Source organism: Symphodus melops (assembly GCF_947650265.1).
Source record: "Symphodus melops genome assembly, chromosome: 6".
NCBI lineage: Eukaryota > Metazoa > Chordata > Actinopteri > Labriformes > Labridae > Symphodus > Symphodus melops.
This window is the reverse complement of record NC_136696.1, coordinates 18,713,509-18,785,597: the sequence shown is the minus strand read 5'-3', so window position 1 is coordinate 18,785,597 and position 72,089 is coordinate 18,713,509. Positions and strand designations below refer to the sequence as shown.

At 41.6% G+C, this 72,089-nt stretch overlaps 1 protein-coding gene across 1 annotated transcript; it reads right to left on the bottom strand.

Annotated features, from left to right (window-relative positions):
* Nucleotides 1-30,437: 30,437 nt before the first annotated feature.
* Nucleotides 30,438-49,583, bottom strand: tle3a (TLE family member 3, transcriptional corepressor a). Its single transcript, XM_079346309.1, has 20 exons — nucleotides 48,684-49,583; nucleotides 48,026-48,181; nucleotides 47,362-47,462; nucleotides 47,095-47,158; nucleotides 45,663-45,707; nucleotides 41,520-41,582; nucleotides 41,200-41,274; nucleotides 37,073-37,297; nucleotides 35,022-35,144; nucleotides 34,671-34,721; nucleotides 34,426-34,578; nucleotides 33,827-33,959; nucleotides 33,527-33,702; nucleotides 33,150-33,223; nucleotides 32,740-32,989; nucleotides 32,105-32,352; nucleotides 31,832-31,979; nucleotides 31,559-31,709; nucleotides 31,255-31,331; nucleotides 30,438-30,979 (listed from the first exon to the last, which is right to left on the bottom strand). Exons 2-20 carry the CDS (start codon nucleotides 48,047-48,049, stop codon nucleotides 30,872-30,874), a joined length of 2,289 nt encoding a protein of 762 aa, XP_079202435.1. The 5' UTR covers nucleotides 48,050-48,181; nucleotides 48,684-49,583; the 3' UTR covers nucleotides 30,438-30,871.
* Nucleotides 49,584-72,089: the final 22,506 nt, after the last annotated feature.

Below are 72,089 nucleotides of genomic sequence, written 5' to 3'. Positions count from 1 at the left end.
TTTTAAATACAAATGTTCAATAGCAAGGAAATATCAGGGAGATAAGAGTTCCCTGCTCAAAATAGGTGATAAGGAAAATTAGTTACAGACTTATAGCCTATCAAAGACATGCCACATCAACATTTCAATAGAAATACAAAAAATAAAAGCACAATTTTTTTTACAACACAAACAAATGTGTATGATACTGTATGACAACCAAGAAGCTGTTTTAATTTTATAACAAAACTACCTCTGAGTAGAACAATACAGCAAAATTCTTCCTTTACCAACTTTTAAACTACAGCCCTAGTTTACCAGTTTTCAATAATGGCAATATTGCTAATAGAATAAAGCTAGGAGTGACCACTCTTTATTCTTAAGCTTTATGCTGCTGATATTTGATGCTTTGTTAAATGTTAATTGTAACAAATATATTTAAAGCCCCTAAAAACCTGACTTAGAAACAAGCGGCCCTCAAGTCTCGGTATCTGTGCACTTTTCATTTGGATTCAGCAAAATTAGATTATGTTAGGTAATGTTCCTGGCTCCAAATAACCCTGCTGCATCTTCAATTTAAATATAGAATTGTCCTACTGCTTGGACTGCCATGCATTGCCTTGAAAAGTTCAGCAGCATTAATTAGTGTAAACTTAACTGTGGCCCCTTATAGACGTGCTGTACTTGTTGTGCGCTGACATGCTCAAATGATCCTACATCAACACACATGCGGCAGGGTTCATCTGATGACCATGCATGACGAAATGGGGCTGTGGGAGCATGCGATCCGCATGGTTCAGGTGGGGGGTTGTTTACCCCTCCTGTTTTGATTGGCAGATAAATGGCTCAACTGGAATCTTCTTTCCATGGAATGTGCTTGTGTCTTTCAGAGCAAAGAGCAGCTGGCAGGAGTAAAGACAGAAGATCAAGTCAGCTTTAAGCGTTAGAATAAGATCCTCACAGCTCTGCCTGCCATTTAACAGCACACCAGACTGTCTCACTGAAGAAGCTCATGAGCAAACTTAGGACTTGTTATTGCATTGCAGAGGGATTGCACTGCCCTTGAACAAGGCGGCCTTGATTCACTTAGACCCAACACCTATAGACCTGTTGCTGAAGAGAAGCCTCTCATTGACACACAGTGAGGAAATGAAACGTGTTTTCAAAAGAGTAAACTCTTAACATCAGAGATCATTGACATAGTGGGGCATTTAAATGATGTGTCTTGTTATGGCTCTATGTGTGAATTCAGTGCTGAGACACACACATACACACTCACACATTCCTCCAGTCCCCGCCAATTGCAAGTGTTGAGGTGTTGAGTGTTGATGTATGCATATCCTCTCACATAAGGCAGTTAAATTAGCAGTGAAGAGGCCTGAAGTGCTGTGCTCTCAGGCTGTCACTGCCTCACACAGAATGAATTAACACTCACACCACCACCGATTTAATAAAAAAGTCATTTAAGGAAGGTTTCGATAATTTCTTCATGATGAATTTAAAACGTCACTTCTGCATTTTAACACCTCTGCGTTTCAACTTGCATTATAGCATTCTCATCTTACAAGGAAAGAGGTGTAACCTAAGTGTCCCACCTGTGGTCTGTGACCATGATTCCTCTTTATATGGTCAGACAGCACTGACAGTAAACTCATCATGTCAAAATATCCCATGACGACGAGAGAACATTTCCTGAGTGATGAATATGTAAATTATTTGTCAAGTCAAACTTATCCATGAATAAACACTTTTACTTTGAAACCACCAAACTTTCCTTTAACCCTAATCTATCACCTCAGTTATCCTGTGTGATTAATCATGGGCCTTAAATAACCAACGCAGGCTTGATTAATCGAAAGGGGTAAGGTGTTGAGATCTGGCCCTACCGTGAATGTGCAGAGCCAGCACACGCCTCGTTCTTCTGTGGCCGTTGCCATCTGTCTCCCAGTGGGAGTTGTTTCTCCATAGCGCCCCTCATGACTGTGCAGCTACATTACCAACACATTTCGGACAAAAATAACACATTTCCTTTTGCCCCCAGAAGCCCCGCATCATGGACACTTAGACTATTTGGAACAAAGGCATTGACAACATAATGCTTCTCAAGCACTTCATTTTCTTTAGTCGTCGTCATGGTTATGCAGCAGTGCAAAACATTTTATAACCTAAAAGGGAAAGTGAAACACTACCTGAGTCAGCACATGACAACTGGCCTGCCCAATGAGAGCTGAAAAGAGTGGCAGAGAAGTGAGCTAATGGTTCCTCCTGGGCAGCAGCTCTGATAGTAGACAGACAGGGCAGACAGGTGGCATACATTTGGCCATGGTAAATTTTGTCTCACCTCTCCAAGTAGTAGTAAATGTGAGCTAATACTGGTCGACTTTTACTCTGAAGGTGAGACAAGAAAGTGCTCCCTGGAGGAGCTGAGAGGAATCATGTCTGTGGTGTGTCTGTCTGAATCTGTGTTTATGTAGACTTGCAAATCCAAGTCAGTCCAGCAGTAACTAAGGCAGACCTAAGTTATTAAAATCTCCAGGTATAGTAATACATATGAATGTGAAGTCTTCAAAGAAGCAATATGTACAGTAAATCTGACATGGCTTGTTTAAAATTAGTACTGCTTAGCAAAATTCAAAACCTTAGAGAGAGCTTACACCATACGGTTCTGCAACATTCTGACACACAACCATTCACATTTTTTAAAATTGTTAATAGTTACATCAAGGTGTGAATGTTTCTAAAGGTTACCAAGAAAGCAAACATGAATCCAATGTTCAGAGTTTTCTCTGGAGCATACTTACATTCATTCTGTGGTAATCAGTTTACAAGTATATGATAATGAAGATGAAAACTTAACCTATAAGTATTATATCACATTGGTTGATTGATTTGATCTTTTCCACTCACTTCCAACTATAAACTATACTTTAAGTAATGATAAATGTGTTCACCTTTTCCCCCTGGTGTCTTGGCTCTTTGGTGATATCAAGCTTTCTATTCTACAACAGTAAATTCCCTGATTTTCAGCTGACTTTAATTGCAAGATTTATGATAACCGTCACCAAATCCAAGTTCATAAAGAGTATCTGCTCTATCATTTCTGACACAACACACATCATGTAAGCTATATTACTACACTTGATATCAAATCACTGAACTCTTGCTGTATTGGTTCGAATACAGTATTCATATCTATGAATAACAAACTGATGAGAGTGGACAACAAGGCCTGTGGCACTGATGTACTTGCTAAAGGCGGTAACAATGATTAAATTATGTCACTCACATAACAACCAAGAATAGCCCATCAGCTCGATAAATAGATTTGTATATTAAGTATGACTTGTTTCACACTGGACCTTAAATCTCCCTGTATTGTTGGTGTGCTACATTTTTCACCATTCTGATAATGACACTACATACTGGTCTTATGATATCATAAACCCTGCAGTTTAATGTTGCAATTAAAAAACCATCGAGATGGTGCTACGGACTGTCGCCCTGGTGTTTTGGTGCGCGTTGTTTTGTCTGTTTTTGTGCGTTAACTTAGTTTTATGTCAAGATGTATGACACTCTTTTACCAGAGAAGAGTTTACTATAAAGATAAGGGCTACAACTCCACTGGACTTATTTACCACTTTTCTGGTGGAATCCATGGAATTTTTGGATTTCCGACAAAGTCATTAGAGAATGCTTGACAAACCATTTTAGCAAGATGTACATTTGTCTTACAGCCTCTGCTGTGTAGTTTTAATTACTGGACATAGAGAACAAGAACAGGGCTAATGATGTCCAATTATTATTCTATGCAGACATGTGGTTGGTGTCAAAATTTGAACGGTACAATCTTCCTTGCATATATGCGATACTTTCTACATCTCTCCACTGTTTTAATCTTATCATTGCATTGATGCAGAGTTCTGCAGCTCAGCACAGTTTTATTGGTCAGTGTTTTATTTTCCACTGCAGGGGGGAGACGGGAGGGAGTGAGAGGAACACTCTGTTAATTGGACATCGAGTGAGCCTAACAATAAGCTATGCATGGTGAGATGTGCCTCGGAGAGCCGGGGTAAGGATTTGGAAGAAGAGGAATTATAATTGGCCGTAAGATGAGGAGCTCAAGCCAGCTGTACACGCTCAAACTGTGACATTGGACTCTTATTCCCCTCTTCCCCGTGAAAATGAGCTCAAGATTCAGAGCCTCGGGAGACATAATACATGTCACAGCCTACAATAATGGTTAATTTGAAATCATGTAGCACCCCTCTCTTTGCTGTCTCCCCGTCTCCCCCTTTTCTATTCCACTTCCTCTCTCTCCCCCACTCTCCCTTTCTCGCTCGCTCCCTGAAATAACCCATTCATCCTAAAAATGGTTTTCATCGTTTTATGCCTCCACCCCCAGCCCACCCCCATACGCCATTAGTCCCATCCCTCCATGCTCTAACAACCAAATGCATTTCCTAGATTTTCTCTATAGCAACTCTTGTTATCCTGGAGCTAATGTTTTAAATTCAATTGCAACAATCCATATCCAGGCCAATTTACTGTCTCCTTTTTAAAAGCGGCCCTCCCAACACAAGCTTTAGAGAAGCGCGTCTGTGAAGCGGAGATAAAAAAGCAGACTGGCTCAGTGTACAAGCATCCCATCCCAATACAACACTCCTGTTTGTTGCTAATATATTCAAACAGAATGTCTTGACAATAAACCTCCTCCGCATTTATAAAACACTAAAGCAAATGGACTCAAAATATACATGCTTTTATAAATGCATGTCCACCCACCCCAACCCTGTGACCTGTGATGCTCTCTTTCCAGCTGCAGGCAAACTGCAGCAGTGGCTATTAATGTTTCACAACATAGTGTATCTGTGTCTTCAGCTCTTTTTTTTCAAGGGCACACAGCCAGAGGGAGCGTGGGAGGGGTTTGGTGGAGGGTTGGGTGTTCAGACACAGACAATATTTCCCCCATCTCTTGTGCCTCAATGCTTCACTGCTCGCCAGACTCAATCACATGTGCGGTGTGCTTTCATGAATTAATAACAGGCACTTTGGAGGCCTGGCAGGAACACAGTGACCACACGCTGATGGAAGTTTAATGAGCAGCACGGGGACAGCGTCGTCATGGCATTGGCGGGTCTCTCGGCGCACTAGGCCATGTCCCCGACCCCTCCCCACAGAGCCACAGTGTTTGGGCTCTCATTACCTAGATAAATATATCTGCCCTCTGGATCAGCCCACAGGCTCTGCTTCCTCCTCGTCCTCCACTCTAGAGATGCTATCACGGCCCTGATTACACTGCTGTGCCCTTGGGACAATGGCTGGGCTGGAATCACAAGCACACAAACATCAGTCTCAATTCACTCCTCTGCTAAATATCAGGCCTTGTAGAAAGAACAGCAGCAGCTGGACCACATCATGACATGGGTTCAGATTTGTCCGAGCAGGGATCACTGTGACTGGAGTAAAGTTCAGTGCTGTTTCCAATAGGCAATTATCTCAATCCGATCACATTTGGATTCAGGCTGCAGCGCGGGGTAATTACCGAGGTCAGCGGCAAAGAGTGTACCCCTCCTCCTCTTTCACAGTGTCTATCTGCCTCTCCTTCCTCTTTGCTATCCTAGCTCTCTGGGGACAGCCCCACTGATGAGTCTCTGAGATGCAACACGCTCATTGATTTAAGACCCGCCACAGGCATTGATTTGCAATGGCTGAGGTACCAGCCACCCTGCCTGTCTTAATGACTAGATCAAATGCATCACACCTCCTCGACTGGCCGGTCCAATACTGACTACATTCAGACCAAAATCACACAACTAATACACTTTCAGCCTCAGGAGTTTATTCTCTGCACCTTCTTCAGTTAAATCCATAAGAAGTGATTTGATCATTGATGTAAACAATGAAAGACACAAGAAAACAGCTGAAAACCAATGTAATCAAGTCAACGTAATACCTTTACTCAAATTGTACCCAAGCAGAAATTGCAATACATTTAAAAAAATAAAAATATTTATCTAATTTCTCTATAGAAATTAGATTATTTTAGAAGATAGCAGCTAATGTACCCTCAAATGGCTACAGACTCCAGTTGTCTTCAGCCAGAACCAGGACTGATTCAACTGACATCACTTGAGACAATTTAACAATTTAGTGACTCTCTGTGGAGCATGAGGGACTTTACGCAACTTTTTTCACTTACCCAATAATAGTTCTGAAGACCTATAAACAGACATTGCTGTTGAAGGGATTTTCCCCTTCATTTGCTCACAAATCAATAAAATAACATAATTAAAAGCGAGTGATCATTAAAAACTGTCACTTCCACACTTGATTCAATTTACATTGACAATACTTCCTGAATTTGACTCCTGCAATTACACTTGTATAAAAATACCGTGACACTGGTTACAGTTACACTCTGGCTACTTTGAGTCAAACAAACCTTCTTAATACATCTTTTCTCATTGCCCAAAACAGGCCATGCGCAATGCACATTAATATATCATACTGGTCTGTTGTTGCAATTTGTATTCAAAATGATGGCTTTGCAGACAGATGTAATATGCACTTGTAATGAAATGGAAGGGCCTTCTTGAATTCCCCGATGTGGAGGGGTCTCTTCGTTTTCTTGCCTCTTGCACCTCTTGCTCTCATGTTTATATAACAGTATAGTCTCAATCATTCTCTCCAGCTGGTTGAAGGTTACCAGGGGCAAGAGGGGTAACAAATGGGCTCTGCGCACCATCTGAGAGCCAGCAAGCTGAAGGCTGGATAATGGCCTGTCATAATGGACAATATAGGCAGAACCCTCCTGAGACCAGGAAACCAAAGAACAAGTAGGCTGAATTATTCATGGTTACCATGGCGGCCCGCACAGCTGCATTACATTAGGCTCTTCATTAGCTGTGGCGTATTCTACAAAAAGCTTGAAACTAAAATATGACCAATATTTCCCATTGAGGGAAGACATTATCATAAGCTCTCAAGGGGTTTTATTCGTGCTTAAATGTGCCTGAGTGCTGACCTTCCTCACCACAGTAATAATGTGGTGGGGATTAAAATGTGATTCCATCCACGACAAGAGCTTCTCATGCTTATTCTAATGATGGGTGCACTGTGACAGCTCGGCTCGCCTGACACTGCACTCATTTCCCACTAATAAGACACTTAACACAGGGCCTCTTGCGCTTCTCCTCACTCTGAATACTGCAATGAGGCAGACACAAGTAGGAAAGAAATCTGCACTTTGGGTTATATTTGCTTTTCACCTACATGTACAAATCCATCTGTCACTCAGACTACACTCAGGAGATAGGGTATTGCACTTATATTGCAAAAGCTTGTATTCTTTCTTTAATCATACATGGAGGATATGTGTCATAAAAGAAAAGTGTTTGGATTTTTTTTTTCAAATTTGCAAATGAAATAAGCAATCTATTTCAATCCTACACAGGGATTTAGTTCAACATTTAGAGCACACAATTAGTCGCCATATGCCATTTATTGAATCATTGTTGATATGTATACTCACAATATGTGATTTAAATCCATTGCTTGCTAACAGAGCAGCACTATCAGTGTACATCACTTAAAAATGGTATGATTGACTCTGGTGTGAGGACGTATTTCTGTCTTCACAGGACACAGAAACATTTGTTAAGTAATTATTAATATTATTATTAATAACATGATAAGCTAAAAAAATCAGTGTCTAACCTTAAAATAAGAAAGGTATTTGATATTCAAAGGGATTGTCTGTTGTTCCTTTGAAGATGGTATTGCCTCTTCAAAAGAAATCAGATGCCACATGTTTGAACAACCCTGCAATAATTGGTGCAACTTTCCTCATGTTACATCTGTTGAAAAAACCCCCCATATTGTTGAAAAAGGAGATTGTAAGTATAAAGTCAAACTCACAGCTATGCACTTAGAAGCAAGACTGAAGATGCTAATGGCCACCAAGCTAGCAGTTATCAATCTTATGTGTAACTCAGGTTTGAGCTTAACGCTAACGTGAGAATGCCTACATGCTAATTATGTTGATGACAATCAAATGTTAAGCCTTTCAGACTATCCTTTTAGCATGCTAATGCTAAGCAATACCATATAGTTTTGTAGGTATTAGGTCACAAACGAAGCTAGTGGCACATTGAGAGGGTTATGAATGAATATAATAGATTATATAACTAATAATGACATAATTTCAATTATGTTCTTGTTGAGATATTTCTGACTGAGGGAATTAAAGGAACAACCCAACAATTTGTAATTGTAACAAAAATGCTGCTGCTTATGAAACTACAATTGACTTACATTAATATAATTCTTTTGGAAAGATGCTTTGATTTAAAAGGAAAAACTACTTAATTGAAGCAAAAGTTCAATCATTGAATTGCCCCCCGGTGACAAATAAAGTTATTGAATTGAAGTAATTCAGACAGTCATACTGATGGGCTACAGTTAAAAGATGATGCTCTTGTTGTGTGATCAGCCTGCACTTTTCAGATGCTGAAACAAAGTAGAGATGTACGCAGCTTGTCATTGTTGAGGCCATTTCTGTCATCTACTGTTTCACAGACAGCGCATCATTTATTCATAGAGGGCAGTATGTCTGAATAGGAAGGCTCATGTTGGCCACTGTACCTCTACACCTGCAGCTCAGGACCATTCAGGCAGACAGTTGTTGACAGTTCCTGGTCAAAGTTACCTGTCAGGTGGATCTGATTTATTTTACAGCCACATAGTTTAAGCAGCTGGTGAGATATCTCATGTTTAAATTATTCCTTAAAAAGGCCCAGATAGCCTACATGTTAACACGCATGCTTATCCAATCAACCTCAGACAGATGCCACACAAATGTTTTATGCAGCAATTAAAGCATGCGTGACCTTTCATACATAAACAAGCACAGACAGAAAACAATCCACACATTAAACCACTCCCTCAAACAAACACACACTCACCTACACACACACACACACGCACACACACACACACACACACACACACACACACACACACACACACACACACACACACACACTGTTAAAGATCCATTTTCAAGTGAAGCAAAAGGATTAGCACTGCTGAAACATGAGCAGTTATTAAAAAGTCAATACATTGTCATTATAAGTGAAGACTGTTCCCTCAGAGTGAAGATATTGATCCATTCATGTGCTTACTGGTCATCGACCGAGCCAGTAATTTGCTCCCAAACAGATTTTAGATATGAGGTTTCTTTTCCACAGGGGCCTCTATCTCGTTTATACATTTACCTCAAACTGAGGCAGTGAAAATGTTTCAGTGATTAGTGAAGTTTAAAACATGTGAAAGGCCACACGATCACGAGCTAATCATGCTTTCATAAAGGAAAGTCTCATTTTCAGTGTTTATTTACTTATTCACCACTATCTTCATGTAATAGCTTGACCTCTACAGCAGCCTTCAATCCCTTCACTTTATTTTCATCAGTTGTCTTGAAATTCTGCTGATAGAAATTACGTGTTTTGATTTATTAAGGTTACTGTTGCTTTATTATGTGGTTAAATGTTTGATTTTATTGGGTTTTAAGTTTTTAATAATGAATATGTTTTTAAAATAACACATGTTGAAGTATATGGACCTGGCAGCCTTAAACACAGTACAGTGAAGTCATGAAGTACTTCCAAATTATGTTCAAAAATGTTTTCTTTTAAGGGACATTGTACCATGATGGGAAACCTTAATCTAAAAAAACTCATTGCTCAAACAACACTGAAAAGTAATTGCAAAACTATCTTTGGATGGATTTGTGAAACAGTATGAAAACTGAACTTCAAAAATCAAAACATTGGTTCTGTTGCAGAAAATGTATTTTTTTTCTCTCTCTCTGGCTTAGCCACTTGGTGGATATTTGTGTTTATTAATTAAAAAGTGGAGTAGGGGTACAATAAAGTAAGTTTAAACATAATCCTCCTTTTCAAACATACATGTTAGCTCTAAGTTTAAAATGGTAGCTCATATGTTTCAAATAAAATGATCAATCAATCATAAATTTCAGAGCAACCTGGTGGTAAGTTCGTCCTGTGTCCGGAGGCTTTGGTCCTCCAAGCAGGCAGCCTCAGGTCAGATCCATCCTGTGGCTCCTTTTCCCCACTCTTTCTCCGCGGTGACCATTCTCCCACTTTGAAAGATTATTGTACAGGTACTCTGACAGTTGCAAAGGATAAGCTTCCTTCAATATATTGTAAATTATGATAATAAGGCAGAACAGTGGTTATAGCTTGGTTTGAAATATGTGTTCAGTAAAACAAATGCTTACTCATGGGGTCAAGTAATACTTTTAAGGCCCTCATCCACAGGAATTTTGTCTCATACTTTCTTGAATTTCTTCAAATGTTTAATATTTTATTGGGCATATTGTATCCCTACTAATAAGAAACTAAAACATTGGAGGGCTTGTGAATTATATTAACTATAGTTTTTGAAACTCAACAAGATCAAAATTTAATTTCCCCCACAGTGATGTGTGATCAGAAAAAAGAAAGGTACGTTTTGAGGATACAACATTTGTGCTGTCTTACCAAACTCAAGGCACTGAAAGCTCCTGAGGTGTTTGATCAAACAGCCCTCTCTGCAAATCAAAGCAAAGAGATTATCTGTGGACTTCCACCTGATGGGCTTTCATTCAGCCTTTGTGACAGGCCTGTTTGTCTCCGAAACAATGCATTATTTAATTGGATATTATTCAGAGGTAATTCAAATGCAGACCTTGTCATAAGAGACCTTGAAGATTTATGTTTGCTTAATCCTTTGAATGTGTGTATGCTGTGTGATTCAGCAATGCACCCGAGCAAAACCCAATCATTTGAAAAGAAAAAAAAATGCTCTCTTTAATATTCATAATCCCTTTTGAACTGTAAACTCCATCTGTAGTTAAAAGTGATGACTCGTTCAAAGCATAATCTTAATCCTTTTTTTATGCAGCTTAGTTCTGAAACCAAAGGGAACTGAGAGGGAAATTGAAAGCTGCCATCAATGCAATAAAGTAGAATCAAACACAGGCAGGAGGACACAATCTAACTCTCATACAAGGGCACCAATACTGTTCATCTGTCGACCTCACTGAGAAGAAAAGTATGACATAAACAAGCCAGAATGAATAAAATCCAGGACCTCTCCCTTGTGTCGTCAGATAATTAAGAATTGTGAATAATATAAGATTGAGACAAGGAAAAAGCATAAAAATATCTTGAAGCAGCTAATTATACTCTCACTTTTTCTGAGGTTCCCTTCAGTTCGATTTTGCTGTTCCATACTGAGTCTGTGTGTTTCAAATTTAGACTACTCTGCTGGTTAGGCTGAAATACTACATTGCATCACTTAGCTTGTAACTAGTTACAGTAAAACTGTATGTCGGCCATAATGAGTTAACACATGACACATGTTAATACATTCTCAGACACACTTTATACTGTAATGTTGTGGTTTACGAACTGGACCAAATGTAAATTGTTATAAGGGATGAACTAAGATGAAATCAGTTTATCAATTATGATTTCTGTATACTTAAGTACTGAGCATTGTGTGTAGGGGGCTGCGCTAGTATTAGTTCTACCTCTTGGAGTGTTAATATTTGGGGGGAGGTTAATGTGCTGTTTGATTTTGCTGAATAACATGCAGGAACATTCGGTTGATTTTCAGGTAAAGTGTTTGAATAATTCCATGTGGGATGGGTCATGCAAACAATCAGACAAGTAAATAAAACATTAATTCATTCATACCTATCCCTAATCTATAACTCAGGGAGAGTAAAAGAATGATGGTGTTTTGCATGCCTCCAATCATGGTCAACTTGGAAACAGTTTTTCTCAGATCTTACTTTTTGGTTTGCAGCTTTACTATAACAATATTTAGTTTCCATCATCTATAACACAAATAACTTTGCAGTCTCCACATTCTGACGTTGAAAGGAGACATTTTGCAAGATTGGCACTGAATGTAGAAAACTGTAGGTACGAACTGATTGAAGATTTACAGATTCTCACAATTGCTCTTTTGCAGCACTGTGAATGTTGAAAATAGTCCAACCTAACAACAACTCAACTATCAATACCCATTAACAAATATCTAATACTTTTGTGATCAGAACACACAAATGAGTGTTTGACATTAAAAAAAGTATTGACTCATCTCGTACAGAACACATTGTTGTTTCATCTCATTGTGAGTAATTTGAAATACACCCAGAGTCTCTGAAGAGACATTTAGAAGATCTGAAACATTCTGTTGACCTTATCTGAGTCTGTTTTCACTTAGCTTAGTGATGATGAATGGAGCACTGGGAGTTATGGATGAGTTAATTAGCAGTGAGAGCCCATCTCATTAGACACTGAATGGCATCAATGCTGAGTGAAACATGCTGTCAGAGCTCCAATGGCACATTCCTCAAGTCTATACAGACCTGCTGCAGCAGATCTCCAAGTTCATGTCTCTTTATAGATGGTGACATCTATTTCACTGACTCATCTTCACACACTTTTCTCTACAGCACACTAACCTGTTCTACATCTACAATTGTAAAAGAAGGCATATTCCTTGCAGATATGTTGTGGCCTTTTCTTCTAATATTTTACATCTTAGCAGAAAATATAATAACACCGGAAACTATTAAAAAGGCAAGCAAAAATGATACGAAAAAAGATGCAGAAGAAAAAGTTACTTAAAGTTAGTAACAACTTCATAAACTTTGATTTAACTGTAGTACATCCTACAAAATATAAAAGTAAGAGCACTCACCATATTTCTAACCATGTGTCCATTACACCCTTACAATGTATGGGTCCAATGTATAGGTTTCAAAATGATGTCCTTGGCAGTAATCTTTATTTAAGTATTGGCGCTTTGTGAAACATGCACTTTTTAAACATCATGTGTTCAAAGTTATTTGAAAGTCCCGCCTGTGTAAACAATTTCTTGTCTATGTACTTCTGTGGTTTTTGTGTGGAACGTTGTGTGACAAAAAAGTGAAGATGCTGTCGTCATTCTTGCTTTAAACTAAATTATGCACTTCCAATGACTTTCCTCCACATTTTGAAACCTACACAGCATATGCACTAAATCAGAGTTTGATTTAGTGTTATGATTTAAGGTTTGAAAATTCTGCACATTAAACAAAAACATAACAATTCTGTCACTTTTCTTTGGATATGGCCAAGAGTTACTTAATTTTATGAACAAGGAAAATTCTGATGATCTCCTTTTTTTACGTTCCCAGTGACTCAGTCATTATAACGATGCATGTATCTTTATTACAAATGTCTGCTCAACTTCAATATTCTCATTTGATGTGATGTTTTAGATTCCAGCCTGCATTGACAGATGCAGAAGTGTCACCAATTTAGTATCTAATTAAGGTTGATCTTATCATGGAGCAGGTGGGAATCCCTCCTTTCCCACCCTACGTAAATCCACAGTCACATTAACAAGGCACTTTTCAAACCATATACTTTCTATTTGGGAAACCACAGGAGCTTTCTCCATGTTCATCAAATACGGGACATTTGACAAATCATCCCCCCTAGCAGGCCTAATGTCTTGTGCATATTCATGGCTTTTTCACGTTTCCAATCAAAGTGGCTGGTGGGTCTCTAGTGTGAGCTGCGCCTCTCACTTCTCCATGAATCATTCATGCTGTTTAGCTCACAGTTGTTTGGGTGCATCTGGCTCGGGGAGGTACGGGGTTGGCCAAATGGAGAGGCCACATGGCGGCTCCAGATGTTTTGCTTTTGTATATGCACAGCTCATCAGAAACAACAAGCAGTGCCACCCTGGAGTCTCTGCCATCTGGGAGAGACCAGACAACAGCTTCTCATGCCCCCTGGTGAATTATCGTCAGGCTCTTTTGAAAAGACATGAGTTACATTAGCTTCATTCAGCAGCTGTAAGTACAAGAGAGCCTTGTGCAGAAATGTGCAGAAGGCAACTAATTAGAAGACTGTTCTTCAGTCCTTAAGTGCCCTTAACCAAAAGACCAAATACCTGACAGAGTAAATAGGGTAGAGTATGTTGACTTTGCTTCTTAGGAGTTAATGTAAAAATAAAGATTTACAATGCTTCTCTATCTATAACTTGTCTTCAGGTCATCATTGAAATGCATCACAAAATTAATCCAAATGATGAGAGAAATATTACAGAGCTTTACTTCACTTTTCACACAAAGTTTTTGAATATCTGTCAGATCACACAACTCTGAGTGCTGTGTGCCATGCTCTCTGTAGGCTCTCTGTGTCCAGCCCCCCTGCACGCATCACACCCATCCCCAGATCCCTGCCACTCTCAGTAAAATCATTATTTAGTCCTTTTGTAAGCAAGCAGTGTCCCAGATCACAAATTAATCTTTCATATGTTTCCAAGATCTAGCCTTCTGTAATCCCATCTGTATGAGACACAACAAAGCACAGCCAGAGAGCGCGCATGAATTATTCATTCATTTCTCATGAAAGCCTTTCGTTATGTCTGTCATGTTTCACTCTTGCAAGGAAAATCCATTGATCCTTGCCTTTTTTTCTGACAGCAAGAACAAACAAGCGACATCGCATGGCCATGCGTTTCCTCACATTCCAACAAAAAGATCTGATAACATCGTACCGGCAATAAAGCATCCTATAATATGCATATGTGCACACACATTACGATCGCTCACACACTGTATGCACATAACATTAAACACATCTCCATGCTCTTAACTAATAGCTGCAAGTGCGACTGCAGGGAAAATGTTTGAACGAGAGCGCAGCAAGGCACTGTGGATTAAGTCACACGTGCCTTGCCAGTAATCATTTATCTCCAATAGAATTATAACATAACTGGCGTATCATCTTTTTGACAAGTTGCCTTCATAATTCAGAGCAGCACAGTAGAGAAAACAGCACTGTTAACAAGAAAAGGCTTTAAATCACAAGCACGGAGTACATTTCTTGTGAAATATTAATGTGGAAAGTATGTTTGTGTACGGGGAACAAAGGGCAGAGTGTTGTACATCAATGGCTATGGCACGTTGTGTTTGTATGGGAGGGTTGGTGCATGGGGGGGGGGGTCATTTATAATATATACGTAGGCCTGCTCCAGCATGAGGTGTTGGGTCTGCTCAGGTTACTGTGCACAGCTCTGTGTGGCTGCTTTTTACCTTGCTGACAGCACTCACTCATTTCCCTTTAAAAGCTTTCTTCTGGAGTCAGGAATGGAAACTTGGTGAGACTGGATAGATAAGACACATCCACTTTCCTAATACATATTTTTTCTTTACCATGATGAGCCAATCGCCTTACAAGAATTGCAGCAGACATCAACTCCTTCTTTGACAGTCCCAAAGCCATGGAAGACCACATTAGTGTCCTGTTACCTGTGGTGTAATGAGTTTCGTCTGTAGGTTGTCTGCAGGTTGTTTCAGTGATGCTTTTGGTTCTCAGGTGAGAAACATCTGACTTGATCCTATTAAAAAAGAACAGTCAATTTGTCTAATAAAACTAAAACCATAGATTGGACACGTTTAAACCTTTGTTTATTGGTTGCACACTAATAGCAATCCTTGTGCACCTGTAGCGGCTTCTGTTAATGTCACTCATACTTATTTCATACAACACTGCAGCTCTGATATGACAAGTTGCTGATGCTGATTGTGTGTGCTTGACTATGTAGATTACACAGCAGCTTGCAGGATAAGAGTGCTGTTGTTGGCCCAGGCTCGCCTCCTCTCTGCCTGTCAGCGCCAAGCGGAGATGAGCTTGTGGCCCGTTCTGTCTGCTGTTAATCCTGCCTGTTCTGCTTTGTCAAAGCTGCTGTTTGAACAATGGAGCTGTCTTCTTGTCTGCTAATTTAGGAACAAACATTTGCCTGCGTAGCAAACAAGCTCTCCCAGGAAGTGCTATTAATAGGATAATTAAGCAGACGGTAATGAGCAGGATTACTGCTAATTATGACAAGATTTGTTTTGGCATTTGCCTGAGAGGCAGCGGAGTGTTAAAGTCTGCACAGGAGTTCATCACTGCAGAGAGCGAGTGAGCACCTGAGTAAACAGACAGCGACTCACTGGGGGTATGGGTGTGCTGCGTGCATGTGTGAACGTTTATGTGTGTGTGTGTGTGTGTGTGTGTGTGTGTGTGTGGAGGGGGGTGGAGGTGGGGGCTGGGATAATCAGAGGCAGGATAATAGCAAATGCGCAACAATGCCAGAGGTAGTTCCAGAGCAGACTATCAGTTTAAAACAAGGCCGGTCCAACCTGCATCCTGACTGTCTGGCTGTGAGGGAAGCACCCGCACCCTGAGGCCAGAGAAAAATAACAAAGGATGGACAAAATGATACATTATACTCTGTACCTTTGCTGATTATGTCGGTACATGTAGCTTAAAAATGAAATATCTTATTCGCTTTCTTTGAACTGTCAAATATATCACACTCCTCTTGAATCTTTATCATGGCAAATATATGTAAGTTTAAAGGAAAAATGTACGACTTCTTGATGCAGTAGGTGTCGCTCTAAAGGACCAGCATTGAACACAAATAAACTCCTTTTTGGCTACACCATTCTGAATCCTCCACCCTCCTCCAGCAACACACCTCCAACCCCTCTCCACTTGTGTCTGCACCTAGCCATTGGCAGCGGGTCAGGAAAAATGACTAATAATCCATGTTGTGTTAGAGGGTCTTGTTTTGTAGGTCATATAGAGACTTCGGTGTTAATTTTAATCCCAATTTTTAGTCTTTCAAATCTCGATAAAAACTCCTCACAGTCACTTTAAAACACTTACCACTATAAAACTGTATTTAGATATGCACTGCCAGAAACCTTAGATGGATCTTCCTGAAATTCTCCTGACCTGGTTGTTACATATGAATGTGGAATTGGCAGATAAAGCAACAGAGTCCGTTTAAACAACACTATAATGGGAATGTTTGCCTTAATATGGATGCTAAGTGTAGTTTGACAGAATCATATTATCAACTTAGGTCCCTCGACCTACATGACTGATCGCAGGGAATAAATGGCACCGTCCCATTTCTGAAGCAGGTAGGAGAAGTTCCGGATAAAGTTAGTGTGAACATTCCTGCTGTTTGCATTCACACATGCACCTTCTCCTGAAGATGCAGGAGTTTTCCACTAGTGTTGTGTTTATAGTGTGAAAGCACTATAAGACAGACAGAAAACACACCTGCTGAATAACTAGTAAACATTTACTTAAAAATCATTCCTGTGTATTTGTGGTCTTTCTCATATTGTATGAAATCTCATATTTTAACCTTTAGGCTTTCATCCAGGCGACATTATCAGTGATTCTCAATAACAGCAGAAGGAATACTTTGAGTTAAATGTGAGATGAATTAAATCTGTGCTCCTAACTAGAGTGGGCTTTTTATTTTTCAGAATCTATTTTCTCACTCTGATTAAAAGGATTAAAAATACAACCACGGCACAAAACCCTTTCTTTTTTCACTGCACAGTATGGTATTCACAGAGCTTTGTTTACCAGCCTTTTTTCCGTGAGTTGACGCTAAAAGAAGCCATGTTTTGTTTGAAGTCAAACTTTTATTCATTTCATTTGAAAGTGATTTTGTTTGTACTGCAAGGTTTGTTCATTTTTCAGCGTCTAAAAGGTCGACAAGTTAAATTTTGACTTTTAAACAAGAAGTTAGATAATTTTCAGCACATTAGTGTGTTATCAGTTGTAGTATTATTTTGTTCCCACACATGATAAGAGATTAAATTAGACCATTCCTTCTTGAGAATGCAGCTGACAGAAGAATTAAATCACAGGGCCGACTTTAACCTAGATGAAACCTTAATTCACAAGATTCAATCAGAAACTGACAACAAACAAGCACAGTTGAGGTGAAGGGGAATCTTAATGCGATTGTAGCTAAAGCTCAGACAGTGAGCCGCCTCTATTAAAGCATGCCACACGGCCTAGCAGCTCGAGATAAGACAGCTGAGTCTGGGATTTAAAGCTTTGGCTTATCGTCATCTTCACACCACTGTCTCACCCAGAGCAGAGAACACAGCCCCTAAATCCTCTCCGACTGGGAACCAAGTTTGTCTTTGGGCTGTAGGTGCAGTCCAAGTCATGCTCAGGTACATTAATGTGTTTTAACTCTCAATTAGGTCCTTGATCTCTCAGCCTCTTAAAAAACCACTGCAAACATGGCACACCGGCAGGACTTTTCATTCTGTTGCAGAAGCAGGGATAAGATTATAGCGAGCTGGAGCTGTGTGGAGCACTGTTTCAGAAATAAAATTGCTTTTATTCCACCCAACATGTGTTCAGAGAGATTAAGGCATAATCTTACAACATTTAATAAGAGCCCGTTTGTGGCCTTCCGGCTGAGGCAGAGAAAGTGGAGCATGCCTGCTCTACTTTAAAATCCTGTTTATTGAATTATAAAGAACCTTAAAGGATCAGAAATGTGACTCATACAGTGAAATATTTTAAGGTATTTCTATGTCAAAGAAAATCATCAAGGTAAGTAAGCAGTGTTCAGAAACTTTCTCCATCAATTGACTATTATGCAGAATATTTGTTGCTGCAAAATTTGTACAATGTCAATCACTTAAGAATTTTGGGTATAGAAAGAGTGATGATCCCTTGAGTTAAGATTCAACATTAAAGTAAAAACATGTCATCGTGCACAAGATTTTCCACCACAACCTACATCCAAATCCTGCTCTATTCTCAAACATAAGGCCATATTTGAAATCCCTAACCTCAATTTATGTAATCCAAAGCCCTTGCATGAACTTCAGCTTGAGCTCTGGCTTTCAAGAGGTATTTGGAAGTTAAAGTCTCAGATCAGATTTGGACAGATTAGAATTAAGAGTTGGAAGTCTGGGAGGGGTGGATATGAGGATTTGCACTGCTTCACGAGACGGCCTTGTCAGTGATAAGTTATACTGAGCCGTGGGTAAGAGGATTGCCCAGACTAATCCGAATCAAAAGACATACCATGTGAATTACATCCCGAAACAGGTTCGCTTACAGAGATTAGAAACCTGCATGTAAATCCTGTCATACTCTACTTGGCGCTCGAAGATGAGCCTGAAAGAACAAACACAAACATGTGCTTTGTACCCTGCTGAAGCTGCTGGCAAGAGGTCGCCTTTCAGAATCATTGCTTTCCTTGATTACCACTTTATTTTTCTAGTTCTTTAGAAGATTAGATATCCATTGATGAGACTTTCTATGCCAGGAACACTAATTATGCACACCACATCTAAGAAAGTGCTCATGAGGAGGGTTGAGAATAACCAACCTCTAGTGAGCTGACACCAACAGACACCCACACAGCACCCTGCTAAGCCTGCCCTTTCTCTCTTACCGTTCCCAACATCCCCCAGCTAAGCTCTAGTTCAATGAAGCATTTATTTCTCTTCCTGTTTGACATGGGTGATTCTATCAAGGCATCTGGCAGCAAGTTGCTGTAAAACAAGGCTTTCGGTTGAGACGGCAAAGAATGTTACTCTGTGCCATAGTGAAAGAAAAAAATAGCTTGCATTTTTCTTTTTTTCCTTTTTCTTCCAGAAGTACTGAACAAACAAGACGTGTATCCCTGGCCCAGAAATGCTTCAAAGAGCACATGTCTGCTGGGACTGCATGGCTGTGAAATTTAGAGCAGTGTTGGCTGCTTAGCTTTGCATTTCAGCCAGAGCAAGCTCATAAGAGCACTGCAGAAATCTGTGCAGATCTGTAAACTAGGGAGAGCTGAGTATGAGGCACAACCTCTCTTGCTCTGCAACATCTACAGAAGATGGAAACATGTTACTGCAATAGAAAAATTGCATCTGAAGTTTCATAACTGATCTGGCAGCTCCCATATTTAAGAGAGTCTGAATTGCATGCTGTCTGTTGTTAATAAGACACAGTGATCCCAGAAGCCACTGAGCTGCACACAGTCACAGCTGCATGATAAAAACTGATGAATAATATCACATTTTAAAGATGGAAGGAAACGGTTGTGCCCTGCTGTGTACAAGGAGATATACTATGGTAATTACCAGACACATCAAGACTTGTGAGAGATGCAGCAAAGCAAAGAAAAGCTATTTTGTTGTAGATTGAATGCATGTAAATGCTTTAGGGCACAGTGTAAATGGAGAGCGCTGAGACGAGAGCAGGGGGAGCTGGCATAAGAAAAACCATCAAGCAGTGGTGCAAAACTCTATGCAGCGCTGTGAAGCATGCCGAATAGAGGTCTCTCACTGCAGTATAATGCCTCATAAAGCCGCAAATGGTATTTCCACTTCATTCAGTCTCAAGGCCGGGTTCCAAGCAGCTTCTCAACGACGGAATTGAACCCATTAGCAATCGATTAAAGAACCAGCAGGCAGTCACCACTCTGCCTGCGGGGAGGACGGGGGGTTGGCGGGGGGCTGAAGGCCAGCAGAGGCACTTAAGGATTGAGGTCCAAATCTTTATGTATTAATAGCGGCGAGCACTTTAACCTCAGATTCCACCCCCGTGAAGCAGATTAAGACTGTCAGATTGAAGCAGAGCGGGGCAGCTTTTGATTGACACATCACATCATTGATGCATAAGGTACAACACTTCCCTGAGATAAGACAGCACCCAGAGGACACCTGTGACTCCTCCAGAGATGGCGGGTTCCTTATTTGATGAGCATATTCATAAGTCTGATTGAATGTTTGAACCGTAGATGTTTACCCAGACCACGAGATATGAATGATGAACAATTTGACCTTTGGTAACAGATTAGAATTTCAATCAAGTGACCACAAAGTAATCCATAAAACGCAATGAAAATGTAGAGAAGAGACATGCTACTACGTCTGACTTAAAACATCTTAAAATGTCCTCGCTTTACCAGTGTCTGGGGACAAAGTAGACATGGGAAATGTATTGTTCTTGGATACTTATTCCTTCCTCTACTATACATATATGCTCCATACAAATGCCTGTCAACATTCGTTCTCGGACTGACCTTTGTCTGCATGCGTCTCATAACTGACATTTTCAATTACACAGCAAACAACTTATCAATATGCATGGATTTCCTAGCCAATATCAGAGCAAACAGAGTCGTTTGGAGAGCTGAGGCTGTCAGGGGAGAGAAATAGGGCAGACATGTCAAGGTCAGGATTTTGTTAATGAGGGACAGGCCGCTGAATAATTGAATGGGCTGAGCAGCATCGACTGTTGAAGCAGAAGCGTTTAAAGCGTTGGCGATCGTTAAGAAAAATCCTCCCAGCACTTTATGTTCCGTGGCAGTAATTTATGCACGGGCATCCAAGCGGGTGCCCTATGGTTCACAGCACTGAATGCACAAAGCAATGAGTGGATTAGCTGAGCACACTCGAGAAATGGCAGCAAAGCGTGCAAGTCATTCCTGTGGATGAAGTAATGACTCTGGCAGTGCAATTATTCTGCTGTGCATTTTAAATGCAGTGACAAATGGTGATGAGAGAAAGCGTTAAATATTTGTTCTGTACTGAGCAGAAACACACAAAAAAAAGGAATCATGGTGAATCAAAAACATTTTACAATTTGATAAGATGAAGGAATGACTGAGGCTTTTGGGAGTAAAATAAGCACAACATGATTTTATGTAAACAGCGATCTGATGAACAACTGAACTAATGACATCAGCTGGTTTTGCCAGATTCCCTGGCTGACAAACTGTGATTTTTGGCTGCAGAAAAGAATTGATAAATGTTGGATCAAAGCAGCAGATGTAAATGCATAAAAACAAGCTAAGTAATTCAGCTTTAGCCAAATGCCCCTTTTGTTTAAAGCGCATCGCAGCCATTCTTAATCTGCACCAAGAACTGCTCAAGCTGTTGTTGTTGCTGCAACACACTCGAGCAGTTCTCAGGCCTCTAAGCCTCCACCCCTCTCTCTTCTCTGTAGGTTGGGGAGCTTTGGGGGGCTTTTAATCCCTCTATGTAATTACTGCTCCCTGCAATGGCCAGACCATCTCTGTGTAAATCAGATTAGCTGACCTAAATCGCTCTCATTTCTCTCTACCCCATCAAACAATTCCTTATCTACACCCAGAGAGCTAAACAACACACAGACACCACTCCTCCAACCTCCCGCCCCCCAAAGACATGGCCTGTTTATTTGATCAGCACAGGAAAGCAAACAGTGTCTCCATGATACACAAACAGGCAGGGCTGGGCCGGGCCCTGCTGGGTGGCCGGAGAGCGAGGGAATGGCTATGTCTCTAGAAGATAACTGCCTCCACCATGTATACGACTTCCAGACCAGGGCATTAAAAGCAAAGGAAGCGAGGCAGACGTACAACATAGACAACAATCTTTCTCAACGCCTGGTAAATAAAGGTCAGTGAACATGATAGAGATGCATTACTCTTCTCTGTGCTGCCTCCTTCCCATCCAATTTATTCCACAGGTCATATATTTACAACTTTGAGAGGGGGCGATGGCAAGGAGGAGGAGGAGGAGGAGGAGGAGGAGGAGGAGGAGGAGGAGGGGTATAGAGAGGAAATGCTGCTCTTCAGTGGGAATAGAGACAGGCTAAAGTAAAGAGGGGGAACAAATGAGGTCTGTGATCCTGCCTGTCCCCACCTCTCCTCCCTCCCTTCCTCTCCCCCCTGAGCCCCAATCAGGCTGAACCGCAGCTCTCAGTGCGACAGCCAGGCCTTTGTTGCCGTCTGAATGGAGGTTAAATATCCCTCGAAATCAGAGCTCTTTTGCTTTCTGGACGCATAGTCAGAGTCCCGGCGCCTTTCACATGCTAATGTACTTGTTTTTTTATTTCCTTTGTAACCATGGTTAGACAGCGGTATCATGCTAAAGGCCGATGAATAAAGAGGGTGATTTTTTTTTTCTCAGCTTTTCCTCTCCCCCCTTTTATCACCATCTCTTTCGAAGCAAGCCCACATTCCATCCCCCCTCCTGCAGGGGTTAAAAAAAGCACAGATGGTCTCCCCTGACCTGCTATTCATCTTTGTGTCAAAAGCTTTGTCACAATAATGCACCACAACAACAAGCTGAAGGATTTTATTTGTTTCTATTGACAAGGCCCGTTAATTTCACAGACGTCTCATTAGGCTTAAACCACCAATTAATTTCTTTTGTTCTCATTAAATGGCTAATTCTAAACATGAACCGCGCTGACAATGAGAGCTGCTCAGAGCCGAAGCCAGACAGCGCCGCTCCCGCCACGGAGCCACTGGAGCATGAAGCAGGCAGGTAGAGGGAGAAAATTGAAGAGCAGGAGCGGGGACAGCGAAGGGGGGAGGCGGGAGAATGAAAAAGAAAGTGGTGGCGAGAACAGGAAAGAGCGAGGGAGCAAAGGAAAGCCCTGTCAAAAGCCTCTGTTAATTTGTAGATGCCCTTAACACTAGGCAGAGATGGCAACTCATTAACTGCTTGCAGATTTTTTTTTTCCTGTCTGGGGATCAAGTGGCCCTCATGAGTAAAGGTTGCAATCACGTGTTGGTGGCAGCAGCCAGCACTCTGCTCTGAATAAAAATAAAATAAAAATGATAGCAGAAGAAATCAAAATAAATGGGAACAAAAGAAAAAATGAAAAGCGCAGACTGGGAACCAAGGTAGTGATTTTTCTATTGAAAGTGTGCGCACAAAAGCTATCTTGTGCCTGCACTCCATTATGGCGCTGCAAGCTGTCATTATGGCCAAGGATATATGGAAGCCTCATAATATCCAGAGATTGGTAGTTTGTTAGACACCACTGTACAATTTGCTTCAGCCTTGAAGGATCCTTGAGCCTCTCTTGACAATTTACCGAGGGAATTGCCGGAGCGTTGCCTTTTGTCTGCTGGAGACACAGGGGCAATTATCCAGCCTCCTGTAATGTTTCCCTGGCTTTAATCTCCTGGCTGAGAGCGTAAAGCAGAATGGGTAAGGTTTCAGAGTGCCTCTGGGTTCTATTAACACACAACTGCTGTTTCTGTTCAGGTCAGGCAGACTGCAGTCTGACAGACAGGCCTCCCCTGGGCTTTTAGGAAGAAAACATGATTATGTCATAATATATTTTCGAAAAAGAGATCCATTTGAAAGATTGCCCCTCTGTCTTTTCAATCTAACATGGCTCTGCCTTTGTCAGGCTCAGTGGGAGCACTGGGAATGACTGATGCTTCAATGAATCAAACAGGAATAGAAATAAAGTGTTTACCAGGAAGAAGCACAAAATCACCAGAGACTGGAAGCAGGGGGGAGAATCCATTCTTCCAAACAATTACATCAAAAACACATAATAAGTAGGGTGTCAAATGTACCTGGGTTTACTTGAATGTATTTGTAAAGTTAAATACTTAGAAAATAGACTTGTAAAGCACTTCTCTAATCTTCTGAGAACTCAAAGCTCATTTCATCCTTTCTTTGTCCTGTCATGACTCATTTCAATATTACCACCTAAGCCAAATACTGAAGCTTCTAAATCCTCCATATGGTAACTGATAAAAAGATCAACAGAAAAACCAGTACTAACTTTTTATAAAGTGACTCATCATTGACATCATTTTTATGCATATAATTAAATTACTTGTTTATGCACTCTTTAAATGCTTTGATTTATATATAATAAAAACACTGAAGCAAAATCAGCGAACTCAAAACCTCTGGTTTTGCAATATTGGTTGAATAAATCAAAACACTGATAAATCTATAACTCTGGGCGATTGGGAAATTTACATCTATACACCCTACAAATATGTAGAAGACAAACACACAAATGATATTTGGCTAAAGTCCTTAAGAATATAGCCAATAAACTTTTAACTGATTTTATATAACAGTGGTCCAGTTAAAAAACAATGCCTCACTCTTGAGGCCTTAGGTGTGTCTGCCCACTCCACTACATGATAGCAAACATCACTCTGAAGCAGAGAATAACACTTGAGCCTCACAACAGAGTATCTGGACGGACTGAGCTCTTCAGCACAGAGATCATGGAGCCACTTCACTACTTATACGTGTAAGAGCTTTCCAAAAAGCCAAGAGACAAGAGTGGGCAATCTTGTGATCAAAGTATACCCTTTTTTAGAGTGTAGACTTTACCTCTGATGACTATAGTACACAAGAACAACACAAAAATGAAAGCATTCGCTATGATGAAAGGAAAAGATCCTGTGTTTTCCTGGTACAATATGAGATGTCACATATCAGATGTCAGATTATTCTGATGGAAATTCAATATATTATCTTCTCTACACATCAATGTACAGTTACCTTGTCATGACTTGATTTAAAGTTAGAAATTCCTTTCGAACTGTTGTCAGGATATTATGTCATCATAAGGAAGAAATAAATTAAGGATCCTTTATTCAGATTGTTCAAAGCTTTGTTTCACTAAATGACTTTAATCAGTATGGTGGATTGGACATTTTTGGGGTAAACGGTTTCTTTGCTTTCTTTCATCACCTGCATCAGACAGTTGATAAATGTGTCAAGGAGTGACACAAGCTATCAGATGGGAAAAGAAACTCCACCACCTCTATTACACTTCAAATAAACTGTCATGAGTTTGCCCTCAGAATCAGAACCCTTTTTCTCCACTTAAATAAAGCAGTCAGCTAAACGAATTAGCTTGATTACATTTTTTTGATTTGTCATGTGTGAGTTCTTCAAAGTGTATTTCAAATGTATCGGAGTCGTCACATCAAATCAAATCAAACACTCACTGACTGAAAGTTGATAGGTGGCTGCCAAAATCTTTCCTCACACAATATTGTCTGGCGCACCTGTTGTTAGCTAGCATGTTTCATGTTGGATACCAATACTGACAACTTTTCGTGAGGTAAAAAGCAATCAACAATTAAACATAAACATCTGCAAAATACCCCTCCACCAAAACCCATTCATGTGTGCAATTAGACATTTTTTGGAATTCATTGCATGGTGTTTAATCAACTCAAACATTAATTAATGACATAAACTGAGATAAATCTATACGAACTATTTAGGAAATCAGCCTCTTTTATTCAGAGCATGTGATCATGCTTTTAATCAGATTAAGACATAAAAAGAAGATCTAAGAAGTAAACACAAATGCAGAAGAATGGGCCAAGAGGAAATTCAGCTCAATTCAGCTCAATACCACAATTTCCTCTGTAATTAGTCATGTTGCTTATGCACCTCCAGCTGTGCCTTAATCAAAGAATGTGTGTGGAAATATAATTTGCATGTTAGCATAATGCACATAATAAAGTAGTACTTGTAGTTGTCTTGATCTCAGCATCAAAGAGGCTGTTGGTTTCTTCTTAGGGCATTAGTATCACACAAATCTAATTACTCTTGGTATTGAATTAGTGGGTTTTACTACTTGAAACAAGTACAAACCAATTTCTCAATTGTATTAGAGCCTTTCTGTGCAAAACGGCCATTGCAAATAAAAGTTTTTCTAGCTTCACGGCTCTCTATTTGCGATGGCAAAAAGCTGCCCCAGTATAGACAGTCGCTTGACCTCAATATCTAAAATAGCATCCAGTCCAATACTGTGACCATGTCCTCTCACTAAGCCCAAAGGCTCGACAGAGTGATGTGTAACATTGGGTTCTCATGTAGAAAGTCCTGTGAACATCGGTAGTCTGAATGCAGCAGCAATAGCAGCAGCATTGGAAGGCAGTGGAAATCCAGCGTAATCCAAATGAATCCAGGTCTCCTTGCTCCTTGCTCATCCTGGTTAGGGGTGATGACTGCTCTGCTCGGCTGGGGTGCTTATCTGCTGACAGTGGTTGCTGGCTGTACAGGCCTCGTGTTATCGGGACTCAACCTGCTTAAGGATTGGAGGGCCCATGGAACATAAACATAGAACCTGTCCTTTGCTTATCTATCCCAGGAGAGTGTGTGTATATTATGTGTGTATGTGTGCATGTATGTCAGTGCTAGGGAGAGAGAGAAGCTTGTTTCCATGGCAACCTCCTCCTTTAACAACCCCCCCCCCCTCTCGAGAAGAACCCTGGTGGTCTTTGTGTAATGCGATTCCACTAGAATGCACTGTGGATTAGAGCGCCACTGCCTTTGGGCCCTAAGCAGGGCAACAGTGAAGACATTATTACCCAGATCAAATGCTGTAATCACTAGGCACTGGGGGCTTTCACATCAGTTGCAGATAAAACCCAGGACTGGCAATACTCAGGTGATTAGGGGATTATTATTCTGCATTTCAGCACGGTGCCAGTCCCTCGCTGTTGGGAAAAAAAAAAAAAACCCTGATTCTCTGTGTGATGGATGGGGGAGGGTGGAAAACAAAATGCCAGCCAAAAGAACTAGCCAGAATTGTGGTGGACTGTGATCAATGCCTGGCAACTAACAAACGTACACACACCGACCAAATTCACACAGGTTTGCATGTACGAAGCTATATTCTGGCATTACGGTCCCCTGTTAAATTTCAGTAGGGTCTTAGAATCTTGGCTTTAACAATTGGACTATGTACTATGTATGTGTAGAGCTTCTGCAAAACACTTAGGTCATCCAAGTTTGAGTCTGCACTGTAGCCACTCTAAATAGAACAGGGCAGCATAGGCTTTTGCATGAGAACCTACTGAAAGCCCTCCATTGAGAGGTAGATCAGCGGAAGGCGAGACAATGACCCCCTCAGTGTCCAGCAATAGGCACTCAAAAGCTACAACCTTTCATCTGCAGATATTCCACTGTTTGATTAAGTGAGGAAAAAATTTCTACTGGAGAAAGGAGCTTAAGCTACAAATGCCCACAGGAAGTACACACTTCAGCAATGTGGGAAAAGAAAGACTATAGCCTTTAACAAATGAGCCTGTGAGAACAGAGCATGGCGGCTGGCTCCATGCTGAAAGCATCCGGCCCTGCTTTTAAACTCTAACAATAACATCTCTGAAGAGGCAGCCATATGAAGGGCTCACAGCTTCATGCACAGAGTCCTAGAAGAGTCTCGTTCTGGAGTGGAAGGACTGGGCCATTCACCTCATCCTGCCCAAAAGTACTCAACTAGCAAAAGACCACTCAAGAGAACTCGAGCAGTGTTTGCGTCATTATTCTGAAGTGGAGCCACATGAAAACTCTGCTTCATTGTATCACTCTGAGACGGCTGTGTGTTTCAGTGCTGCAAACATACATTGATACAACAACCGTAGAAAATGCTGTTGGTCTTCTTTACTATTCATTATTTTTTACAGAAAGCTGGAAGTTCATTTTTCCAATATTAATGAAACACTTGGTCATTTTTGTGCAAAAGTACTACCAAAGGTCCATAGGAGACTCTTTACTAGAATCTAGGATGTCTTCCTCTAATGTCCAGTGTTCTTTTGAGGCAGTTGTCAAATCTTATCTGGACACATTCGAAGCCATTTACATACATTTACTGTCAAGGAGAGCCTGGAAGTAAGCGTGAACCAACCCTAGAACCAGACCAAAGGGCAACAGAAGTTAGCATTGCCCTCAGTAGCAGAAAAGTGCTCTATGAACCCATTTTTGTTAACAAGTTGAGCCAACAAACACCAAATCACATCAGCACAAGGTCATTTTTTCAGGTGCAGCACCTTCTCCTTTAGCTGGTTCAATCCAAGCTTCATACGTGGATGAAAAAGGAAGTCAATGCTGAAGTACGCAAAACTGCTGTTCCTCAATTTTACGCTTGAGGCTAAATCAAGAGACCCAGAAGTCACATACACATCCCATATTAAAATGTTCATTTCACAGCAAAAATGGACAGATGTAATGTACAGCTTGGGACTTATTAGTATACACCTTTATCAGCAAACACTATGTGGGAGCAACTCACATATTTCGATTTCATAAAGAGAAGGGGGTTATGCATAATCATAGGTATGACAGATCTGACTTCAAGCAAGCACGTTGTCGTGGTTGGTCATGAGGTTTGCCTGTCATTAGGTGAACCAAAAGTTTAAAAGAGTCAGCATTTTTAATATAGCAGTCGTGTTGGACCGGCTTCCAAAACAGCCCTTCAAAAACCAGTGCGGGACAACACTCATGCTTCATCCACTATTATTTACAGTCTATGGTTCAGCCCTGTCCCATTGCAGCACAAAATCCAGAATCCAGAATAAATATGTATTAATAAATCCAAAACTGCCTTACATATGAGCAAGCAAATGATTGACATTTATGAAATGTGTAAATGTGGTTGCTGTGTGTTAAACAAGATTAACAATACTGTATTTACAGTCAATGTAAAGCTTACAGGTTTACACAATATACAGTACCTCAATGTTCAATCAGAACACGGACGGCCTGTGTGCATGAAAAGCATTGAAGAACCTGAAAATACTATTTTTGCACTTCTGGCTCCCTTATTTCAAAGGGCAATGCTAATTTCCAAGTTTGTCTGAAAAATGCAGCCCTGCAGGAATCTACTTCTTGGCCAGGAGTAGTCACTTCCTTTAGGCAATCAAGTTTTGTTGTGAGGTAACCCCTGAATTACTGAACCAGGTCATTGATAGGAGAGTTACTTTTAAACAAGGAAAGGCTATAGCTGTTTTTCATCTTTCTGCAAACCTAAGCTCGCTGGCTGCTGAATGTAGCTTTATATTTACTGTACATGAGCCACAGGATTTGTGTCAATCTTCTCATCTAACTCTTGGCAGGGAAGTGAATGAACTCATATTCAAATACAACATAATTCCTTTTAAACCTGCAACAGTAGCAAGGCCCAAGCACAGTAGGAATTCAGTCAAGATTTTTCAATTTTAATATAAAAACAGTTTATTGATTTATCAACTGCCGCCATCTGTACAATCCTCATGGATGATGAATCGTGTATGCTACACGGGCTAACGTGTGCTTATGCAGAGACCATTCCTGTCGATGAGAAGATCATTGTTGAATATTATGAAATATTAATGAAAGCAAACTGAGCATACCGGAAATGTCTTAGTGGTGATGGCTTTGTTTTGCCACCTTTATGAGTAACCAAGTAAATCTTGCACATCAATCACAGAGTCAAACCAGAGAGGACGTCATCAACTCTTGGACTGATGATCAAACTTTGCAGAGTGTAGTTGAGACAACAGATTGAATGCAGGTCACAGCTGTTTCTTCATAAAAACCCATTAGTCCTCCTGATGAAAGTTTAAAGTTTTACAGTGACTGAAAGCAGCCAGTGTTCTGAGATTGGTCTTTTTTTCACAGATGAGTATCTACTCAACAGGTCCAAAAGATAGAAATAGGTTGAAATCACGATTTTCTCCTTCCTCCTGTCTGGAAAAAAAGGTCCTTTCTGGAAGTCTCCACGGTTTAAATCCAGCTGATGAATGTCTGTGTTTCTGTGTTACAGCAAATAACGAAGAAAAAATGCTGTTGTCCGTAAAAAAAAAATCCAAATTAGATTTCCAAAAAGGTCATTCTGGACACCGACACAGAGGGAGAAAAAAACTGAAATAGAATATCCTTTTACAAAGTCCTAATCTAATTTCCATCCCCAGAGGGGACATAGAATCATGGCGAAAAGAAGAAAGAACCATCACAAGCGCAACTGGACACCAAAATATAAATCTATAAAAGGCCTTTTATTACTCCATTATGTACACTTTTCACAGGACCTCCGAGGAGAAGCTCCAGAACGAAGCGCTGCTTCTAGTTGTGTCATGGAACTTTATCTCCACATTAAAAAGGACGAATAAAAAAAAGAAATATCCAACAAACAGAAAAACAGCAAGACATTATTTTCTTCTTAGTGCCTCAGGGAACTGCACTTGCTGTACAAGTGTTAGTTATATGAGTGAGGAAGGGCAGAGCCATAAGATTACAGCATCCTGGGTCTCAACATCACCAACATCTTGCTCAGTCTGGCACTGCCAAACTTCCTGCCCATCCACCCCGGGGCTGCAGGCAACATCCATGCTGTCTGTGTGAGGGAAGGTAGATGGAGGAAGTGTCTACTGTTCCTGAGCACGAGCATGCTCTGATCCAAAGCATTCTGTTTTAATAGATCACTTCATATACGGTGGCCTTCTTGTCCCCCGAGCCTGTCACAATATACTTGTCGTCCGTCGAGATGTCACAGCTCAGGACAGAAGAGGATTCCTTGGACTGAGAAAGATAAAAACATGTTAGTCTTGGAGGCAGTGAACATTTAATAACACTCTTTGATGTTATAGAAGAGAGAATTAGCTGACTAACGGTTAAGCTTAGATTACAATGACATCAAGTTTCTGTCTGATGCCGCTCAGAAAGACTTCTTTGTCAGGTCAATAATTCAGGTTCAGTTTTCACTGATACGGGAGTCCTGTCAGACAGCGGTCACTGTGCCCTTCCAACTGTGCATAACTTTGTACTGGCTACAGACACTGTATTGATCTGCATACCTGGAATATGCTGGCGCCATAAGGCGTCCTCCATGCATTCAACAGATTGTCCTTTCCTGTGCTCACGAACCATTTACCTGTGAAGAAAGCCACAGTACAGTCAGCGTCTCTTGGACTTTAAAACTACAAATGAAGATTTTTTAAATTTAAAAGCAAAATAGCTTTTTAGACAAAAAAAAAAAAAAAAAAAAAAAAAAATATATATATATATATATATATATATTAGTTTAGATGTATTAAAAATTAAAAAACAGGAAACCTTGTGGTTAGGTACAGTAACAAGATTCTTATTTGTATATCATACCACAATAAGCAAACTTGAGGGACAGGACACAGCTCTCGTGCAGGTGGAGCTGATACTTGTCAGGCTTCGAGTGGTGGAGCACTTCCACATTACTGCTTTCCATGCCCACCGCGAGCCATTCTCCTGTTGGACAGTAGCCTAAAGAGAAGATCTAGAAAAGGGACAAAGCAGTGTTTACCGACAGTCCTGGAGCTTACAGGGAATACTCCCTCTTAAGTAAATCTTTGGATCAGTGTACATTTTAACCAAGTCTTGTGAATTAGAGGACCGTACTTGTGATGTAAAGTCATGCTGTTGCAGCTGTCGACCTTCCCTCAGATCCCAGGAGCGAACAGTGTTGTCAAGACCGCCTGTCCACAGCTTAGTGCCATCATGGGATATATCAATACAGCTAGCACCATCCGTGTGACCCTGGAACTGCCTGCAGTCAAAGTCAGAAGGCAAACAAATATTTATTGACTTAATCCTTTAGAGTGACTCACAACAGCAATTCTGTCAAGAAGCCAAAGCCCACACAGACTGAATGAGAGGTTTTTTTTCCCTTACCTAACAAGAGTCTGGTTGTGCAGGTCCCAAACGGCAATGTTTCCATCGCTGCAGCAGGAGAAGCAGACTTTGGCGTCAGGGCTTATGGCCAAGGCGTAGCATGCAGGGGCAGAGGAGGTGAGCTCGGCCTTGATGCGGGGTGTCTGAGAGGCCAAATCCCAGATGGTCAATGTGCTGGCCTCGCCTCCAACAATCAATGTGCGGCCATCAGGCAGCAGCTTACAGGAGCGGATGTAGTTATCCCTGTTCTGTTGCACAGAGGACAACGCAGATCAATACATGTTTAAGGCAGCAGAGCTGGAGAGAGTTTAGAAAAGAGGATGAAAACCCTTCTGTCATAATAAAACCACACTTTAGATGTTCCCAAATCCTCACTGATAGAACAAGATTTCAAGCTTTACATAATTTTCATTATTAACTTCAGAAGTATTTTCTTATTTCTAAATTAAACATTGACCCAAGCATTGGCTCCATTTGTGTACCATTAAATTTGCTGTAATATATTTTGGAATATGTTATCCTTTTACTGAACAGATGTTCATTGGAAAACAGTTAAACAGCTCCATGTCCCTTAAAGAAAAACAAAGAACTGGCGATAGAAAAGTTCCTGACATATGAAATGTCGCGTCTCTCACCAAACAGTCCAGTTGGGACACTGGACTCTTGCTGCCTGGTTGGCTAATGTCCCAGATCTTGACACAACCTTTGCCACCAGTGTAGACATGACGCGTTGGGTTGCTAATGGTAACAGCGCAAACGACCTCGCCGTGGCTCAGCGTGTTGATCTGACGGGCGTGGCGTGGGATACCAGGGCCAATGAGGGCGTCGGGAGGGAAGGGAACAGGCTGCATCTGCCCGTCTGCACTGACGTGAAAGGAATATGCCCTGATGGGAAAAAAAAGACACAGGTTTATTATCACTGAGTCTTTTACAGTCTGAACGCATGGCAAAGCACTTCGTAAACAGTTGTTTTTTAAAGTGCTCTTCAAATGAAGTTATTATTATTAGATGTAGGACTATAACAAACATTTGAAGAGAAGCTTACGGTTTGCCACCAGAAATGGATGTGAGGCTAGCTGGAAGGCCGGGGGCTCTCATGTGGGTGTGAGGATCAAATCCCTAAAAAGTGAGGAGATGGAAACCTTTAAAAAAATATTACTATTTCATGACCGCTGATGGCAGTTTAATCCACATGCTGCTAAGAAACATCCAGAGACTTTGGAAAGCATACAACAAAAAAGTCAATCTCACACAACAAAAGAGCTATATAACACTGCTGAAGGTCTACATTTCCACTGGGACACATATGGGACAGATATGAGAGAGGTATTGATCTTTTCATCAACCTTGGTTAAAAAAAAAAAAAAAAAAAAAAGGTTGATAGTATATTGTTAAAAGCCAGATAACTTTAAACTGAGTTACCATTGGGGAGCGTCCATAGGCTGCAGCTGCTGCGGCACTCATCTGAGGGGAGATGTGCAGGCCAGCATACACACCAGGACTAGTCAGGCCTCCATTCATTTCATGATGACCCATCATAGCAAAGGGGGTAGGGTATGAGCCTGCGATGGACAAAGGTGTACGCAAAGCTGGGGCTGCTACAGTGGGAGACAGAAGGAGGGGGGGGGGGGGGGGGGTTGTATGTGATATAACAGTACATAAGCAGAGGATGGAAAAAAAGGATTATCTCAGTTGTTAGAGAGGAAAAAGGCTGGTACCAACCAAGAGCCTCCATGCCTGGTGGTTTGCCCAGGATGGGTCTGAGCCCGGGAGTGGAGCTCGTGCCAGGGGTGGGGGCATCATTGCGAGGTGTGGGGGTGTTGGACTTAAGGCCAGGCGTGGAGGATTTGTCATTCTGTCGAGGGAACGAGAGAGCAAGCACAATCACAATCCCGAAAAGCAGGCACTGTGCAGACTGACAATTTGAGAGCAAACTGAACTTAATCCAATCTAATTCTGACAACCCTCATAGTCCTGCAGAGCCATAAACTGCTATTTATTCTAAAACCTATTATGACCACAATGGAGATGGGGCCGTTTTTATCCCCTTACTGCTTTGGCTTTAATCTTTTAGTGAGGCAGAGGGAGAAAAATCCTGGAATAGTTAAATACATTGAGCTATTAACAGAGAAGACCTGACTGATCCTGACGCGGGACAATATTATCCCTGACGTTTAGTCATGCACTTAAAGCACCAACAGCCATTCCTAATCCACTGCAGAAAACGTCCCAGATTTATTTGCACATATCCCTGTGCTCTCTCTGCAATTCTCATTTAAACCCTCTCTGTCCTAGTTTGTTGCAAACTCTTGGTGTCTTACATGACTGAGCTCCTTGGTTTTGGAGGAGGGAGTGCTTCCAGAGGATGCCACTGATGCTGGGCTATTGGGTGTGTCCTTCTTTGGTGGGCGGGGCTTGTCTATGCCATTTTCTGGTGGCGAGTGTGCGGGGCTAGCACGTGGAGTGGCAGGGTCCTGGAGAATGCATAAAGGATCAACGCTCACGTAAAAGCTTTATTTTACTTCCCATCAATATGTCATCTACTAGAAGCTGCTGCTCTGCTCACCTCATTAGACACGTCTACCACCAGGTCATCACTTTTCTCTCCATCACTGTCCTGTAAAGACAATTGGCAAATAAGACACCTTCACAAAGACTTCTACTTTTCTGATTTTTAAAAAAATATATATATAAAAACATCTGAAACCAACTATTACTTTAACATTTTGGAATATAAAATGTTGGTTTTTAATCTTTAGATTGCCTTTTCCCCTTGTTTCCAATATTTATGCTAAGCTAAGTTAACCAATTCCTTTCAAACATTCAATTGACAAAACTACCTTCTTACCATATTTTCAGCAAGACAGTTGATAAAGTACATTTTGTCAAATACCAAACGTTTCATTTGCAGACTCACATATCTGCTCATGCTGTCCTTCTCCTCCACTTTGCGTTTTTTAGAGTCCAAACTGTAGTCAGAGGAGCTGCGGTGCTTCTCACTGGCCGTGCGTAAGCTTTCTGAAGGGGATATGGAGTTATTCTGCAAACAGAAAATCCAAAAACACTTTTCTTATCATTTTGTTTCCCAACGTACAAAAGAGAGCACAGAGTCATTCATCAGTTACGAATTCAGAACACACTGAACCAATCCAAATGCTGAAAGCACCTCATTCACATCTTGGATGCTGCACGCCCTTAAAAATGCAGCTGCAGGCCCACTCCAAGCAGTACCCTGACACCAGCCAAGCCCGATCTCACACACAGGCCTGTGCCTGGCCAAACAACAGAATGGGCCGTTATCTGAACTGAAAGGAGGAGGGCTTGTTTTCTGTGCTGGGCTCCCTCCTCATCATAACTGGACAACAAACAGCCTCACAGGGACATGAGCAGTGTGTTGTGGCTGAACAGAGGGCCTTTTCTCCAGAGTCTGTCAGGCTTAGCGCAAGAGAAAGAGAGAGAAAGAAATAGAGAGAGAGGAGGAGGGGAGACACAGAAAGGGAAAGAGAGAGACTGTATTTGTAGGCATCGGGCATTGATTGCCGCAGTGCAAAGTGTTCGGGCACCATGTCAACTCAGGCTTTGAGCTCTGATAAAGAAAGAGAATCTATATCCTGCCAGTGGGCACAGCAGCGTGGGACTGACTGGTGCTTCTTCATGGAGCACGCCTGCCCACACAAGCTGGGACAGCTCACTCCAAACACCAACAGAATGGGAGGAACTAGGCAGGTGTCCAGCTGCTTTCACAGTAGTTTGCCACCAGCCTATAAACTGCCAAGTTCCTCTGATTCGCTCTGTCCCTTCCTCTGAAGACCAAAGCAACAACATGGACTAAATCGGTGGCAGCCCAAGGAAGCGAACAATGGCCGATGGACTAGCAGTCTGGGCAAAGGGCCACTGTCTGCATAATGGCTGACCTTTAAAGAGATGCTTAGCGTGACTCATTAACCAAAGTCACCACTCTGCTATCAGATGACCTGGGACAAGAGCACAGAAACAAAATAGTCCTGCTAATCGCCCCAGGAGTTCCATTTCTTCAGACATGACTGCACCCATTCAGCCTGCAGAAACACAATCTCACAGGCCCATCACAAGCCATCAGAGATCGCAGCCATTCAAATAAAACGCTTTAGCAGCTTCAGACAGACAGGCTCGAGAGAAAGAAAACAAAACAATTCTCCATTTGTGTTCATAAATATTCATCACATGCCAAGGAGGAGAAAGAGTGAGCTGGTAAACAAGGGAGACAGTAGAAGGGATCACATAAATCCTTTAAGAAGGGGAAGTCCAGGTCTTTCTTTAATTGTGATGAAATTACAAGGCTTTTAATCTCTCCAGCATGATACCAGTCATTTCCCTTCTGGATTAAAAGCACAGGACTTATATTCCAAACCTCATTTCCAATTAATCATTTTATTGAAAGCAGATTACAACAGTGCATGAAATCAGCAGTGGCATGCTGTTAGCAGGATTTTTTTTTCCTTTTTTTTTTTTGCCTGACGATATGATAATGATTCATTAAACCAACAAGCATTACAACAACAATAGCTGCGGGTTTGGACACTCACCGTGCTCTCTGTTTCCCAGACGTCACAATGGCGATCAAGGTTATGATGAAACCAAGTGGAGCAAAGGGGGGGGGGGGAATAAAAACAAGTCAGTTAGCTTATCCTAACAGATGCTTCTGGTTGAACGTGTGAGAATCAACTGCAGGGCACAAGGCCCCTTTTATCGCCGAGTGTTGGAGCTGTTGAATAGCTTATGCAGTCATAGGCTGGGAATGTACCAGCTCATTACCCAGACAGAATGTGAACAGACAGGGTGAGCTCCTCACCTAAGGGCCCTACCATTCTGCTTTAGAAAGTGACAAGCACGCTGCGCTAAATTGATCCATCCCTCTTTTACCTCTACGCAATAATGTTGAATTAATTTGTTTCACTTCTTCTAAATAAAGCTCTTAAGCAGCAACACGCCCGAGTTTAACTCCTCACCTCTGTGTTCTAGATCGTGGTGGTTCTTCTCGTCCTTCACTGGGAGGTGTGCTTGACTGCCCAGGGCCCCTAGTGCCAGCAGGCCTGATCCAGAGCCGCTCACAGGGGGGATGCCAGGAGGCTGCAGGCCTGAGGGATGAGGTGGGAGCTGGACTGGAGGGCCGTGAGCAGAGTGGGAGAGGTGCTGCGCCTGGAGCTGTTGCTGCTGTAAACAGATGAGGAGAAAGACAGACAGACACCAAGTGGGTCATAGGAATAGGGCAAAGAGAAACCATACACTAAACATGGGGCTGATCAGTTAAACCCTGAATGATATTAGCACATTGACACATCTATTACTGTCAGGATCAGACAGCAAATTCCCCCTCCGTGCTATTTCTAAATCATGGCCAAAGTGGCATAAGCCCTACATCTTTGCTGAGGAGGAAAGAAGTTATGACTAATGATCAATTGCTCAATTTGTCTAATGCAGAACACGCAGGGCCTCAAGACATTCACTCACGCAGTAACAGTCTCATGATTAGCTTTAAAAAAAAAAGAAAAAAAAAGAAAAAAAAAAAGAAAGGAGGAGAGTATAAAACAGCAGAGCATCAATTTTGACACCAACCACAAATGGACAGGAAATCATTTCTCATGGAGGTAAACTAGCGCATTTCATACTGCAGGACTACAGCACCACTGCCATAGGCGAGTGAAGCAATCCTGTTCAGGAACATGAAGCTGAGCAGGAATCTGTGAGCCTGTGGGCTAAACAACAACCTGCTTCTTAAACTCTTCGAAAACACAACCAGTGCGCATTTACTATTCATGGTCCTGGATTAACAGAACATGAATCATTTGCACACCCAAACTTTAAGAGGCCGATGTTACACTAAGTGCCAGAAGTTGGCACTACCTCCCTCTAAGTCTGAATATTTGTGCTTGCGTGCGTGTGTGTGTGTGTGTGCATGTGTGTGTGTGTGTGTGTGTGTGTGTGTGTGTGTGTGTGTCTGGAAGACTGCTGCGGAAGCCAGGAGCAGGGGTCCCATGCTGGCACTCAGTCAACCCTCCAATATTCACCATCAATATTTGAAATGCACAGGGAAATGGATGGGAGTTAAAAGGCACTCAGCATTGAAGTAAGCAGTTTAAAGCAAGGTTAAATAATACTTAGCTGAGACACCAATAAAAACATCAGCAATTTATTACCCGTCTACGAGCCAGCTGAATAATTCAGCGGCTGTTACAGCATGCACCTCCTTTCTTTTAAAAGGCCCACTTCAATCAGAGAACTACTATGGCCAATTAAGGAATATTAGGCACTCTGGAATGACTGGGGAGCTGGTATGACGCATTGAACAATGAGGTGAGCCAGACTAACATGGACAAATACATTAACTCAGTAGGGGCTTGCATTAAATGTCTTCATCTCTCTTTTTTTGTAAATGTGTCCTTAGAATCATACCTGGAGGGTCTTTTTAAATTGCCTTTGCTTTCTGATGAATATCTGCCCTGAAGGTAGAGAATATGAGATTGGAAAAGTCTACAGTTTTTAACTTGCATCCTTGTCCTTAGCTCTATAGGGCAGATGTCAATCCAATTACTAACCGCTACCAGGACACACAGAGAAAGAGAGGGAGAGAAGAGTGAGAGTTTGTTATAATATCGTGTCCATGAGGGAAATTAAGGAGCCAGTTCATTGGCAGGGGAGAGCCATCCTTGCTCATTGTGTTTAATGAGGCACTGATGGGTAATATGCATGGTTGATCAGCAAGAGCCCTCATTAGAGGGCCATAAATGAAGACAATAATAAATAAAGAAAGGAGTCTGGCCTATTTCCTCTAATTTAATATTCTAAGATAAAGACCCACTCTTTGCCCCCCTTTTTTTTTCCTTTTTTTTTTTTAGAGTGTACGTACTTAAAAAAAAAAACACAAAAAGGCAAATCAAGCAAATGTATTATAGTGGTCTCTAGTGTACTTAGTACACCAACTACTTTAGTGAAAAGCATAGCACTTGAACAGGAAAAGTGTGCGCAAACCAAGTGCATTAACAACAGCACACACGCAGATCTATTTGGATGATGATACTGACCATGAAGAGAGGCAGTCTGCCACTGCTGCCCTCTCTCTTATGTTCTAAATAATAAGACCACACTCACTCACTGGGACAAAGGTGGTGTTATCTGAACTACATCTTGGCGGACTTCAATATTTGTGTGCTTTTTCTATTCAAACAAGAAGCACCACCTGTCAGGTTAATCTCCACGCAAGCAGATGCCCTAGATGCATCCTATTAATGGCCCTCAGTCCCATCAATAAGGCATGCAGCTGGCTCCAGGATACTGCCTGTCTGCCTGGCACGCTCTTTCACCCCACCTTGCTTTACAATATGCATGAGGATTTTGGCATGCCTACTGAGCTTCTCCTCGATGAATAACTAATGGACAGGCATTCGTAAAACATAGAGTAGCTACATTTCCACCTTCTCTGACATGAGCACCCACAGTGACTTTGGAGGAGACCTAACAGTCTGTTGAAACAGGCTGATGCCAAAAAAGAGCATATACCAAAGTCATGAATGTGTTTTTAAATAAGTCATTTTCACCGGACGCGTTGCGTTTTTTTTTAATTGTTTCTAGAACAGGATATAAATTTCTGCATCACAAAGAGTCCCTATGTACACACAAAACCCCCTCACCTAAACCCCTCATTTTTCATCACCACGACTATACAAATTTTGGCCTGGGTTATCAAATGTGCTCTATGAAATAAAGGTGCATATATTTGTTACTAAAATATTCTACTAAACTCAGGGATACATGCGGGGAAAATAAATAAATGTTTCCATTTAAGGAAAGATATTAAAAACTAAATGTTAACCTATTTTCAAACATTTAAACTTGCAAACTGTTTATAAAGCACATTTCTGAATGCTACTGCTACTCTTTGGCTCCAATTATTATAGGACTAGTTTGGACTCAACTTCTTAGGCTTTAGTTTCCTTCCTCTAAAATTGCCCATCATAATGCTTTTTTACTTTTATTTTTAAGCCAGGGACCAACAGAGAGCAACACTGAAAGAACCACAACTAGAAATGTTAAAGCACCACAATAATCAAATGTTGCATTGTGAAATGTACCTGAAGAAGCAACACATGAAACCAGCTTTTCTTAAGCACTGCTGCTGCTTGCAGCTGCTTTGGTGAAAGTTTTGATACAGCAGCTGTTCCAGTCAACATATGGGGAAAACTACTCTCTCTCCATTTGTAAGACACCTACTCAGACAAATTCTGTTCAATTATCCGGGAACAAAAGGTCACCAAGGGGCCATTAATTGAATTCCAATAAAGTCAGCCTTTTGGTCCTTGCTCTTATGCATGCTAAAGGCTCTGCGTGATTCAACTGTGGTAATAAGATCACTGATAGCCTGAGTGTTGCACCGAGGGCGACACCCCATCATTTCAGCTTTATGGGGCAGGATAACCAAAGCGGATAAATGAGTGGAGAGTGTTCTGAAGCAGGGATGAACACCATGTACTGAAGTGCAGTGCTGTGGCGGAGAGCAAAGAGAACTGTGCTGCAGAGCTCTGATAGCTGCCTGCTGTCCGTACTGTATTAGATCGCTCGCAGCACGGGCAGCCTGCGTTCTGCTCACCCTCAGCCTTTTAATTCCCACAGCTATCCAGGTCAACATGAGGGATGAGGCTCCTCGTTAAAACCTTAGCCAATTAAAGCAATACAGGCTGCAAAGGGGATCTCAAGAGCTCTCAGGCTTACATTTATAAACACACAACAAGGCAGTGAAGATGCCAAAGAGACCAAAGCGGGAGCAAAAGACCAGCTCTCTCGAGCCGTATTTGCTGTGCATTTTGTTTTGAATACAGTGGTGGAGAATAAAGTGCTATGTTCAAAGAAATATTCACAAGTCAAGAAGATTACAAATTAATCTTTAAAAAGTGGTGTATTAAATTGTAATCAATTAATACTTCAGACTAGTTGGTGCAAGAATAAGACATGTAACAGCATGAAGTGGTCAATTTATGTGCATATTAGTCTCTAATCAAGGTTAAATGAAAGAATAAAAGGGATATACACACGGTGAGAGGCAGATTGGGAAGTCCACGTACCCCGATGATAGCATTCAGCTCGGTCATGGTAACCTGCTTAGCCCGCTCCACTGCCTGAGCAACCTGCTGTTGGTGCTGTGGGGAGACATTTACAGATGATGAGTGAGGCACGCCAACATCTATCAAACATCAGTTCTAATTGAACTGAATTTCCTGAATTGAACTGAAGCGGCTTTTGCTGCTTCAAACTTTTAAAGAGAGGGCCAGAAACAATTACTCAAAATTGCTTAACCTGACATATTTTCTTAAGTAGTGTCTTAAATCCAGGAAATGGGTGGCTTTTATTTTTAGTGACAGTTTTGGCTACATTCAAAACTTACCTCTTGAGACAGGAAAGGCATAATCTGAGCTAAAATTGCGTTGAGGCGTTTGGCAATCTCAGTCTGCAAAACAAAAAGAGACGCAAAATGAGACGATAAAGTATGAAACAAACAGTGACTTCAGCTAACCCCGCCTTTAATGTTTACACCGATTAAGTCAATTACTGCGGCAATCAGAACTGCTTGACTCAACATCCTCTAAACAGCGTGATATTGACATTTGAAATATTTAAAACATTAGGAGAGCCCAGGGGGATGGAGCACAGCTGTGCTGAGAGTGCACTCCATGCTAAACGGATATGAGCAGGCAGAGTGCTGCTGTGCTGAGAGGATCCTCTCGTAACTCTGCCCTCCTTCCCCTCATCTGCAACAGTGTTGTCCTGCAGTTAACCTCAGAGCTAAACCGCACATAACCACACCCCAGGAAGGGAGGTCCACACGCCAGACTGCACTGTTTACTTACATGTGAAAGTGCAGGCAGTTTACATTAAGGGCTAGAAATGCAGAGTAAGCAAAGTTTACAAACCATAATGACCTCAAGAGCACCTTAAATCTATGATCGATACCATTAGAAGACAGCTTCCAGCATGCGGTGTGTTGGAGCTTTCCCAGACACAATCCTTGTACATTTCTAACTGCACTAAGCTGCCGAGCCCTCCCAACCTCCCATCCATCCGCACAGCTCTGACTCCATTCTTAGGCTTGTCTACCAACTGCCATGGCAACGGCTCCAACCCTATCTTGCTAGGATCATTATGCAAATAGAACCTCTGCTTGACCGTAACAGGCTTTAAAATCATATTACGTGCTTAGAGGCAGGTCATTAAATTGAATTTTCAGCCTGTCGATCACATGAACATAGCAAATGAATCATGAGTAAAAAAAGGAGCAACGGGAAGAGGTGAGTGTGCTCCCTCCCCCTTTAAAAACACTGCACAGCCGGCCCGTTCTGCCTCCTCCTTCCTTCCAGGGATGGGAGATGAGACTCTCAGGTTGAATGTCTGCGCTGGGAGCAGAAAAATAACAGTGCCAAAGCTCCATCATCTATGGAATTTATGAGCTGCAGTTCAACCCAAGGCCACTGCGGAACACAAACACATCACAGGGATTTTCTCCGATTTTTCATTTGGAGCAGCACACACAATGTACTTTGCAGACCGCCAGCTTATTTATTACACATGGCAGAAATGCCAGGCAGTTTTGGCAGCTCGATGTATTACCTCTGAGCAGAGCCAGAGAGATTGGAGAGTAATGTCCAACAGAACAAGACCTGCTGACCCAAGCTGCAACATGGACAGCCACTTACCCGGGCGAGCCAGCAGGACAAACAACAAGCCGAAGATGAAATATCACATGAAACAAAGTAAAGCCCGGGATCAGAGGCAATAACGTGAAACAAATATGGCAACATGTATAATACAAAGTACAATGGTCCAGGAGATACCGCTTATAATAACTTGATTACCGTCTGCAGACACTGAACTCCAATCCCCTCTCACACACTATCAATGTGACCTACAACCAATAAAGCACTAGAGGGTTAGATAAAGGTTTTATGGGTATTAGTATTAATACAATGTAGTAAGTGCTCTAGCAAGAGCTCAAGAACGCCCTTAGAAATGGTTGAAAAGCTACAGAGCCTGTATAATCCATGTTTGTAGAGATAAGCCATGTCAATAGCAGTCGAACATTTGACAGGATTTGTGAAAAGGCCTTGAGCGCACAGTCCACTCCTCTGTAGCTTAGTGTCATGGTGACAGCTGGCTGAGAGAGGTCAGGAGGTGGCTGATCCGCTGTGCCCTAAACAACGGGCAGCCTCTACACTCTCACCACACAACATGCAAATGCACGGAAAAGGCATCAATTCGGCTCGCCACTGCTGTCAAAATAGGTACAGTGCAGTGCTAGCAGGATTTTTTTCCCATGGTTCTGCCAGCAGATAAAAATGGGGCTGTTGTCACTTTAAGTAGATGACAGCTCGGCCCTCGAGAGGCCAGCTTTGCGCTGCTGCTACACAATTACAGGTACTCGGACCTGTGTAGCACCACTTTAAGAGCACTCTCAGGCTGGCTTGTCAATGGCGTGCGGAAAGGTATTCACTCGCCTGTTGCTATCAGCAGTGGGAAAATGGAGTTGAGACACTGATGAGTATTAAATACAGAGGGAGAAACCACTGGCAGGATTTGTCACATGATCTGTCTAAACAATACTTGACCTGTCAGATTTAAAGGGCCTCCAATTTGTCCAAGATGGTAGCATTGCCTATCTCCAGATTTTGTAGTGTACTAAGATTAGACAAGCACTTCACACGAGGCTGAACAAATCTAGAAAATGAGGCATGTTTTGAAAAAAAAAAAAAACAGTCTTTGGTAATGTGTCCAGAACACATTTCTAATTGTCCGTATTGACCCAAGCAAGGCCAAAAGTCTGCCTAAACTAACACGAGTCATGACTGTAATTCCACTTTGTCAGTGGCAGCAGTCAGACATTATTCAGAGTCAATGTGATCTTGAAGCAATAAACTCTCCAGAACTAAAAAAAAACAACCAAAAAACAACAACATCAAAGCCTTCTTCATGATAAAATTATGTCTTTCTGCTTTTGTAAATAGACCTGAAACTAAGTAGTCAACAGCCAGTAATCATTACCCTCTAGTCTAGTCTCACATGACAGACTGGTGATGTTGGAGCACTGATGGCTCGGATAGCCACAGTTTCTTTAACCACATGTCACTGCACACCTCTTTAGTATGAACACTGCAATCTACTGGCTGACACCGTTTTCTTTGGCTCTTTCTATGACAGATTGTTCGCTACTTAGCAAGTGACTTTCACAGCCATAGGTCTTTTAGTGTTAAGACTATATGTAACAATGTTATTGAAGACAAGCTCTGGATGATGGGAAATAATGGCCGACATCACACAGTAGAAATTAGCCTTTTATACCTACAAACAATAACGGACGGATCGCATCAGTCAAGGCTGTTCCAGCGTGTGCTTTCCGAAGTCTGAATGATGCTCTTGCACAGTAATGAAAAAGGCACAGTTACAGGAATAGATCACCGAGATGTGGAATAAATCTCATGGCAGGAAAATAATATGCCTATGTGCATCCAATAATCCATCCCAACCCAGCCTGTTAACCACTCCCCCTCTTCGCCACCTACTCTTCCACCAGCGCGGTAAGCTGGGAAGCTGCTTGGATGGGGCCCACACTGTTTGCTCACAAACACGCCGTTCAGCAGGTTAGGGCCCCACTGATGAATTATTCAGGCACTTCCATCAGCTCTGTTGAGGTTCCTGATAAAAGTCAGGCGCTAAAATGGATCAGTCGATTAACCTGTTTACACAGAGCCAGGCTGTCGACCCCCCCCCCCCCCCCCCCCCCCCCGAGCTCTTATGCTCCTACGTGTCTCTCTGGCTCCCCATCCCCCTCCTCTTTCTTCTGGTTGGCGATAAGTGCCTGACAGCAGCTATCAGAGCAGCTCCAGCCCTGACAGACATGTGGCAGTGTGACACACTACCATGGACGCTGATGGATCACTCCACCGCACCAATCCGCCATGCTACCAACGTCATCATTAACCGAGCCAAGCTGTGGTAGGAGAGGGGACAGCCCAACTGGTTTAAGAGCAGCATGCATGGGAATCTCTGGGTTACTCATTCATGACACAATCTGTATCTCTCCAAGCATCTGTGTGATTGATCTGTGGAGCAATAGCAGATAGGATCTTTTTGATGAAGATAAACGCAAAATCACAGGACTAAAAGACTTTTGCCCCAGTCTTGTAATTATTTTTTCTCTTAAACAGAAATACTGACCCATCAGCAATCCTCTCTCTTTAATCATTAATCAAAGGCTAGGCCTGCCAAAGTCTACCTTTAATCTTATCACAAGGCTGAGACTAATCCATGGTTTACACCACTGGTAAATTTAACACAAAAAAGAGCCACAGCAATCGTACATGTCGTGGTACAGGTTTGCAGTTGTTCTGCCTTGTTTGTGTGCAGCAGATCTGTGTGTTTACAGCCCATTAGCACTGCTCAGTACACAGTCTATGAGCAGCTCCCCCTGGGTCTCACATCCCCTGACACTGGGAAAAACCACTGAGCTGCAAAATGTGATGAACATGATGGTACCTACCTGTTTGTGCATCTCTATGTTCAGCCCGTAGGACATCTCGTAATACTGAAAGGAATGCAAAACAATTTGTTGTTTTAATGAACAAAGATGTCAGAGGAAGAAGCAAGCTGTGCTAACATCGACTGTATAAATAAATCTCATAGATGAGCATGTAGTCTTTATTTCTACACACATAACAATGTTGTCTATGCAACTAGCAGCAAATCAATTGTTTTCCTGGTTACAACAATGATTACATCATTTAACGGTTTTGACCAGTTTGATAGGAACTTAAATAAAATGAGGCTTCTGCAGAGAAATGTGATAAACTGAGACGAGACAAGAAAAGCAGTTCATTGAGCAGCTGACAGCGAACAGCCAATACATCGATATATGGTTGTTTATAGTGCAGGCGAAGAGAAGAAAGGCTTAGATTTATTGATCACCACCTTCAGCCCTCAGATCTCCAGGATTTCTGTTTACTTAGCGTAACGCAATTGCTCAACACTCTTCATATATCAGGCCAGGTCGCTCTGTCTGGCTGAAATGTAATCCGCTGAGCCCACAAGTGGCAGCCAGGGCAGAAATGGCTTTCCAGTCAGCCTGTATTTGATGAGGCCAATGCATTATTCAGTCCATTAGCTTCTTCGAAAATTACTTTCAAACAAGAGAGCCATTCTGTCTGAGATCAGAGCCCCACAGCCGGAACGTAACCTGACACCCAGTGCTGACTGTGGGATACTTCCCTACATGTTTACCTAACCTCCTCCCGTCAGGCTGACATGTTGTTTTCCTGTGAGAAGAATGTTAAACTGAAGCTTGCATGTATTGGTTTAAGTCAACCCCTATGTGTTTACCTGGGACAACAGAGACCTGACCACAGAGGAAACCTTCTGATTGCATCATGTCTCAGCTAACTGCACCATACTATAGCACACCTGTTTTTTTTCTACAGTTAAAATACAAACTAGCAATTTGGGTTCAAACTGAAACTAACATTAAGACAGTGCACAGTATACTGCTACATGTGCTCCACGTCCTCCATTTTGTTTGCTGTGGTGCATTTCCCACGGACTGACTACTCCTGCCCTCCACCATCAGCTCACAGCTAATTTATGGCCATGCGTATGTGTGAGCGTGGAGTCTCCTAGGAGAATAATCAGATCAGCACGCACAGAGGGCAACGTTGCGGTCGACCCTTTGAGATCAGGGGCGCGCTATAATGGAGCCTCAGCCCACAACCTCCCACTGCCCGCCTGTCAGGAAGAGCTTGCAGTAACAACCGCTCACATCAAACCCCCCGGGGGCTTTCACAGGCCTGTACCTGACACTCAACCCGCCCTAACCACCACACAGGTGATCACAATAGCCTGTCTCACTCCACCCAAACTACATCTTCAACAAGCCTTGCAATTTGGAACCATAATTGCTCCCTATTGTAACATAATCTTACCATGACATAGTGGCGCTGCATCTCCGTCTTCTCATTGGCCAGTTTGTCGTACTCCACCTTTAGACTAAAATAGAGGACAAGGTGTCAATTTCAGTCATCTCTATTTCTTCATTACCTCATTAACACTTAACCAATTGATAGCAGTGTGTTGTTTTTTTTTTTGCTTTCTAGCAAGAGTCAACAAACAAATAAGTCTAAGTCAGTACATTTTAACAGAGGGTACATGTGGAAGACTCTACGCAACACTTTGGTGTTTGTAATATTTACCTGTGATACTGGGCTTGCAGGAACTGAAATTCATCTTTAATCCTGTCACAAGACTCTGCTACAGTGAATTTGAAGCCAGGCTGGCCGGGCTGATGTGGAGCCTGAAAAAAGGTTGTATAAAAAATGTTTTGAAAAAAAAAAATCACATCAATCCAGTCACAGGAAAAAAAAAAACTCTGTTCATCATTTTCTTAGCATTGTGTCCCATGGTGCTGAAGGGAGCTGAATATTTCTCACATTATTGACTACTTTCAAGATCATATCTCCTCTGCACTGGTGAGTAAGACATTACCACAGCAAAGAGGTGGCTCAGCTTCACACCTCCAAAAAGCTAATAACACAACTTGAATAGGTTTTCACACCGAAAATGAAATGTAATTTCAGAAGTGAACTGCTGTCCCCATACTCAGCACAGTCATATGTTAGTGTACGGCTGAGTGAATATCTCCAGGCATGCAAACCATCTGCATCCATTTACCACTAAGTGCAGAGTCCGTGTAGCATAAATGTAGGCTATCGTAGTATTGAAATTCGATGAGCTACATGAAGAGTGGAAAACGCTTTTTGTGGTAGACTTCAGAGAGAAACGGCACAGTCAGGAGCCATGTCAACACTGTCAGATAAATATGTAAGCTGTTGTAAGTGTAGAGGAAGCGCTTCTTACCGGATGTCGGCCTTGTGGATACATCTTGTAATGTATCCTTTGTTTATGTCTCCAGTGTGCAGGTCCTTTGGCAAAATGGTTGAAATGTGCTCACAGCCACACCAGTCTCAGTAGACGGGGGTGAGGGTAGAGGGGGAGGGGGGGGTCGAGAAAATCCTGTGTTGGAAAAGGACGCTTTTTTTAAATCTAGCTATAGGCGAGAAAAACAACAATGTTGTGAACCTTATTCGCAGGCTGCTGCAGGGTGCATTGCAAGTGCATTTTCATTGCATGGATGTGGAGTCAAACAGCAGCACAAGTCCAGCGCTTCTGTCTTTTTGATGACCTTATTCGGTCAGTGGTCAGCGATACACAGAAACACAATCCTCCTTCAAAACTGATGTGAGCACACACTCAAATAAAGGAAACACTTTCGCTAAGGAAAACGCAATTGTTTGCGTAAAATTTGCTATTTTGTTCGCCCTATTTTTTGACCGATGTTCGTCAAATGACCAACAACGTTGCCGAGAGCAGCTGGTTTCACCTCCTGTTTGACTCCGCGTACAGAGCGACGGGAACCGTGCGCTGTTTGAGCGTCCGCCCGATATATAAGAAACTAAATACAAGAAACAGTTCTTGTAAAAAATAAAAAGAAAGGCAACCAACACAGGCTACATACCCGTGCGTGCGTCCCAACCTTCCGCCCGACTTTTAAGAGGAAACAGAGTAGGCTATAATTCATGCGTTGAATCCCTCCTAATGTAAGCGTGCTGGACGTAGATCTCAACAAGCATCCTCTCTCTCTCTCTCTCTCCGGAGCGCACCAAGCCACACTGAGGGAGTAGTTGGGAGAAAATTTGGTGCGGTGGGGCTCGATTAAAGTACTTTATTCTGCCCCGCGAACCATCCGAGAAATGTCCGCCTTTTGTAGAAGGTTAATCCAAAAAAAAAAAGAAGAAAAACAGAGAAAATGTATTTAAATACGCTTCCAAAATCTGTCTTCCGACTCGAAGAGGCTGTAGATTCTTTAAAAGCGTAACATGGTACTCTCCACAATCTCGCGTTTCCCCCCAGTTGTCCAGTTTACCCCGGTTGCCACACACAGGCAGCAGGACTGAACTGCCGTGAAAGAGCCTATCTGTCCAATCGGATTACTCGGAATGAATACGGTCACATCTGCCTATCGGAGAGCGACGGCCCCCACGTGGGGTGCAACGATACATGACATCATCCCGTTGATCCACAAGGCATCATCCGTCCATCCCACCATGTACAACAACAGCAGCAGCAGCAGCAGCAGGCATTGATGTGCCGACGATGATATCCAAATTTGACAGAGACAGCACAAATTCCACATCCGCCTCTCATTAGGGTTGCTTTTTTTAGCTGCCGAAATAAAGTTGATGAATTTTCGGGTGAGAACACCACCAGTGGGACGGGGAGAGAGGGAGGGAGAGAGGGAGGGGGAAGGTGTGAAGTCGCCTACAACAAGAAGTCTTGATTTCCCCACCACGAGGAAATCATACGTGAGACGTCTGTATAACACGGATATAAAGCTGAAACAATATGCTTTGAAATATCAAACATATAGCTTTAAATGTGCAGATTAAACTCCCGTTAGCACCGTGAAGGACACATAAAGACCAATCGATCGTCGATATCTTCAAAATTGAAGCTACCTGACTAACTCGGCATTCATTTTTTTTTCCGCCTTAAAGATCTGACGCTTCTTTCACGACACACCTGCGCGCCTCTTCCTATCAGCATTTGTGTAATAGTTGCACTGCGGGGGGAGGCGAGATGATTGCCTTTGTCTGATATGAACATCAGCCATGTCTGAGAGCAGCCTTGTTTTGAAGGATCAACTCTGGCCCCACGTGGGTCTCCTCTGCGGCTTCAAGACCTCTCGACCAATGAGAGTGCAGTGCACTTACTCGCTGTCTTCCTATTGGCTTAGCCGCGTCGAGCCTGTCATTCACGAGGCAGCGCTGTCAATCAATACCACGCGGGGTCAAGCGCTGACAAATGCCTGTGCTCCTCGGTCCTCTGCCTGTGAATAGAGCCTGGAATGGCTGCTTAATTAGCTTCGAATGGCTTTTCTCTCCAGTTCAAACAATCTGTTACCACCACGTGGTAATGAGAGCCTACATTAAACAAAGGAAGAAAGGAAGCATGCAAACAGTTGTAACATTACAACCTGTAGTTTTTCTTTACATATGGGCCTATGTAGGGAGCAGGCCAAAGGATCTTGTTTACCTTTATCACAAAGGCTAATCGAGCTGTGCGAACATAAGACACGAGTGTCATCCTGATATTAATTATGATGTATGTGGTGGATGTGATGCCCCCAAAAAAGACATAAGAAACAGAAAACACTTATCTTCTTGTTTTATTATGGATGAATACTAAATCAGCTTCTATATGTTAATTCTAGACTCTGATAACAAGCCAGTGAAACACCAGATGCGGAAAACAGACTAATTATATTATCTCAAGACTTTTAATGCATAACACATGCTCATGAGTTGCAAAATGAGGAAGAGACAAGAGTAGTTTTTACATTATACAAACTGTTCCTCATTATAGTCATCCTGATGAACAACATTCAAATGAATGACTTTTGAAGTTGAAGTTTAATTTTTGGACATATATAATATGACTAGAATTTTTAAAAAATACCAGCCATGTTTCACAGCAGAAGCTTTTCAGGAATGCTGAGGTCATATTGTCATGTTAAAGTCTGAGATTGCCCAGCAGTCGTTTTACTTGTCATTCTTGTCAGCCACCTTGAGGATGTGGCATAACTGTGTTATTTCCAAATGTATGGAGGCAATCTGTGAGAAAAAACTCAAGCACACACAAGAGCCGGCGGGCTAATCTCAGCCAGGCACCCCCTCATGCTTTTCAATAGAGAGCCGGGCCAAACCCCAGGGAGCGAGGGGTCTGTCCGCCCACTGAGACCCCCACACTGTTTATTTACATGGAAACCCCAGCCACAGTGAAACTCCTACCCCCAGGCATTACACACTGGCCTATTTGCAGAGGTGGCTCTAATTCTTGACAGAGCAGGGATTGTCCTCACTCTTGCCACTTTGAACTGAAACTCTCTTTCCAAATCAGATAAAGCTTCTGTAAGGATTTCTTCTTTCACATCACAAGAACTGTTTGGTTATTGTCCAAAGGTATCTAAAATTCCATACTCCACGTTCTGTGAAAAAATACTTCACTAAAGCACTTTTTGAAATCAGGGTTTTGCAGGCGCAGAGCAAGGCAAAGATCAGCGACATGTTGGAGCTATTTATCATGAATGCATTTGGAGATTACACAGTATTGGCTCATTAATGTGATTCTGAGTTAATAAATGACTCTGCCATTTTTCTCTCTCATACAGGCTTACTTTTTCTGTTCATGAGGCAGAAAATGAGGGCCCTGTTACTGCAGAGGCTGTGCTTTGTATAGCAGCAACGTACACTTCAGGGTGCTGTGGCGTGCTGTTTATATGGAGATGCACGTCGACATTCTGCACATTCACAAACAAACACACACGTGCGCTGTGTATTGCGGTAAAACGTCATTCACAAGCAGGAGGCAGAAATTCACACAAATACACACACATTCCAGGCAACAAAGGGCCCACAGTGTGTGGTGGAGAGATGAATTGGCTGCACTGTATAATCAGGATGAGTCATCAGACAGTAATCAATGAAAACAGGATGAAAGTCCTTATCAAAGAAGAAAAATGCAAACATGAAAACTGTCTCGAAATAAAAAAAGGTCTTTGGCAGGAATTTGCAGCTGTACTTAACCCTCTGCTGAGGAGGACATGGAGCCAATTGCTTCTCTGCAACTAATATTCTCTGCTATCAAACAGCCTCACACTGATAAATACAAGCAAAGACATAAAAGGCTATTCCCTTCCCTCTGAATGAGTTTACTTTATATGAGTCCACTTTACAGCCAAGTAGAGGTTAAACACAGGTGAAACAGATCAGTACTCCAGTGAACACAGAAATAAATGTCCAAAACTGTCAATTCTTTTTTTGTCAGTACTATAAAAACATACAGTATGTAAACCAATAGCCTTCCTCTATGAAAGATGCACTTTTAGTGTCTTTTTATTTTCTTTCCATTTTACAATATTTTTTATATTAATTACCTGACAATATAAAACTATTGCCCTTTCTCTGGGGGATTAAATGTACTCTAATTTGTCTCTACGTGTACTTAGCAAATTTAAAACTTCAGTGTTACAAGACAAGTTTAACATGTGCTCTGTCTGCTATAGGTTATAATACAGGGTAGAATAGATGGGTATTTAAAAACAATCACATCGTAAGCACTATTTTCTTTTATATTTGTTTTTTATGCACACAAGTCAACAAAAACGTGTAAAGTTCTTTCATAAATGTAGACTTTAACAATATTAAAGCTTCAACATGCTAAAGTTTGGATTAAAAGACAAGGTAATTTATGAAACCACCCCAAAAATAAACAAAAGCATCAACAATTATTGTTTGTGCTTCTTAATCTTGCCTAATCTGTTTTCAACACGACCCAATAGCCGTTAAGCTATTTGGGTTATGTATAAGGGTTAGCTACAGTCGTAATCTCTTTAACACAGTTCAGTCATAAAAACAATGAGGGTTTAAATTCAACATACTTTTCCTCATATTTTCAGTTTCTGTATGTGTTTATGTTCATGTGACGCATGAACACCACTTCCTCATACCTACTGTTTCTTGCTATTGTTATCATTGTTCTGTATACACCACACATGAATAGATTGTGTGCAGATTACATTCTTCTCCACTTAGAATGAGCAGCCTATCAAATAGGTGATGAGATGCACAGTTAGTCCCTCTAAATGTAATGTTTTCCTCACACACTCGCACTAAATAATCTGAAGAATCAGGGCTGTAGTGAGAGCTTGATCCACAGGCCCTCGGTTCAGACAAACAAACAAGCTGCTTATTTCCTTTTTGACAACAAATGACAGATTATAACAAATTACCTAGAGCCCTAGAAAGAGAATGTTTTGAATGTCTCCCCGCCCCCGTCTGGATGTGTTCAACGATTCAGGACACAAATACTCTGAAAGGATCCAACATAAACTGATCATAGGATCAAACGGTACCAGTTGATTGAGAAGACCTTGAGCTGTTCAACAAAGATTTTGTTCCTCTAATCCAGTTTTGCTAAATGGCTAATGTGATTAAAAGGATTCTTTAGGCCCTAACTCAGTTATGGTTGCTGATTACATTCACATGGCAGGGGAATGACTTCACATGACTGTCTCCAAAGAAAAATATGTTGTCAAGGTAACAGCCTCATGCAGGAAAAGTGTAACCCTTATTGAGGTCAGCGTCCGTGAGTTGTTAGCAAAGTGTCTCATAACAAGGAACATTACATTCAGTGGCATAGAACAGACAGGGTGAATCCTCATAGTGCGGATGGGATTGCATGTGTAGATGTTGATAATGAGATTAATAGAGTGTGATGAATGGTAAGGATAGCCCTTTAGCTAGCAATGATAGTATGAGTTGTGCAGTATCTGAAAAATCTCTGTTTAGGCTGCAATCTTCTGTCCTCATATGCTGTATTTCAGCACTTCTGTCTCACCGAGGAGCATTTCATATTCCCTGGCACACAGTAATATAGCGCCACTCCTCCATGCCAAATTGACTCCACAAGTGCTCCTATACCTGCTGACTGACACATGCTCGTTGAAAATCCAGCAGCAATCCTCCAACAGCAGCCAGCATTGCTGCTTGCTCTGGAGGGGCTACTCGATTCCATTATTAAGTTGAAAAAGAGAGACAGAGCGAGGGGAGGGGGATAGAGAAGTTAAAAAAAAAAAGAGAGAGGCCTGACTGGGTAGAGAAGAAGAATAATAGAGAGCTGAGGAAGTTATCAGGGCAGGGGAGAGTGAGCCTGCCGTCTGTCTGACAGCAGATCAGAGAGCTCCTCCAGCTGGAACCCCGGCTCACAAGCCTGGCAGAGCAGAGCCCAGCCATCCAGCAGCAGCTCCATATTATACTGCAGCATATATCAGCTGTATGTCTAAACTACAGACCATCACAGAAGTATTCAGATCTCTCACAGAAACAGTGCTACAATGTTACTTTCTAAATATATTGCATCCATTTTCCTTTGCTGGGGAATTCTACTTTTTCACACCAACTGTTGTTTGGAGCAACTTTTGTGAGTAAAAGTTAACCTTAAAAAAAACATTTGACAAGGACAGTAGGTAAATCTTTGTCCGTCAAGAAAGTACACTCTGGAGTCAGGACTTCAGAGCACTCTAAGAGTAAGTAAGTAAGTTACTTACACTCTAAGAGTCTCATAAAGAATCAAATACCTGTCCACTTTGTAGATATTTGATTGGATTTTGTTTTTCATCATTCAGTTGTTTATATAATATCATGTTTTTTTTATCTTACATTTGAAGTTTTGTAATTAAATTTTTACTCTATGTCACTTCTTCAAGCTCTTAATGTTGTCAATGTTAAGTTTGAAACTGTTTATGTTGCATTATGAATGATGCTCTATATGAATACTGTACAAAGTAAAGATATCTATATTACACAGACACACAGTCAGTTAAAGCATGCCAGCCAAAGTATGTCAATATCACGAGCATGGCTTACCAAAGGTATCAAAAGTAAAAAAGTACTCAATGAAGAGTGATTAACACTTTATACAGCATATCATTCGATCAGTACCAATGTCCTATAAACATGTAAGTATTGTGTGTTTGTTGCAGTGTGTCCATTTTAAATTCAGGTCAGTAGTGAATCATTAACAACAAATGACCTGTCATACAATGATCATGAGTTGTGTGTAAAATCTTGTTGTTGATGAAATATTAAGCAACAGAAAATGGAGCACTGATGAAAGTAAAAGTACCAGCAATTTGTAAACGATCTTTTATGTCCATATGAAGTTTTTGAATCAGTGGCTTATTCACATAGGATATGTCTTATAGGTTTGTGTGTTAGTAGTCTTGTGAATTTTACTAAAAGTGTAATTTGTTCCCTAAACGAAGACACGCAAGGGTTAAAGAATTATGAGCCAGGAGCCCAGAGAGAGAAAGCGACACCACATCAACAAATTAATGCCTGTCCTATGAGAAGCTAAGCCTCTTATTTTTTTATTTCAAATGAGGATAGGAATTGACTTCCTTATTAAATCTAATTATTAGCTAGTGCCCTCCAAAAGTCTTCAGATATTGCCTGCAGCGACCAGGCTATTAGCATAAACACCACCACGGGCGAGCTTAAAACAAATGGTATATTTAGTCAGTGTTAATTGGATTAAAGTGTGCTGGATTCAGGAGCAGCTCTCCTAACAGTGAGCATCACATCTTCATTATGGGTGCCCTGACTTCTCAAGTTCCACTCTCTTTGTTTGCATTTCATTTCACTGTGCTGCCTGCATACTCCTCTAGGTTATTCAACAGATTGTGTTCGATCTTGATCCAAAAATCCCAGACAATCATAAATAATAAAGGATTACACCAGTCCCTGAAAAGCTGATGGCTGGCCAGCAGCAATGCACACACAGAAATAATTGTTGGCCATCTGTATACCAGATTGGTTAGGGAAAGCGTAAACAAAGAGCACAGTGTACCTGCTAAATCTTTCCCCTCTCCTCTGTCTCTCTCTTCAACAACAGAACTTTAATGGCTTTGATGACACTCAGCCCTGCAGAATCCAGCGGTTTGTTCCAAGAGATTTTTTGATTAGAGACGTTTCAGAACCACAGACTGACACCCCGCGCTTGTCAGGAAACTAACAAGGCTCAGGGTTATCGCTCTATCAGCAGACAATCCATGCTGAAACACTGCACAATGCCAGCCAAAATAAAGTAAGGATGAAGGATAATTGGCCAGGCAAATGATCACATTTATATGTCGATTACACAGCTCTCAAGGAAACAAAGTGAAGTCATGAAAGCTTTTCCTCCGCAGTCTCATAAATCACTCCTCTGTGGGCTGAGATTGGATTTACTGGCACAGAGTTGCTAACACAGTGCCAGGACCACTGTTAGGGATGCACAAAACTCCACTGAACATTACAGATCCTTATTAGAGATTATTGATCGTGATGCTAAAGATTGTGCAGGGGTCACTCAATACATTTTGACGTAAGCTGTAAAGTTAATATGTGATGTGCTTTCGATTTATGGGTCAGAGAATAAATCAATATGAGATGGATTTTGCATGGATTGCTCTACAGTGTGTATCTCTTTGATCCCAGTTTGTTGTCTCACATTCAGAATTATTTAAGACTTATTTGATATGAGCCATCACATGTTGTGTTTTGATAAACACCCCAAAAAGCAGGATTTTCCACACAGGTTTTCCCACCTTCCATTGGAAAGCCTTTTTTCTCTCACAATGCTTAGGTGGAGTGAAAAATGACCTCACAGCTTTGCATCCATCCCAACTGGAGGGCCCTCATTAGGGTGTGAGATTTATATACAGTATGCATATACAGGGGGGGATAAATAGTCTGGGATACTGGAAGAAGGAGGAGACAAAAGATAGGGCAGAGTCATAATGAGCTGTGTTTATGTGTAGCCTTGCTTGGCCTGTTGACAGTGGCTAATGAAGTTACAGTTAGTGGGAGGACCTGCTGGCACTAATTAAACAGACTGTCATGAGCAGTGTTGAAAAAAGGAGGTGCTGAGGCAGGAGTGGGAGGAGAAAACACAGGCTGATCCATCAGAGCAGGAGGCACACACAAACAGATACACATTCAGGTCCAAAACATGCATACCTTTAATGTATACAGGGAACTCCTGGCCCTGCATTTAAGCTTTTTACACTGACAACAAGCCTTTCAAAAAAGACACAAAGAGGCCCTATTTTTCTCAAAAGCAAATATATTAACTATATCTATGTACTAATCTATTTACTGTTGTCGTGCGGGATTCAATGTACGTATTTATACATATATATGTCTATCAAGTACCCAAATAAATACATTTAACTGAGTTTTTATTTAACAGCAGCTGAAGAAAATATTTTACACCTAACTGAGCCTACAGCATAGATCGGCTCCCGTAGAAGCCACAGCTCTGACATCTGGAAATGTTGCAGCCACCACTGAGCTGTTAGAAAGTGGGAAAGAGCTCGATTGACTGTCACAGAGGCTGAGTGGAGCTCAGTGTGTGCCATCTTAACCACAGCTCCATCGTAGCCTGTAATCCAGCTCACCACCAAAGCCACCACTGGCTGCCTGCACAGACCGAGCCTCACTGTTTGTTTATGCAGCACACAGACCCAGCCATTAAAAGTGGGAAGCCTGTCAAAAATAAAAAGAGACTTTTCATGTTTGAGGGCTGCAATTGTGGCTCTTGTGTGATGTTTTTTCTCCACACTGACCCCTCGCTTTGAGGTCAGGAAGCCGCTTAACCCTGGGCCGTGCAGCCAGCTTATTGGCCGAGCCGAAGCAGTATTTTTGAATGTGGTGGCAGTGGGAGCCTCCAGCAGAAGTACTGTGGTTGCGTGCAATGACTATGACTGTGTAACCAATGTAGTCTACACATCATTATAATGGCTCCTCAGGCAAGGGAGCCATAGATCCTTCATAAATGTGCCCATGATTTCCCTTATTATGTCCTAGATACCTTTCCTCATGTTCCTTGAACCTCAGTACAAGGCAAGGGTTGGCATGCAACAAGCTGAGCAATGGTCTAAGACTTCAATGAACAAGAAGTGCAGGTATAAAGCAATATGCTTGTACTTCATTAATCGACATAAAAACAACAACCATGACGTTTAAAGAAGCTGCTTACTAATAATTTAAGCTGTTTAAAATAGCTATTCCCTCACTGCCACTCAAATACTACAACAGCACAGGGAGAATGTGGAAATTTGCTATTTAGTTAACCTGCGACAGCCATCAATTAGGTTTACGATTTGGGCGCCTTTGGGCCACTGTCGCCAGGCCTCAGTCTCCCTCTGATGTCATTACACAAATCTGCAGCAGTCAGACAGAGCAACAGGGCTGCAGGACACAGGGGAAGAAGGAGAGGGAAAGTTGGCTCGGCTCCTCTCTTCTGATAGCTGCAGATAAACCGGCCTTGGGGCCTCTTATCTCATCTGTGGATCCTGTGTAAATATAAGTTTAAGTCTGGCAGATTACATCAGCAGAGGCTGTTGGGGACAGAGGCCGCCCGCTGGGGGACCGTGATGACTCCCCTCATGCGACAAATGCATCCCCTCCACCCTTCATGGACTAACAAAGCAGGACTGCAGTGTACTGTGGGAGATGGCTCCTCTCAGCCAGTTAAAGTGAATCCCCAAAGGAACCTGAATTAAAACTGTCAACTCCCATTTAATCCAAAATTTTCAGCCCATAGCATTTGTTTCCAGTGTCAGCTGCACACTCTGTTTGCTTTGATATTTATGTTAGTGGACAGCATGCCTCACTTTAGATAAATGTTACAGCTGTGTTACGGTGTGTGTTTGTGCTGACAGGAGAAGAACTGACCAGCTGATGAGGGACGCAGACTCTGTGGTCCAAAGGCCACAAAGGTGCCATGTGACTGTGAGAAGTTCATTTTAGGATACATAAACACACCCTCCCTGTTTGTCTAAACATCTCTTTCTGTCTACTGTATGTACAGGACATTCCAGACAGATGGACAAGCCACATCTGGAGAGTGACAAATAGAAGGCTTTACCTCTTACTTCTCCCCTCCCTGAGTCTCTCATCCCACCCAGAGAGGGGAAGTGGTGAGGTTGGAGTGGTTGGCCAGACAGGGCCAGCTGTGTGACCACAGACTTCTGAGTGTGTATATATGGGAGGGAGGGAGGAATCTACAGGCCTTATTACATGGGCCTTACACACTGCTACTTCACAGCCAGTAGCAGAATCACTGCAAAATGTGCACTATGACAGCATGAAAATGTGTGTGTGTGTGTGTGTGTGTGTGTGTGTGTGTGTGTGTGTGTGTGTGTGTGTGTGTGTGTGTGTGTGTGTGTGTGTGTTGCAATCAATCAAAAACAAGCTATTGCATTCTTCTCAGACATATAGGTGGCTCATTGCCTCATGAAAAAAGAAAATAAACTGCAGTATGTTAGACACAATAAACAGTCCAACTGTGATAAAGATGTTGAGTCCAGCAGTTAGTGTGGAATGTGTTGTGCCACAGTCTGCTGCCATCTCATATCAGCTGAAAGTGACTGCTGCTGCTGGACTGCCCCGTCAGCTGGATCACAGGTCAGACGGTCTCAGAGTGATGATGTCACTGTTTTGGGTCCCCAGGGTGATGATTTATGATCTAATTTGAGTCTGTCTCTCCAGATTCCAGGTCTTTTGCTCCCTCGGGGAGCTGCTAGTGGTACAGAGGAACAGAGCCACCATGCAGCAGAGGTCCTCTCATCTCACAGGCCCTGACATCCATCTCTATGATCACACACTAAAAGAAGAGGGCAGAGAAAAAAAGAGACACAACCGTGTTGACTTCATTTTGCAGCACACATAGGTGTACATAAATGCAGACACACACTCATACAGGCCAGGCCACCACACACACTTGCACAAAGGCAAATACAGAATGAATTAAGGTTTGCATATATAACATTGGTTATTTGCAATTTGTTATGCAGCCCAAGAAAGATAATTGAAGCAACCTCCCGGTATGCAAATAGAATGATAATCAGCCTGCGCTGCTGTGCCAAACGCACATGCATAGAAGAAAAACATGGTTACATTGTTAGCAATTTCTAATAGAGGACACCTATTGACCCATTTTCTCTAGGAAAGCAATTTGTCCCTCCAAAATAAAACTAATAGGTGGCAAGATGAATGGATTAGAGTGGGCCAGACTGGGTGCAGCATGCCACAAGGCACTAAATCACCAGATTATTAGTTTTATGAGCCAAGCCCAGGAGAGAATAATTGCTAATGTTCCCAGAGTAACCAAGGGAAATAAAGGTAATGGAGCAATTTATAAATTCTGATTGGTATACATAGAGAACTTCCAGCCCATCTCCTTTGTTATTTTACTGCTCTCAATAATATACGCCCCAAGCCACACAAACACTGGGGCAGGCTATCAAAATCAATACAATCACAGAGCTGTGAATGCTGCATCGGTTGCTTTGTTATTTTTAGAGCAACAAAGCCTGACTCACAGTTATAAATCAAACTAATGTAAAAAAAAAAAAAAAAAAAAAGAATCTCGAACATCATCTCCTATTTCTTAACTTCATTTAGCCTACGCATGATGAGTCAACCCCAACACACCCTAAACAGGTGTGTGTTGTTGATGATAAAGACAAGCTTAGTCCAACGTTTCACAATGAAGCTTGTGAGGATTGTTGTGACGCAGACAGACTGACATGCAGACAGGATGCAGAGGCAGGTGTCCTGTGTAATCCACCCCACTCAGATGAATAACCATCTTTCACTCATCCGGTTTTTGTAACCACACAAATTTCCATCATCCACATCCCAAATCCCTAATTTCCACCACTTCACAGCTCTCTGATGTTCAAATTGTAAGTTGCACTAAGACCATACACAGCCTGAAATGTTCTGCAGATGTACACACCTCTCATGTGGTTCATGAAAGCAGAGATTTATCCTGCTGGAGAGGGGGGCTTGTGGCTCTGCGGCTGTAGTCTGTAAATCAAGGTGGGCGGTCTTATTACGCTGTCTCATCTCCATTTCTCTGGAGGATAAACATCCTACAAAGTATCCTGCAGCAATCAACTTCTGTTTTTATTTTTTAAACAAATTGGCAAATTACAATTGGATTAAATTGAAAGAGGGCGATATGTTTAAAGTAGACATGGGAAGCTATAGCCTCTGATGTAATTTGACTCACTGCTGAATTGGATTACACATTCAAAGCAGGGTAAGAGAGGCAAAACAGATTGAGTGCTGTGAACAATATGTCAATATGAAAGCAGGGTTGCAGTCTCAAATCAGCTGTTTGGTGCATCTGTGATTAGGTTGCTGTGCTCGAGCGGAGACATATACATATATACACACACACAGAAACTACTTGACCTTTTAAAAGCAGTGATGACAGCTTAAAAATCTGCTCTTGCAACTGAAAATCTCTTCAAATACTTTCCGCCCACTTCTTGTTTTTTCTCTACTTGTGTTCTCACTTCCTCATCTCACAGGTATGAGGTCACCCTGTGAACTGTGACAGCACTCTGCTCAGACTTGTTAAGGTAAGTATCCTTTTTTGTGTACTTAACGTTCATTCCGAAGAGGGTGATTCAGCAGAGACAATTCAGCGCCAATAGGTATAAATCTTTCAAAACTAGACTCCCACATATCTGCACTCTGTCATCCCATCTGTACTCCTGTAGTCCCACTGAGAGGGTGTTTGTGGGTCAGATCACTGCTTCATCATCACCTTACAATTCCTGTTATGAAATAGCATGAAGCCAAAACACATTGTAGAACAGATTTTAACAAAACTGCATGAGCTAAAACTTCGCAGGATGAATGTTTATCAAACAGTGGAGATTTGATTTTTTTTTCATTTGGTATTCTGACGGTTCAATTTTATTCCAGCTTTACAGTATCATTGAAATTGGAGCAGGTTTTTAAAGCAATTCACTCTCAACCTCACATGTCAATTTAATTCTACACAAAGCTTTCAAGAGCCACTGACAGCAGGACGCAAGCTCAGACATGGGAATTGATTTTCCCAAAGATTGATTCCAGTCCAGATCGTGCACTGATCTACAGAGAGAGATGCAGTAATGACACATTCTGTGATCCCAAAGTTTCCATACCATGCGGTTAAGTTATATCCAAATGCGACAAGGCCTGTAATAAATCTTGCCTTCCTTCCATCAGCCTGCCAGCAGCTGGGAGCCGTCAAGGGAAGCCACCCCAAGCAAAATGTTATTCCAGCTTGTTAGTGTTTGAAGTCACAGTGAGCTGGGCTGCAGAAGCTGCTGCCTGCGGTTTATGGCTTGTGGGGTTGCTCAAGATATGGAGTCTCACTTTCCAAGTCAGGATGTCTCACCGCCATTGAAGCCACAACTGTAGCTGTGAGATAACGCAGGCACGTTGAGAAGAAAAGACTTCAGAGCAGACATGTGGTTTTGACTCAGTGAGTGACAACAGGGAGTGTGAGTGTGTATGTGTGACAGTTTATTTTCCCCCCACATTGGCCTACTGAAGCATTGATGCAACCACTTGCTGAAACACTATTGCTTCCTCCTTTTTCCTCTTTCGAATACTTGTTTCCACCAAAAACATTCATTTCTTTATACACTTTCATTAAAAATAGATTATGTTCCCCTTTTTATTGTGACAATGACTTCCTAAGGCGACCCTGACACGCTTCAATTAGTACTCAGACAAACATAAATAATGAATTCAAAATAAATATACATAACTGTCTGTGTGTAATTTATTATATTATTGGTACTTGTTCTTATTTCATTTTAATGCCACTGAGTCTGATAGTTTTGATGATTGCTGAAATTACAATAATGTTCGAACACTTTGTCTCAGATCAATGTTTCTGGGATTTTTTCAGCCATGATGGGTCATCTGCTGTATTCACAGCACGAGTTTCTGTTATTGTATTTTGTAATCCCTTATTGTTGCACTTTCAGATTAAAACCTCTGATACCCTGGTAGCAGAGCGATCAAAATAATCTGTGATACAAAAAACAACTTCTATCCAACAGTTTACAATCTACAGCCAGTTCTCTGAACAGTTTGGGTGAGAACATTGTTTGTTGTTGTTGTTGTTGTTTTAATTTAAACAAAGTATTTATATCTGAATGATTGCAAAGGTTTTCCCTTGGGCAAATTTACTTTATATCCTTTGGAGTAAAAAGAACAAAACATAGAGGTGTAAATAAAAATGTTCAATAAAACAGCAGCGCAACCCAGAATCATGTTTTAATTATGAAATGTTATTACTGAATAAATTAGTATTTAGTAAGGACAACACAGCAGCTCATCAGCATTGTCATCAGTGCTTCAGCTAACATTTTTAGCTTCATCTTCAAATAATTGAAGTAGCGTTTGTTTTATGATTAATCATTCTCTGTTAAATGTCAAAAAAAAACGTAAAAGTCTTGATTAACATTTTGCCCAAACTGAAGGAGCATCTTCAGAATCGTTCAGTCAAACTATAAAACAAGTTTTATTTACGATCAACAAAAGATGAACAAAAGAATTTACGCAATTCAGGATAAAAAATGTAATTCCTAAATTTTACGATTTAAAGTGTTAATAATCAATCGCAGTTGGACAAGGTGACTGTTAATACTAATACTAATACTTCATACAAAACAGCAGAAGGGGGACTATTTTCTTTGCTTTGCCTCTGTAATAGATGATAGTAACAACCACCCCTCCAAACCCTCTGAGCTCTGTGGCATACAAGCTTCACATGACAGAAACTACAGGAGGAAAGGTTTCTGAAGAGTGGATGACAGGGGAGGATGTAAAATCGCCTCCAATGTTTTAATATGAATAAACCACTGGAGCTTAAGTAAAGGACATCTAGATACTAATTGGATATGCTTGGTTGATTCTATTACAGCTTGAAGATAAGCCTAGGCAGAAAGGTCAGGAGGTCAGATTCAGTGATAGTTTTCTCCTGATCCTCCCTTCCCTGCCCTCCCTCGACCTCACACACACACATGCACACACACGTACACAAGTTCACACACACAGCCTGGGGGTCAGCTATCGTGGCTGCTGCTCCTTCTTGTCCCTGAGGCATAGAGGGCGGACAAGCTATTGATCAGCTAGACTATTATCAGAGCTGAAGCTGTTTATCATGCTGTCTGCTCTCAGCAGGGAGCCTCCGTCTCTAATGGACCATTGCACGCCGCTCCCCTGCACCTGTTCTTGTGGGAAATACCCTCCACCACCTTAAGCACCATCGATCCCCACCTCACCCGTCCTTGTCTCCTGCTGCCCCACTCTCTGGGGGAAGGAGGCTCGTCCTCCTGCACTGTCAGCAGTGAAATATGTTTCTCATCAGTGTCGCTCCTCTTTTCTTTGAGGAACCACCAACAGCGTGATAAGTTCAGTTTGGAAACAATCATCAAGGAATCTGACCTCTCAAATATTTATGCTTATTAGACGATAGTAATTCAGCAACAACGATTCACAATTTTTAAGGGTTCATATATATGGACGTTTGTGTCTTTGATGAAGTAAGTGGTTCTTGTTAAAAAAGTAATGGTAAAAATAAAGCAGCAAGGGTCCACTTTTTATTCCACCGGGTGGAAGAAAAGATCCCAAAGCGCAAGTTCCTACATTTCCTAAAATACAACTTGACAGCCCCACTTCTTAGCTGGTAAGCTACCATGTCTCTGAATCATGATTCAATATTAAATTTATCTATTTATTAAGAAATGTGCCTTGGGCTCTTCACCCACAATGCGGCCTTAAAAAGACAACAATCAACGGCATTCAAATTATATATATAAAAAAATATCAAATAATGTCCAGATGTTGTGGTTATTTTTGCATACTAGGGGCTCCAGTATCAGCAGATAACATTATATTGTTCTTACAGACTGAGTAGATCTTTCTTTTCATGATCTTTTTTTTTTCCTGACATTTGTCCTGATGACAAATCCAAATCCAAATCTCTTCTCATGTTTGCTGACAAAGCTTGAGTGTACTTTCCGTTGACCTACTATATCTGCTCATTCAATAGTATAAAAACATGTCCAGCCACACGCTCTGAAGCAGTGGTCAATATCAGCTGTGTGTACAGCCGAGCTGTTACACTGGCATATCAAAAAAAAAGCGGCAGTAAATGTCACACTAGGAGCCAGAGCCATAATCAAGCTGCTGGACAGTTGTTATTCTGAGGTCATGCAGAGTGCTCAGTCGTCTGTGGCGGCTGGCTGGGGGAAACAAAGTGATGAGGATTTAATGATAGCCAGCTTTGTGGCTATTGATAGCAGAGTCAATGGGCTGCACTGTGGGTGTCTCTCAGATACACAGCAGATTAGCAGCTCTGTGCCAGATGAAAACGTCAGAGATCAATAGGACACAAGGGAGAATCAATAATCGTCCCACTACTCTGTGGCTTTCATTTGGTGGATTGCTCTGGTCCTTTATGACCCGCCGTGCTGTCAGCGTGCCATTAACTGCATTCATAAAACATGCATCAGAGATCCGTCACGGGCATCATATGTTAATGCCTGTTGCTAATGAATATGAATGCTCTGTTCATAAGCCAAGTCTCTCTCTCATTACATTACTTTACACCTCACTGAGCCCACAGAGCTAGCCTTGGATCAAATGTAAATCACTGCTTTATTGGCAGTAACAGCAATCATACTAAAATGCAGATGCAGAAAGGGGAAAAATATACTTACTTTGCAGTGTTTCAATGCTTTGAAGCCTATAGTCTTCTAAAAGTGCAAGGAAAGATTGGGCTTATTGCAGCATCATCATCACCACTGCCTGAGGTGAGGAAATAACACAGAACACTCAGCCATGTCCTAAATACTATAATCAGCATTACCTGGGCTTGTCTCGCTTCATTATAGTCCAGCAATCTTAGATTAATTAGGATTATTGTGCACAGTGAGTGAGAGAATTGGACAGTAATTACATTAACCTTCGGGATCACACCTTGTCTTTCTACAAGACATGTCTGAGCAATAAAAGATTGCTGCTGCATAGATGATTACTCTTATCCTTGACAGTGTCTGCTTCCCAAATTGATCCAATTAGCCATTCAGGGCTAATTTAATTACTTGGGGCTGCTGTAGCCTCTCTATCTTTCTGTCCTTGCCACCAGGATAATCACAACTCTGAGCGCTGTAACAGATTATCTTTAGCACATGCATAAAGAAAGCTGATTTAATCTGATATGGCAAAACATGAATTCAACAATAGTTGTAAGAGGCATTGGATGCAAGCATTCAATCATTTCTTAGATCAATATGCTCAAGAGTTGCAAAATTCTTACAGACCTGTGACAGAAAAGACATTGAGTCTGGTTTTGTCACAGTTGTTAGTCTCAGAAGTCCATATTAAACTTCTCTGGAATATCAATCACTGAAAAAAACCCAACCTAAGTTTCATTTTAAACACTTGTGAAGGTGAGCGCTGGCAATAACATATTCGTATGATTAGTATGCACAGAGCTGTCCCCAAGTTGATATTAGGTGAAACCATCTCCATGCACACAGAGTAATCTCTTCTGCTTCATTTTGAGCACAGTAAAGGGACGCTGGGCACGTACCAATCACCTCCTCTGCAGGGACGAAAATGTCTTTGAGAAATGAGAGGTGGAAGCTGCAGCGTTGCCAGCCTCATCCATAATTGGCAAAGATGAGAATGAACTCTGGGCTTGGCTCGTCTTTGTTGTAATTAAGATGAAATTCAGCAATCGTTTAAACTTACAAATGGCGGTTTGACAGAAGGCCAAGAGCCCATCGAAATACCATTGGCTTGCAGTTTAGGTATTTATCTCTCTCTGCAGAATGGAAGAGGCGGTATTTAAGCTCCTTCAAACAGCATTCAAGATTTGGATTCTGGCAAACCTCAAAATAAAAGGTCAGACGGTAATATATCTCAAGAAGCAGATACCATGTGTATTATAATCAAATTTTAAATCAGACGCAAGACAATATATCACATATTAACGCAGTATGCTAGGAACTTGTTTTTATGTAGTTTACATCTGAAAGAGAGGCAAATGTAAGCACCAAATCCTGCATCATCTGTTGAACATTTTGAAAAATGTGTGAAATGTAAAATCCCAAAAAAGACAAACAGTTAATTCCTGAAAAATGTTTCTTTATATCCTTCTTCTCCCCTCATCTTTTTGTGGATTGGATTCCTGAGCAAGACATGTTATTTCAGGCCAAGTTTTGCGGCTAATGAGTTGAAATAGATCCAGAGTCTTGGTTCAGAATAGCCAGTGGGAGCCACAATAAAGAGGGTGTGTAGATCACAGCTCTGCTAATCCTACAGGGGGCTTTCTACCATGAATCTCACTTGGTTATGAGCAGAGAGTATAAACAGCTTTAATCAGGGAATTGTTTGGGGAGAGTTCTTCTTTAATCTGTGATTATAACACCAGATCATAGCTGTGAGCCTTGTCCGTGATAAAAAGGCAGATTTACATCACATATTCAAAGCCAGCTTTCCCAGAGGATTCACCAATGACTTTTTAGTCTGATCAGATGGAAAAACAAAACCACAGAGTGAACTTCAGGCAAAGACCGAGCTGCTCCAAATATGTTCTTATGTAGGGAAAGTTGCAAACTGCAGTAATTATTAACTTGTTGCTTTATGTGCTGCTTTAAGTTTTGAGAAAATACAACTTCAAATAGGAGAAAAATGTGCTTTGTTGCCTTTATCCCTTTGCAACCAGTGCCAACAACATATTCGACATGATTACACAACATAAAATCAGTGAAAGAAGTCTGCGAAGACAAACTCTGCCCATTCATCAGATAGTGTTACTATGTTTTTTCTTTATAATTCGGTCTGAGGGAATAAGGCAGAACTTAGGCTGTTACTTTGGAGTCACGATTTGGTTCAAACAATTCACAATGTTGGTGTAACACGTCTATTTACAACTCCATAGAATATAGAGAACCAACACAGGCTCAGAGCAATGTGAGCCAGTTTAATCTTTTCTAATGTTTGATGGTATTTGCCTGAAAGCGAAAGCAACAAGTACATAATTATCTGTCTAATTAAGCTGCCAAAACACAAGCACAGTGCTGGAGCACCTCTGAAACAGTGAGTGCACCATTCATTAGCATGTGCTATAAGCTTATTAATCATCTAACAGCCAATTAGCACACTGTTACCATTTGCAGTGGGTGTGTAAATAAATTCCTGGGTTAATTTCTTCCTCTGATAATAAAGGGAACATTATGAAAATTAGCTCTGTGACTATGTAAATGATCTATGTTGTTAATTGCATTGCAGCAATAGATGTTTGCCATAAACCGGGCTGGTGAGGCAACAAATATTTCCCAGGCTGTTAGAGAAATTAATCGGGTAGCTGCTGATTCCCCAGAGGAATCCACCAGCTACAATAATGACATTTACCCGGCCCTCTGGCACGCTGATAATGACAATGTCGCCACTTGGCAGAAGGCCAGCAGGAGGTGAGGGCGCTGGTGTGGGGCTGGCAATCATCTCTGAGAAAGGCGGCATTGGACCCACACAGAGTCACACACACACGTCCACACACACACACACACACACACACACACACACACACACACACACACACACACACACACACACACACACACACACTGATAGACAATACAATGAGCTTTAAGGACTAAATCTGCTCACCCACTGGTAATAAATAATAATTGCTTTCTAATAAGGGTCATGCCATTAGCAAATTAGCGCTCCACTGAAATGCAACCACAGCAGAACATGCTGTTATTGAAAATGGAATTTAATGGGATTCACTTGACCAAACTAGAAACACACACATGAATACATTGAATGTAGTGAAAAGCAACCACTCAATGCTAATGGAATAAGATGCACAATGCACCATGACTGTTAAAACAACGTCATCACCTCCACAATCATCGCACTGAATCATTTTCAAGTCTGACAATTAACTACTGCTGAGCTTTCATGTTTATGTTTTAAAAGGGAGAGATGTTTTGATGTGAGAAAAACCTAACCGTTTTAGTATCGCCCCTTATATTGCAGCCAAAGTTTGACCACCAAAGACAACATTCATACACAAATAAAAGTGGCATTCATCTTTATATTTAACAGAATGTATTTATTTTTAAATAAAATACTTCTAAACAAACATTCTAAAAATTCTTATCGATATATACAAAATTTAAAAAAAATCAAATCCCCAGTGTGACAGAACAAACAATATCAAACAAGCCGGTGCTGTTCTTCTTTTTCACCGTTTGGCTCCCGGCTACGGTTATTACTGTTGTTTTTTACATTACAATCATTCAAATTCATCAATAAATAATAGCATGAAAATGATCATAGATGAATCATACTGAGTCATATACATGGAGGTTGGCCACGGGCCGACCCTGAGAAACACACATAGCAAGGTGTGAGCTCTGGTTTTCTTTTGCTTGAACTCCAGAAGCAGCCCCACTCTTCATGTTCCGGCCATGTGATAAATACTTTGTGCTGGTCTTAATCATGCGTGTGACAGAGGAGGAAATAGAGGCCAGGGCACAGACAGGATGAATGGAGCGTTTACTTCGGGTGGCTTCCATTGAACAGCCTTTCATGCAATAGTACCCATGTAGTGCAGTCTGGATACTGACCGGCTGGATGAAGTGAGGCTTTCCTTACGCAAAAATTTCAGAGTGTCCAAATAGAATGACTTATAGACTTTCAGATTTGCATTGTTCACATAATTAATCAGTTATGATTGTTGTTATCAGTTGCTTTGGGAAGATACACCAGAGCCTACGAGTCTGCACTACAGTACAACAAAATAACATCATTCACCAAGCTGTCATGAACTGAAATTTCTCTAACCCTTCTCACCTACACCAAAAAAGTCAGAAATTAATCATGAAAAACACCTCTTCTCTAATCTGAACATTGCAGCTGCTACTTTTTCTTTGATTGTATCTTTTCACCGACAAACTGCAATACTTTTGAAACTCTTATTGTGTTGTGTGTCTGTGGTTTTAGTGTAATTTTGGTTTTCTTGCACATTAAGATCTGGGAAAACGACATTTCAATCATCTGTATGTTTTGTACATGGTTGAATTGACAACAAATAAAAAACTATTTGCTTTTTTCTTATTTTTACCATGTGAATATTTTGGTTTTGTCCTCATTTATCAGCTGCTTCCATGATTCCTGCCTCCCTCTGCTGCCCAATCAATTAACAAGCAGATAATACCAGGTCTGTTAGAAGCAGCCCAAACCTTCCCAGCCCTGTCATCTTCTGTTGGAACAATTGCTTAATATAACACCAGGCTCAAAGGAGCACTTACCGGGGCCCAATCTTCTAGAATCAATAACAACAGGCAGGCTATATTGTTTCAAACAAGGAAACAGTGGGGGATGAGAGGAGAGAGATGGGAGGTGGGTCAATACAAGTGCTTGGGTTTAAGAGACGCTGCCTCAGCTATAAAAGAAAAAGAAAAAAACATGTGTCTTAAAGTCTTGCTGGCCTCCAACATAGATATAAGCACCACTTCCTGTGTAGAGTGTTTTGAGGTCTGAGAAAGGACGTGGCCTATCACCAGGCCTCCCTACAACTATGAGAAAAGTCATGAGCTTTAACCTCTGAGCCGCAGCAGTACAGCTAAAGGGCAGCAGCCCAGAGGGAGATGCTGTGCAGATGTCTACAGCTTTTGTCCCTCGCCCTGAGGGATGCCATCAGGCAGTGGCTGCAGTCATGGCATTTAAGGTCAGGAAAGATTTAATTTTCTTAATGATAATTCTTCCAGGGAGCTGTCATTCAAAGTAGATGAAAATTCAAATTGTGCTGTGAGCAGATGATTAGAAAGGCATTTGCCAGCCAAATAACACAAATGTCACTGCCTCGCTAGCATAACAATGACAGGGCAGAGCTACCCGGCCGTGCTAATGGAGAGCATTTTTCTAGTAAGTGAAGCTGTCGCCTCTCAGGGACCTGTCAATGTCAGATCCTCATGGATCGCATCATTTCCTGTGCCAGCAAGTTGAGCTGGCTGGGAACACCACAAGAATCGATCTGTCTGTAATCACAACAGCAGTTTGTCCCTCAGAAAAACTTCATCCTGAAGTGCTTATCTCTAAGGGCAGGATACAATTTCTTTGCACCATGCAGGAGAGGACTAAAGGAAGAAGGGAGGAGAGTGTGTCAGTGATCTTTACTACAAGTCTGAAACAGAAGAGCAGACAGATATTTACAGTATGATGTCTATCATCAGAGCTCGCCTGTCTCTGCTGCTGAGTGACCTTATAGAATCACTTTGTGAGACCTCAACGCCTCTAAATCCTTACTCACCACTGTCCAAATAAGAGTGCTGCCATTTTCTGCTTTAAATTTGATTGGGTTCGATCAGTTAAGTGCAGGAAAAGAACCTGATGCCAGGATATGTCAGACTCTTCTCAAAAAGGAGCATCAGAGAGTCTGCAGATCAATGATAAATGAAAACCAACAGAGGAATGAGACGACACATTCCTGAAATTCTGGGTCTCCTGTTATCAAAGCAAAAGAATGCGTTCTGAATGCGCACTGGAGCATTTCTATTAAAAATGATCAGTGCGGCTGAATGGCTTTGACAAATGTGAATGTCTGTGTAACGTGAAGCAAAAAATGACAGGCTCTCGGAAGATGGGAATTTGAATAATTGTCTATTTTGGGAGTAGAAGAGGTGGTTTTGACTAACAACAAACGGGTGAATGATCACACCTGCATCTTCAGATGAAGACGGCGAACCTCGATGGACAGAAAAAGAATTCAACAAATGAGAGAGCTAGGAAACAGGTGAAGAGGAGGTGTGAACTGAAAACGTTCTCCCAGGAGGAGTGTGATCATTTCTGCCTCTCATCTCACTTGTCTCAGATGTGTTCACATTAAAGTATCGCCGACTTAAAATCTCAAAATGAATCGAAAAAGGGTTTTAATGTCTAAAACAGGATTTTGACATTGTAAGCTAGTTTTTGGAATCCAACACTCCTGTTCTCAATAAATAAATACTACAAGAAATCTGTTGATTAAGTATTTACACACAACATTTGAGGGGATTATTGGAGAAATGTTGCCTTATTGGGTTTGCATGAGATTAAACCGATCCTATCGTATGTGTTTTATTCAACTGAGTATGTTCAGCAGTAGTAGAGAACAAAATAGGTAAGAGAGATAGATCAGTAAATCTTTGGGGGAAATCATTTAAATTGTGAATCTGATTTAATCGCCTGCTTTCTCATTTGTCACTCAGCATGTGCAGAGGAACATTGATTAGCAGTACGGTGCTGTGCTGCTGTATAGCTGCTATCAAACACAACATGACTTCCTCCAGCTTCCAGCACACTACCTGCATACTTTCCCCGTTACTATGGTAATACTGAATGGTGTAAGTAGTGACGGGCCGACCATAGACACCAGAGCGGCTCTTGAGCAGAAACATCAG

Coding starts and splice junctions, on each gene's coding strand:
- tle3a (XM_079346309.1), bottom strand. CDS start 48,049: ATGTATCCACAAGGCCGACATCCG. Junction 33,224..33,526: donor CCTATGGACGCTCCCCAATG/GTAACTCAGTTT, acceptor CTCACTTTTTAG/GGATTTGATCCTCACACCCA. Junction 32,990..33,149: donor TCCATTTCTGGTGGCAAACC/GTAAGCTTCTCT, acceptor TTTTCCCATCAG/GGCATATTCCTTTCACGTCA.